The sequence below is a fragment of the Neltuma alba genome, unplaced genomic scaffold (assembly GCF_004799145.2).
Source record: "Neltuma alba isolate B1F8T4 unplaced genomic scaffold, ASM479914v2 tig00011404_pilon, whole genome shotgun sequence".
Classification (NCBI taxonomy): Eukaryota; Viridiplantae; Streptophyta; class Magnoliopsida; order Fabales; family Fabaceae; genus Neltuma; species Neltuma alba.
This window is the reverse complement of record NW_021636091.1, coordinates 113,870-184,654: the sequence shown is the minus strand read 5'-3', so window position 1 is coordinate 184,654 and position 70,785 is coordinate 113,870. Positions and strand designations below refer to the sequence as shown.

General features: G+C 35.0%; 9 protein-coding genes across 13 annotated transcripts in view; 2 read left to right on the top strand and 7 right to left on the bottom strand.

Moving 5' to 3' along the window:
* Positions 1-1,009, top strand: part of LOC114712954 (putative tRNA pseudouridine synthase) — a 4,555-nt gene extending 3,546 nt beyond the window's left edge. Inside the window, exons 7-8 of one of the 3 annotated variants that reach the window (XM_028897517.1) lie at positions 317-735; positions 821-1,009. In XM_028897517.1, the coding sequence (XP_028753350.1) occupies positions 317-730 (414 nt within the window). In that variant the 3' untranslated portion in view covers positions 731-735; positions 821-1,009. Of the gene's footprint in view, positions 1-316 lie in introns of all 3 variants that reach the window. The other 2 variants (XM_028897516.1, XM_028897515.1) reach the window with 2 other exon arrangements.
* A 778-nt stretch (positions 1,010-1,787) lies between these two features.
* On the bottom strand, positions 1,788-7,674 carry LOC114712945 (O-fucosyltransferase 1-like). The gene is made up of 10 exons (XM_028897506.1): positions 7,547-7,674; positions 7,285-7,388; positions 7,011-7,158; positions 5,771-5,849; positions 5,604-5,674; positions 5,294-5,382; positions 4,167-4,290; positions 3,790-4,073; positions 2,781-2,910; positions 1,788-2,654 (listed from the first exon to the last, which is right to left on the bottom strand). Exons 2-10 carry the CDS (start codon positions 7,290-7,292, stop codon positions 2,127-2,129), a joined length of 1,461 nt encoding a protein of 486 aa, XP_028753339.1. The 5' UTR covers positions 7,293-7,388; positions 7,547-7,674; the 3' UTR covers positions 1,788-2,126.
* A 5,225-nt stretch (positions 7,675-12,899) lies between these two features.
* Positions 12,900-17,870, bottom strand: LOC114712958 (heat stress transcription factor A-1b-like). The gene is made up of 3 exons (XM_028897526.1): positions 17,442-17,870; positions 13,545-14,840; positions 12,900-13,176 (listed from the first exon to the last, which is right to left on the bottom strand). Exons 1-2 carry the CDS (start codon positions 17,682-17,684, stop codon positions 13,572-13,574), a joined length of 1,512 nt encoding a protein of 503 aa, XP_028753359.1. The 5' UTR covers positions 17,685-17,870; the 3' UTR covers positions 12,900-13,176; positions 13,545-13,571.
* An 18,664-nt stretch (positions 17,871-36,534) lies between these two features.
* LOC114712961 (pentatricopeptide repeat-containing protein At2g03880, mitochondrial-like) lies at positions 36,535-39,165 on the bottom strand. Its single transcript, XM_028897529.1, has one exon. It carries the CDS (start codon positions 39,046-39,048, stop codon positions 37,135-37,137), a length of 1,914 nt encoding a protein of 637 aa, XP_028753362.1. The 5' UTR covers positions 39,049-39,165; the 3' UTR covers positions 36,535-37,134.
* A 1,509-nt stretch (positions 39,166-40,674) lies between these two features.
* Positions 40,675-44,518, bottom strand: LOC114712956 (mitochondrial import inner membrane translocase subunit TIM22-4-like). 3 transcript variants are annotated; one of them, XM_028897520.1, is made up of 5 exons: positions 44,416-44,518; positions 43,705-43,909; positions 43,338-43,528; positions 43,172-43,244; positions 40,675-41,151 (listed from the first exon to the last, which is right to left on the bottom strand). In XM_028897520.1, exons 2-5 carry the CDS (start codon positions 43,862-43,864, stop codon positions 41,066-41,068), a joined length of 510 nt encoding a protein of 169 aa, XP_028753353.1. In that variant the 5' UTR covers positions 43,865-43,909; positions 44,416-44,518; the 3' UTR covers positions 40,675-41,065. The 3 variants fall into 3 exon arrangements, with proteins under 3 accessions (XP_028753353.1, XP_028753352.1, XP_028753351.1); XM_028897519.1 differs by having other exon boundaries at positions 43,705-43,925; positions 44,409-44,497; XM_028897518.1 differs by having other exon boundaries at positions 44,409-44,497.
* A 4,804-nt stretch (positions 44,519-49,322) lies between these two features.
* Positions 49,323-49,817, bottom strand: LOC114712951 (probable calcium-binding protein CML18). Its single transcript, XM_028897512.1, has one exon. It carries the CDS (start codon positions 49,815-49,817, stop codon positions 49,323-49,325), a length of 495 nt encoding a protein of 164 aa, XP_028753345.1.
* Positions 49,818-55,516: 5,699 nt separating this feature from the next.
* LOC114712950 (lysine-specific demethylase JMJ706-like) lies at positions 55,517-58,843 on the top strand. The gene is made up of 8 exons (XM_028897511.1): positions 55,517-55,781; positions 56,480-56,636; positions 56,721-56,940; positions 57,063-57,116; positions 57,217-57,296; positions 57,383-57,663; positions 58,018-58,413; positions 58,668-58,843. The coding sequence occupies exons 1-8, from the start codon at positions 55,517-55,519 to the stop codon at positions 58,841-58,843; spliced, it is 1,629 nt and encodes a 542-aa protein (XP_028753344.1).
* A 1,149-nt stretch (positions 58,844-59,992) lies between these two features.
* Positions 59,993-62,594, bottom strand: LOC114712949 (omega-hydroxypalmitate O-feruloyl transferase-like). Its single transcript, XM_028897509.1, has 2 exons — positions 62,136-62,594; positions 59,993-61,028 (listed from the first exon to the last, which is right to left on the bottom strand). Exons 1-2 carry the CDS (start codon positions 62,592-62,594, stop codon positions 60,147-60,149), a joined length of 1,341 nt encoding a protein of 446 aa, XP_028753342.1. The 3' UTR covers positions 59,993-60,146.
* Positions 62,595-65,950: 3,356 nt separating this feature from the next.
* LOC114712948 (omega-hydroxypalmitate O-feruloyl transferase-like) lies at positions 65,951-66,421 on the bottom strand. Its single transcript, XM_028897508.1, has one exon. The coding sequence runs from the start codon at positions 66,419-66,421 to the stop codon at positions 65,951-65,953; it is 471 nt and encodes a 156-aa protein (XP_028753341.1).
* Between the last annotated feature and the right edge of the window lie 4,364 nt (positions 66,422-70,785).

Genomic DNA, 70,785 nt, shown 5'->3' with positions numbered 1-70,785 from the left:
CTTATCACCTGGTTTTTAGAGTCTGCCTCATTGAGACTGGACCCTTTGAAACTTTTGCAGAGGTCCTTTTCACATGACATAGCAGTGAACAGTGGTTAATACGCTTGCATGCTTCGTTTCACATGATTATGATCAACTGTCCACATTGGGTGCCTAGTTGCTTTACTTTAGGTTGTAACTGCCATTTGGTAACTGGTTGCTTCTCTTTTATAGGATGGAATGAAATAGCTTAATGGATTCCTTTGTAGAGAGTTAAATGCTCAAACTTATGACATTAATGATTAATCATATACAAACTAACTCGGTAACTCATCAGATCCGCAAAATGATTGGAACTGCAGTGGCAGTAAAGCGGGACTTGCTTCCTAGAGACATCCTTGCATTGTCGCTGGTTAAATTTTCTCGAATCGTCCTCCCTCTTGCCCCAGCAGAAGTTTTAATTTTAAGGGGAAACACATTTAGAATGAGAGCAAGTGCTGGAAACATGACAAGGCCAGAAATGGTGTCTATGGTTGAATCAGAACAAATTCTTCAGGCAGTTGATGACTTCTATTTATCTGTTATGCTGCATAAAGTTTCAATGTTCCTAGATTCATCAAATTCTCCTTGGACAGATTGGGTTGAGAAATTGGATAGGAACTCAAGCATTCCACATTCTGAACTAGATGAAGTCAGAAAAGCTTGGAAAACATGGAAGGAAAAGAGATCAAATGCTGCACTAGATTCATAGTAAATGTATGTAATTGAGGTATATATCTTCCAACCTATCTATTGTTGCTTGCAAGTTAATGGCATTGAAGGTTGCTATTGTCACTCGCAGAGTCTTCAGAGCTCAGACATTGAAGATAATGCAGAATATGATCTGGTCATCTGGATGAGTAGACTCACCTGTTTGTAGATCTTTGTATTTGCCTGGGCTTGGCGGAAGACAGTTCTTAATCTAACTGTTAACTGCATATTATGAAAATAGTACCAGCAGGTATTAAGCACTCTTCTTTCTCCAAACTGGTAAAAAGGATATCTTAACACAAGGTGATGTAATTTGCTACTTTCGTCTGTTAACACGCAACACAGGTAGTGGTAATCTAGTTTCAAGTGCTATTGATTTATACATGATGTATACTTGTATTTATACCCAGGGTGCTTCGTCTAGAGAGTTTCTGTCTGTTAGTAGACTGATTTATTTTATGGAATGAATACTCTTCCTGGATAAATGGTTTTGATCTTAATGCGGTTAATTTGATCTTAATGCACGTGGACGTGTGTGTTCGATAGTTTTCCAGTTATAAATTATGTATTACATTCATTATCAGTATTGGTTACTACGTAACATGAGAATCTGGGGAAAAGTTGCCGAGGCACCTTTATTTTCGAGTAAAATTGTGATATTCTCATAGTTTTTTCCCCCTCTTTTCCTATTACATTTTTGTGAATTAAGCGTCATTTGAATGTCTAGTTAAATAATGCTAAAGCAAGACCTGAATTGGTGAGAGATTTAGTATAATGTGTATCCTGGTACGAATGGTAAAGTAAGCGGATATGGAGAAATAAGAGATTGACCATAAGAATGATGGTGAAGAAAAACTCTCATGTCAATTTTTTGCACGGAAAGAGGCAATGTCACTCGGGGGGATTAAAAAAGACTCACAACCAACAATCTTACACTAGTCTTTCTCATCACACTTTCGTCCTTCGCCACTTTCCTACAACAAGGTGGGGAATGATCAAAAGTACAAAAATTATCCAAAACTTCATGAGAAAGTTTGGCTAGCAAATTAGCAGTACAATAAGTACCAACGGCGACACTGATAGCATTTTAACGCACGAGGAACTAGTGTCTTCTGATCTTCCTTTCATGTTCCAAGTGAAACTCAGACCAATAAACAAATCAGCATCTCTCGCATTAATGTGTAATTTCTGAGACTAAAAAAGAAAGAGAAGACAACCTGACATTCTGGATCTGATCACAAGAATCCATTACTTTTCAACTTGGCGCAAAGCAGCTCATCACTGGGAATAATATAAACATTAGCTCAAGTAGAGAAGCAACTCTCATCTTTCTGCTGAAGACATTGCCGCATTTTAGTAATTAAATGCTTCGTTCTGCATCTGATCGTTCTAAATAATTAACTATCATTTGATGGACATCGGTCAGCAGGGTTATCAGGAGATAATTTGCAGAAGCATTCTGGCCAAGAATTTGTATAGAAAGACTCTGGTGTGATGCGCTTGTGAGGTCCGCCAAAGTTTGTTGCAAGCATGACTCTCTTGATAGCTTCCTCAAAGCCAGCAGTCTTCCCATTCTCTCTATCAACGAAAATAGGAGCAAGAGCTTTTCTGTCGGGTCTGATCGTGGTCCGGAAGCCCTCATAGAGACGATGTCCAAGGAGGTTGTTGGCAAAGTTGCTAGGGCCATCATATGTTGGCATAAAAATGTCAGAATGAAGACAGACCATGTAATCCACAGCAGACCCTGCCAAGCCTCTAGTGTTCTCAGCAAGTTCATCAGAAGGTTCTACGGAACTATGATTTTCAAGGTGTGGAAACAGACTTCGAAATGGCTTCATAAACCGTTCCCCACCAAATAGTTCACCAGCTGCTAAATATATCTTGGTAGCATTGTCAAAACCCATTGAACGCAGAATAAGGCCCACCTAACATGAGAGATATATTGATGGGGTCGGCCAACTAATATTGTTAATATTATATTCATGAGAGATATGTCTGAAAAGTATAATCACCAGACACAAATTAAACGGCAATAAGCATAACTGTCTTACCTCTTCCGGGGTCAATGGGCACTTCCCAATGGCTCTTCTTTCATTGTAGACAAGTCTTTTGGGTGCAAAATTTTCTTCTCGATATTTTCTCAATATCTGTTGTTCGTCAGAAGAAAATATATCCAAGCATCTAAATATCATGTATATAAAAATGTTAATTAGCCAACTATCAAACACTCAAAAGTGTGACAGAAAGATAAATCCTATCTAAATGTTGCGGATGCCTAAATTTTAACACTTGAACTCCAGCAGACGTGAGTTCCGGAATCCAGATAGAGCATGAAACTATTCAACATTTGCAATACAAAATCTAATTAGCTCCAAAGTACTTACTATCACCATTTCAGCTCTGCTTCATTCAGAAGATTACTGCCTCCAATTATTACTATATCCCAGAAACTAATGAGGTTGAAGATTGGATTCTATTAAGTTAAACAATTGAAAGAGATCAAGTTATTTCACTTTTCAATCCAAAAGTAGGAGATACTTTGGCTCAAGTGACCCCCAAATAAAGACATATAAGACAGTGTATAAATTTACTTGCATGTGAATGGTACCAACAAGATTGGCACAGAAAAATGGGTCAGAGTTAAATGAGTCTTGGTTAAAATCCATAATCCGTAAACTGTATAAAAAGCAAAAAAAAGCTAAGTTGCTTTATCTACGGTACTTACACTATCCCTGGACCCTGGTCAGCGAACTATCACAAATACCTAAATAGAAACCAGGAGAATTTTGATCTTAATGCCAGCTTTAACGCATAAAATCACCCAAGGATTCAATAGATGTCCCTGGATATATAGGAAGCTCTTAAAGGAATGATCTATCAACCAGTTTCACCTTTGTTGTTAAACTGAACCTATTTAAATTGAAAGAAAAAGGCATGCTTTTCATCCTGAGAGGCAACAGACAAATACCAATAATCCATATCTATCAATTAATGTGGACACTATTAAATTCAATGAAACAAAATTGTTCATGACACCCCAAAAAAAGCCCGACAACTTACCCAGCAAATGCCAACATATCCATCTCAAAGCGGAGATGTATGGACATGAAGTGGCCTTGTGCCCGAAGCTTATTGACTATTGATTGACTTAGCTTCATAATATGGGGCTTGAACCTTAAAGCATGATAGTTAACCCTACACCTCAGTCGTTGGTACTCAGCATTGTCAAGTTCTTCAGCTAATCGATGTGAAAAAGGAGTAAGATAGATGGCACCGTGTTCCTTCATTTTTTCCAGGGCAACAGACGTATACCAACTGATAGGAGCATCTCTTGGGGGTCGAAGCTGAGGTAAATTGAAGTGGAAAGTATTATCCAGGATATTGAAATTATATCCACCCTGTGATTACTGATCAATAACTAAATTCCAATATTCTACCTGAAAGGCTTTTATTTTTTTCTTTTTGCCATTTTTCACAGTTTCTGGGATGCTTTCAACAATCTTTACATCATCCTTCAGCGTCTTGATGAAGTATTCAACATCATAAATCCCATGGAAACCACTGCACTAAGTTAACAGTTCAACGGTTATGGTTATTTCAATGACACCCAAGCATATTAAATGGTAATACGAATTAAAATTCAGCTTCAGACAGCGAATAAAACAATTTTGGTCAACACTTGACACTCACAAGTGGGGAGAAAGACTTGCTGTAAGGTGACATGAATTCATTGTCCAAAAATTAAAAACATCAATTGACATAAAGTTTAAACAACTTAACTCTTAAAAACTTTGCCTGATACTTAAGCCATTTAGTGCACGGTATTTGGCTACTAGAGCTAGATCACCTCTTTCATTGCTTTTTATGCCATGAGTTTACATGTGGCAGGGGGGCCAAAAGTTTAAATAAAAAAGTACCGAAGCAATTCTCAAAGATGTGGGGAATCTGCAAGATTCTTATTTTGTTGCAAACAAACAGGAAAAGATGAAGCAACCACAGCCCCACACACAAGCATTATTGACAATGTAGAGAAGAAAATTGGAAAAAAGAACATTTACGTTCAATACTCAGTTACTCATAACCTCCTTGGCTTCTCCCTCAAGATACTATTTCTTAGATTTCTTCATCTGCCTTTGCCCCATCTCATTTTCTCCTACTCACAACCTTAAACTTCATTCTAGCTCCGCTTACTAAAAGTTCCTTACTCTTTCTTAATTACAAACCCTATTTTGACTTCTAATTTAATTTTTTAAAATGATTCTAAAATCTGGAATATAAAATATAACTTAGGGCTCAGAAAGAAAGCAAACAACCCTTATTCTGAAGTATAAACCATATTTTCTTTCTTTAGCATCTTCCTCCCCTTGAGAGTGTGCTTTATTTAGCGCATTTAGCCAGAGTCATTTTAGAGGTCTATTGCCGCAAGGGTACCTTTCAAATTTGAAACACCCCCCAACAAAAAAAAAAAAAAAAACAGAACACATGCCAACTTCCGAGTCCAAAATTTGATCAATGGAGGGTGCAGGTCAAGACTCAATTAAGAGTTAAAATGAAGATCATTTACCTGTCATCATGCCAAAAGGAATTTGCATCCAACTCAGGTAGTACAAGTGTAGCATTCATTATTCTCGCAGCAAGAACAGCATTGGAAATCTATGGCATTGAAATGCAATGTGTTAATATTACAGAGAAGCACCATATAGCAGAGCAGCCCCATTTTAACAGCAGTACTGTATTATTCACTTAGCGTTATTAGCAAATGTCCCGTTAGCACTAAGTATTTCTTTTAACTTTCTTTCCATGAAAAAAGACAAAGAATAATTTATTCAGAAGAAAAAGGCTACAGAATTTGAAGTTGAGAAAAATGTACAAACCGCACTGCGCTGCTGGTTCAGTCCACCATTACAGCGAACACGCAAATAGCCATTGCTCTCATTTGGAGGAGCTGCCACAACTTATAATCAACATTGAATGCAACAACAGCAAATTCAGAAATTTCTACGTTAAGAAGAAAGCTACAATTAAGAAAGAAGAAAGATACGTGGCCAATGAGATCGGGGAACTGATGATGGCCTCCAACCACCGGAATCAGCACCACTCCAAAGTTCTTCCAAATGGATCTGTTTAAACACAAGTAAGGAAGAATCGTCAATCCCTGATACGAGGAAGGAACAAGCACTCATAAAGAGAGCTTAGGGAAAAACTATCATTTTTCTTTTCAGTACACTCAACAATTTTCCATTTAACTTAGGGCTTGTGATTATGACAATATATTTCTCAGAAATGGTGTCATTGATTAATTCAATATATTTCAGATTGGGGCACAGTTACATGAGATTATGTCAGCTGTCTCCGTTTGTTGTTATGGGCAACTGAAAAATAGTTAGTACTCCCTCCATTTCATATTATAAGGCCATTTTAACTAACCCACATCCATTTAAAAAAAAAAAGTATCTAGTAAGTGAACTCGTTTCTAGGCAAGTAATTTTAATACACTTCTAAGGACATTTTTGATAAAAAGACATTAATTGCACATAAAATTCCATAAATGGCCTTACACCTTGAAACACAGTACTTTACAAAAATGGGCTTATAATCTAAAATGGAAGGAGTAGTCACTAACTATTATAACCACCTATTTATCCTTATGAACAATATAAAGAGGGTAATTTGTACTTAGACTTGGGATAGCTTGATCAGTTCTGTCTGTGCATCATGCACTGATTAAGGGGTCAATTCTGATTAAATCAATACTGTAGTTCTCTGCCCTAGTTTTAAAAGCAACTATTAACAAGAGAATTGTTAAAAACCAGACATGCTTCTTTTTGCATTGCAAAAAGAGTTCATGACTAAAAAATAGGCCGCATTATTTATGAATGGTGAATAGCACGACGTGCTATAAATTTTATTTTTTATATTGATATATTGTTTGGACCAATGTATTAGCCATCAAGAGTTTAGCATTTCTTTCATGCCACTATGCCCTATGGGCAAGAGCTAGCCCACCAGTCACCTGAAAGTTATGCTTAGCGGATGAACTTTTTCAATTAATTTGGATGGCTGGCAATTACTTGATTAGACAGACAGAGAGATGCTTCTCTGTTTATCATCATTGCCATTCAACTTAATGTCAAGTTAGATCCAAATATCCCAAGGGCACAAATTCGGCAGAAATATGCAATCAAAGAATCCAAATCATTGCCTTCCTTATGTTGTATCATTTGTGTGATGTAGACAAACCCAGTTCACTGATCGCACTATAATTCAAAGTCTCATCTCACCTCTGTCGAGTCGTTGGATTTAACACTAGTAGTGAATGTTGATGAGAACAACAACGAGACTGTACAAATCAATAGCACCGCAACAGCAACTGACAACTTAATCATCATCCTACTTATTCCTCCCCCTCCTCCATGCTTCAAGTGCTGCCTGTGATTCCCAGCCCCGCAACAATCACAAAACAACGAAGTTAAACTATAGAAAATAAATAATTAAATAAGAAACCATAGAAGAGAAGAAATGATTATATAGCCTTTGCTACTTCTTTTACCCTACCTTCTCATTGTGACGTTTCAAAAGGTAATTACGAGGATAGAGGACTAGCTCTCTTCTCCAATCGTCACACCAGTTCAAACCCTCCAAAATAACACCATGAATTGCTGCATCAATGTGCCACCAAATATACGTGAAAACGATTATAACAACGAAGCGCAATATGTGATGCATTGGCATGTGAAATGGAAAGAAGAACTAGCTAAACCATCAACTTACACTCAAATGGCGAACTTCAAAAAAATTAGAAAACAAAAAGAAATACCGCCAGAAGCAGACTTGGACTATGAAGGAATGCGGATAGCGAACGAGTTCTCGAGCTATGTCCAGATTCCAAAAAATGGAACCAGGCATCGGTTGTGAGTACAGAAGGAAGAAAGCGTCTGCTGAATCACATCACGTCGTCCGACCCAAAAAAAAAAAAAGTCCACATCACGTCGGCAAGAGCGAGTTACGGGTCGGTGCGGGTTAGCAGGGATCATATCTACCAGCTCAGGCCAGGCAAGATCCGAGATTTTTTTTGGTGCATGTCTTTTTTTGGTTTTTTTGGCCCCGCCCAGGGCTGCAACTCAAGATTAAAAGGGTGTTTGGATAGAAACGAAATATGATTTCAGAAGTGCTTTTACGGTTTACAAAGTAAATATATGAAGGAATTTGTCTCGTTTTGCGGAAAAGTACTTTTGAAACTATGGTTTGGATGTTTTCAAATACCCCCTAAAAAGGTGTTTGGTAATCTCAGAATCACTTTTCAAAAACACTTTTCTGCAAATCGAGGCAAACTCCCTCTACATATTTACTTCGGGTGTGTTTGGATGAAACCAAACCGTGGTTTGGAAAAGTGATTATGGAGAATAGATTCTGGGAAGAATAGATTCTGGAAAGAATAAATGTTATGAAAAAGTGATTTGAGAAGTGAGAGTGTTTGGATAGTTGTTATCAGAAGCACTTTTTATATATACAAATTACTAAAAAAAAAGACATAAGTTAATATGATAATTACAGAAAAAATAGATTTTATGATATATTTTAATTTGGAGGAATAAAATTGTTAATAATATATTTTTTATTAACATAATTAATAATACATAAGATAATATAATTAATTAATAATTAATATGTATATATTTTTAAAATATAAGATTAAATATGTTTATAAAAAAATATGTTTATTAAAAAAATAACAAGATACATATCCTATAAACTCTCACACTCTTCCTTTTTTCTCCAAAAGCAAAAAATTTCTGCTTTTTCCAAAACCATGGTTTTGGTCCAAAACCATGGTTTTGAAACCAAAACCATGGTTTTGGTCCAAAACCACGGTTTGCCCAAAACCAGTGGGTGTTTGGGTGACTTATCACTCAGACCATGGTTTGGGTTTCCAAACCATGGTTTGGGGTGTCACCCAAACGGGGCCTTCGTATATCGTAAAAACACTTTTGAAACCATAGTTTTGTTCTTATCCAAACACCCCCTAAGATTAAAAGAGAATGTTTGGATAGAAACTAAGGGCCCTTTGTTCTTTGTTTTCTTGTTCTCAAAACAATTTTATAACATTGTTTTTATAATAAGTTTTGAAAACAAAAAAAAAATTGTTTGGATAATAATTTTAAAAAATCATGTTTGAAAAAAAACTGTAGAAAATCACATTTGGTAGGTGATAGTTATCGCTGATAATGGTAAGTAGTGGATAGTAAGTAAGAAGAGAAGAAAATTTCTCAAAAATTTTCATAACAAAAAATAAAAAATGCAAAAATAAGACCAAAAAAATGTAAAAGTTGTTTTGATTTTTTCGTTTTTAAAAACATGTTCCTGTTTTTTGTTTTTTAAAACAATCAACTAAAAACAAATTACCAAACAAATTTTTTATTTTTTTGTTTTTAAAAATAAAAAATTATTATCAAAACAAGAAACCAAACAAGCCTTAAATCATAGTTTGTCTCGATTTGTCAAAAAGTATTTTTGAGAAGTATTTTTGAGAATATCCAAACACCTCTAAAACGTTAAGACTGAAAATCTCGATTAAATACGGTTCTTCTAGGAAAAAGAAACCGTTTGGCTTGGTTTGGTTCATATTACAATCATATTTTTAAATAAATTGTAATTTGTACAAATTATCCCTAAAATCATACCAAACATCATTTTGGACCCAATCTGACTTTTTGAATCTAAGAAGTTAGTTTTGCTTTGAGTTAATGATAATGTTTCATTCACAAATTCATACCTTGTGTCCACAACCTTATAACTTAGTAATGTCTGAAAGGGTTGTGAAATCAAAATTCCAAATTGTTTGGAAAAAGTGAGTGTACGTGTGGTTAATCATTTGAGTCTAGAAAAGGGTTAGAATAGGACAATTCAAAAAGTTAAAAAAGCTGAGATCTTCACTTAATGTCTGTTTGGATTAGTGTTTGCTGGCCCAAATGTGAGTTAATTTTAACACAAGCCCGATTTGAAAGTTGATCTAATGTTTGGGAGGGCTTATAACATATTGGGCTTATTGAAAATAAGTTGGCTGACCGTGTGGTGTAAATTAAGCCAAGAAAAAGAGCTTATTTTTGAAGTCTGAAGAGCTTAATTCAGGATCGTTTTGTGGTGTGTCAGAGAATTTATTCCCTCTTTGTTTTTCTCTCCCTTCTGGCATTATTCCCTTGCGATTTCACTTTGTTTTTTTTTTCCTCAAACCTCTCACTTGCGAGTCCCGTCTCTTCCGCCAATCCCACTTGCTCTGTCACCTCCTCCCAAAAGCTCCGTCGCTGGTCGCTGTGAGCTCTGTCGTGTCATCGGCATGAGGTCACCGTGTTGGGTGTAAGGTGTGAGTGGCCTGCTAGAGGCTGCTCCTTCATCACAAGTCCGAGTTGCTCTCACCGTCTACAGCTGAGGTCGCCATCGTCTGCCAGTGCATGTGAGCTGTGCATGGAGATCTTAGTTTCCTAGTGCCTACAATAAGCTGCCAGTTGGGGAAAGAAAGAGGATAGATAATAAGATAGCTCATAAGTGTCAATTTGAGTCAAACAACTTCTCAGTGTTTGTAGAAGCTTGTTTTACCATAGGAAGATTCAAACTTGCTAAGCACCAAACCCATTCTTCACTATCTTCCAATATGGGCCCACCTCATCCTAATTCCTAGCAATTAGACATCTTCCTTTCATAGTTGCAGACACCGGTCTTTGAGGGGCATCAGATACACTCAGCTGCTTCCTATTTAAGGACTGTGGGATAACTGCTAAATCATTCAAGATATTATAGGAAAGGTCTTTTATGGCATACCAATCCCAACTTCGTTTGGGAGTCACAAATCACAAAATCAATTATTGACTTGTTTAGTTCTCATTTTCTTTCCATCCACACTTCGCCCTAGAGTAGAAAAATGAGCCACCACTTTCAGATTTGAGAATTGTTAAGATCAAGCTTGGGATTTAGGCATCTGAACTAATGAACTGAAAACCTAAACAAGCCGAACCTTTAGAGTAGGATGCCAGTCCGTTTAGATCCTTTCATTTATCTATTTTTATATGAAAATGGTTAATTATGTTAATGTTATTAATATTATTTATGATCTCATAAATATTTGTTCGTTATCATTTTTTAATAATTGACTTTTATGGTATAGTTTCGTTCGTTAGACAACAGTTTATTTATTTGAACTTTAAACCGGACAAAAACTAAATTCTTAACCTCACACATTTGTTAAACCAAATAATAATAAGTAAATTTTAAAATATTAATGATATTAATAAAAAGAGTTTGTCATGAATCGTGGATACATCAATTTTAATCAAAAAGAAAATCGAAAGGTGGGAAAAATTAAGGGAAAATCACTAACAGGTCCCACAGAAGGCAATTTATTACTCTGAGGTCCCACAAAATGTCAAAATCACTGACAGGTCCCAAGGGACCTCAGAGTAATATTTTCGTTTTGTAAAATGACATTACTGCCCCTCATATTCCAGATTCACATTTGCTCTGTCATTACGATTTACAACCTCAGCAGCGACTATTAACAACCTAATGAGAGGGTGTTAACAACCCTAGCAGTATCCGTTAACAACTTACTTTATAGAATTATATAACCTCTACATAAGAGTAAATTATAACCAAATAATATAATACAACAACTTTAACACTAAAATGGGAAGCTTTTTGATATCATTAAGAATTTTAACTAGATCCAATAGGATTATAGTAATATTTTAATGCGAATATCCATTTACAATCTCAACAGCGATTATTAACAATCGAATGAGAGGGCATTAACAACCTAAGCAGTAGCCGTTAACAACTTACTTTATAGAATTATATAACCTTCGCATAAGAGTAAATTATAACCAAATAGTATAATACAACAACTTTAATACTAAAATGGGAAGCTTTTTGATATCATTAAGAATTTTAACTAAACCCAATAGGATTATAGCAACATTTTAATGCGAAAATCCATTTACAATCTCAATGGTGAGTATTAATAACCCAAAGAGAGCTGTTGACAATCTAGGCAGTATCTATTAACAATTGACTTTATAGGATAATATAACCTCTAACAACTATATAAGATTAACTTTAAGACTATTTAGTTATAGTTTAGTTAGTTATAGTTAGAAGTTATATTATCCAATAAAGTTAGTTGTTAACAGACACTGCTAAGGTTATTAACAATTCTCCTTAGGTTATTAATACTTACTGTTGAGGTTGTAAATGGATTTTCGCATTAAAATGTTGCTATAATCCTATTGGGTTTGGTTAAAATTCTTAATGATATCAAAAAGCTTCCCATTTTAGTGTTAAAGTTGTTGTATTATACTATTTGGTTATAATTTACTCTTACGCGGAGGTTATATAATTCTATAGAGTAAGTTGTTAACGGATATTGCTTAGGTTGTTAATGCCTTCTCATTCGGTTGTTAATAGTCGCTATTGAGGTTGTAAATGGATCTTCGCATTAAAATATTACTATAATCCTATTGGATTTCATTAAAATTCTTAATGATATCAAAAAGCTTCCCATTTTAGTATTAAAGTTGTTGTATTATACTATTTGGTTATAATTTACTCTTATGCGGAGGTTATATAATTCTATAAAGTAAGTTGTTAACGGCTACTGCTTAGGTTGTTAATGCCCTCTCATTCGGTTGTTAATAATCGCTGTTGAGATTGTAAATGGATATTCGCATTAAAATATTACTATAATCCTATTGGATCTAGTTAAAATTCTTAATGATATAAAAAAGCTTCCCATTTTAGCATTAAAGTTGTTGTATTATATTATTTGGTTATAATTTACTCTTATGTAGAGGTTATATAATTCTATAAAGTAAGTTGTTAACGGATACTGCTAGGATTGTTAACGCCCTCTCATTAGGTTGTTAATAGTCACTGCTGAGGTTGTAAATCGTAATGATAGAGCAAATGTGAATCTGGAATATGAGGGGCAGTAATGTCATTTTACAAAACGAAAATATTACTCTGAGGTCCCTTGAGACCTGTCAGTGATTTTGACATTTCGTGGGACCTCAGAGTAATAAATTGCCTTCTGTGGAACCTGTTAGTGATTTTCCCAAAAATTAATCTGAATCAAATTATTTGATAAAAAAAGGGACATATGATTTTACTCGTGGAAAGAAGGGTAGGGAAACAACATTAAAGCGCAACATTACCCACCGAAATAAAATATTACAACCGTTTAAGAGAAGGAGGCAGAGGGCGGCCTAATTAGTCTGGGAATTGAGCACACAATTTATCAAACTACAAATAGGGCTATAGTTCATTTAAGTTTGGTCAGATTTTTGCCAAACAGAACACAACACAAAGCAGATAAGCAAATGGGAGGGAAGAGTATTCTCAGAATTTGGTTATATCTGTCAGGTGTCTTTTTGTAGATGTGGATGACTTTGTTCTGCTCAGCTGCAAAGGACCTCAACACGGTCAGGAATCATGACAACAAATATTGGCAACTCAAATAAATGCACTCTTAGCTGTCTCTTTTACCCTTAAGCACCCCCTTCTAGATGAGTATGGCATCATCACTCAATATAAAACATAAGGTTGCAGCAAAGACAATTTTTTTCAAAGTCCGTAAAGGTCCACGTATTCTCAGAAACAAATCCACATCAATAATACTTCTGTAACAAGTTCCTTGTTAATCATATACATGACAAACCTTTCTATAGACCTTAGCAACATGACGTATGCTAATCGCAGCCTATTTTTGAGTGTATGAAACATATACAAACAGCATGCTTGATATAGTAAACGCTCATTTAAAATTTTACCTTTCTCGGCAAGAAACATAAATACAATTAGGAAGTTTTGGAAGCAAGAAGTTCCATCTGTTGAGTAAGATGATCGATATGTTTTATCTTATCCAACTTTTCCTGTCCATTCTCCCTTCTAGATGGAACTTCGCCTTCCTTAGTCAAACCATCTCCAAGAGAGCAAGAACTGATTTCATCTGTATCGCCTGTAAGCGGACTTGCTGTGAGAAACTGTTCCCAGAAAACATCACTAATGCTTGGGAGCTTAGAAATTCCATCTGGATCAGGTGAAAAGGCATCAGTTTCTAATTCTACAGACTGTGTCCCATCCAAAACTGCTGACATCATGTCTATGTCCCCCGCATTCCCAGTGTCAGGCCCCGCAAAAGTGAGTTCAGGATTCACTAAACTGCTCTCTGTCTCCACACCTTGGACTTCACCAATACCCAAAACATTCTCTGGGCAATTATGTAAATTTAATCCTGGAAATTCAGCTACTTTAACAGGGTCTGTCAACACAGCACCGGAAGATTGCATCTCAGATGTGTTGGTGGGAGTACGATTAACAGGCAATTGTGATTGCCCTGCCATATAAGACGGGCCAGAAGTAGGTGTAACCTCAGAAAGAGTCACTCCTGAAGCCCGGCTAGAGGAACTCCCACTATCTAATGCAATGGCAGAAGGAACATCATCAATGAGAAAAGCATCGGAGTTATTTATTGATGATTCCCTCCTTGAAGAAGTATTCATCTGCAATATCTGGCGCAATACTGCTTTTGCAGCCTCATTCATAGAAGGTTGATATTTAATAACACGTCCATCAGGAGCATCATAGAGATGATCAGAGGGTAATGTACCTTCATCCTGCCTGTGAAGCCTCCTCTTTTTATTGCCACCAGTAATATGTCTGTTACTGTCACTATGCTGCTGTACAAACTGTCCCAAGAATCCTGGGCTTTGCATGGCCTTTGCCAGAAATGACATCATTTGTTGTTGACGCTGCTCCATAACCTGTACACGTTGCCCAACACTTTGCAATTGGTTATCAGTTGCTTGTTGTTGTTGTCTCAACCTGACAAGTTCTTGCATAAGAACATTCTTATCCCTTTTCAATCTTTCAACCTCTTCTTCAAGCCCAAACTTTCCAACCTCAATACATGCCGCAACAGGTTTGTTCTGTGCCGGAGATTGCTGTTGACTACCGTTCACTTGAGCAGGTTTCCTCCGACTGATACCCTTCAAAAGTTGTTTCTGACCTCTCAAAAATCCTTCATTTGCAAATTCCCAGCGGTCTGGATCAACCTTTCTAAAACCCTAATTGTCAATTAAAAGGAGGTGATTAAGTAAAATTAAGACTAAAAAAAGTAAACAGAAGAAAATGCAACAAGAGTTGTGTTATATATGCATGCATGCATGCATGTATGTCTGTCTGTATGTATAGACAATGCATTATGTAGAAGAAAATTCAAACAACAATCAGTTTCCAAGTACAAATGCAATCAATTTCGAAAAGTAGCACTATAGTTTTTATCTGGATATTTCAGTAAAGTTTCCTAGGCTGAACATGAAGAGTAAGCGGTTCCCTACCTGTTGGTCCAAATGGCCTTCCCTATGCCTTCCGACAGCTTCCCAGCAATTTAAGCTCAAGGTAGGTGAGGAACAAGCCTCTTTAGTATTTGAGTTAAAATCTGTTGGTTAGCACTGGACGATTGTCGTAATTAAACATCACACGTACATCTACCATCCTATTAGTTGATTGTAATCATTGCCCTGCAGTATAAGGCTGGTGGTTATGTTGTTGCCACACTTGAATTTCTACTCACATCCTCTGTTCCCATCAGATCCCCTAAGATAGGTTGGGGTTTATAATTATGATAACTTAAAATATTATAACTTAAAATGATGGGTAAGCTCCATACGTTTCTTGCACCAACTAAAGAATCCTCAATCCTTATGTTTGGGAGTCTATTCCTCGGCTACAATACCCCCCAAGTTACTGAGAATGAACTACTAAAAGCTAAATGGCAATGCAGGAAGAGAGAGAAAAACAAATTTATTACTAACAAACCAAAATCCACACACAAGATTTGACATCTAATGAAGTATTTAACAATTTACTATAAATTACATGCCAATGCAGGAAGAGCGAGAAAAATAAATTCATTAATAACATTTATTCAAGTCAAACAAAGTAAAATCCACACACAAGATTTGACATCTGATGAAGTTTTTAACAATTTACTAGAAACTAAATGCCAATGCAGGAAGAGAGAGAAAAATAAATTTATTAATAACATTTATTCAAGTCAAACAAAGTAAAATCCACATACAAGATTTGACATGTAATGAAGTTTTTAACTATTGTCGGAGCAGTGATATATCCATTCAGGAAAAAATTGAGTTTACTTTGCTAACTTACAACACAAATACAGATATAACCAAAATTTTTCCTTATTACTCCAAATTTAGCAAAGTCGGGCATACCCTTAGAGGGTGTAAGCTGATCTGCAAGTTTGAGAATATAAATTAACGACAAGCCCCACACACACACACACACACACACACAGAGTTGAATCTTCATCACACGCTTTATATAAAGTTATCAAATCCATTTAACCAATCATCAAACCCAAAGGGTTAACAACATACCATGCAAGAGAGAGCATACACACACGATTTTAAAGAGAAAAATTCCATTTGAATAAGTGTCCTCAAAATAAAATGGAGTTGCTTGCTCAAAGCATTACCAAAGATTGACATCAACTAGAAATTATATGTGTTTGGTTGAGCGATCAAATAAGTAAGGAGAACACAGACACACACACAACACCACCACCACCACCACCAACAACAACAACAACAAAAGAGGAAAAAAAGGTATGATGAATGGAATAAAAGAAGATTAAGTACGAGGAAAAATGGAACAGTTTAAGTCAATCAAAGATATTACCCACAAAACTAGAAACACTTTTTAACATGAACACGAAGCTACATGAAAGAGATTCCCAAAAGTCCACAGAGAAATTATTGCTGATAGTCCTAAATGAGAGGCAAAAATAATGATGCATAATTTTTTAGGTCTCGGAGGAGTAGCAGCTGATCCACCTCATAGCTGGATGGATAAATGTTTGTATGCAAATGCCTAGCCACAGACTAAACCAATTCTTTTGAGCCAACAAAACCACAGGTTTCCAATCACCAATTACAAACCCAGTAACAACTACAGGTAGAATCCACGAACTGCACACATTAAATAGATTTCACAACGATCGATAAGGATGATGGATCAATGGCCTCTTCAAACTTATATAGAGTCTCTTGAATATCATCAAGAAAAATAAACTACCGAAACTAGTGATACCAAAGAACAAGAATCAAGCAGGAATCCAGCTGATCTGAGTATCTACTTTCGACTAAAATGAACAAAGTAACAGACACATATTTCAAATAAAATTTTCAAGTTTCTGGATATTTCTCCAACTGCTAGAAGCTGATGAAAGCACCCGTAATTCCACTCCCCAAAAAACCCCCCCAAAGGAAAAAAGAAAATCCCAAAGAAAAAAAAATTACCACCAGAAAGCACGAACACAAATCCACTTCCACTATCACACCTCACTGGCACCGTTATCAATGATTCCTTCAGTATATCTCCGTCATAGGACCAAGAGGGAGCGAAAAAAAAGACTCCAAAAATTCAGTATATCAGCACAACGATCCTCCATCCCCGGTCAGAGTCATGCAATTGATCGCACTCTAAAAGTAACTACGACCCCCTTTGCCCCCAAAATCAAATCACAATCAAGGAAGGAAAGATATACGATGATCAACCAGCATAACAAGTAAATCCAAATTACAAGTGAAAAGACTTCAATATAATGATGATGGGGTGTTGGAGAAAAGATAAGAGAAGCCCACGTAAGTATTCAATTGCCTGACGAAGCTGGAGAAATTGTTGTGCTTAAAATACTTGGGCAAGATGTCCCTAGCGAATTCGGGCACATCCCAAACAACAAAGCTGTTGTTATTATCACTCCATGAGACCACCAAGTTTGTGGAAGGGTCGTCGACCATGTCATAGGTCTTGCTGAGGAATGGCGGCGGAGAATTCACATTCGCCACCGCAGAACTCGCCATACCGCCATGAACTCCGTCCATCATTCTAAAAAGAAAGCGAAATGAAATCGGAATAAACACCAATGGAATGGAATATAGATCAAAGAGAGTTACTGTGACGTCAATAACAGAGGGATAAGAGCGAGATAAGAGTGGCAGGGAAAGGGTTTATGTGCGCTGGAATTAGGGATTTTTATATTCAGTTCAGGGAGAAGAAGGGAAACTGGCAACGTCATTTCTCTGCCACTTTCGGGTATTTCCCTTTGCCTTGGAATGAAGAAATGTCAATTAAAAACACTTCTATTTTACAAAACTAAATTAAAAATACATTAGGAAAAATTGTAAAAAAAGACCTCCCAATATATAAAATGGCAACCAAGAACCTTGAATTTGAAAAATTACTGCAGAGGACCCGGTCCCAATTTGCAATTATGAAATGTTGATTAAAAGACAAAAATACCCACTGGCTTCACATATCCTCCTCTGCTTCGTTCTCATAAACCCATATCCTTCTCTCCTCTCTCCCGCTTCGTCCTACTCTTTCAACTAAGCATTTCAACTAAGTATTTGTGACAATACATCAAATAGATTTCATTTGTGTTTGTGCTGAGTTGTGGGTGGGTAGGATTTTTTTTTTTTTTAGCTCTTTCAACCAAGCAAGTGAAGCACCCGCGTAGGTCCCAAAGTTTTTTATCTCTAAAGTTAGAAAGGGATGAACAAATAATCAATCAGCCCAACAAGAAGCACAAAAGTTGAAATCCAAGCCTTTCAAGTATAAGCTAACAACTCTTAACATCCTTGTTGCAGGGTTTGAAGAGGATGCATTTTGAGAAACAGGTGAATGAAGCCTAGCCTACTAATAACACGCCCTCATTCAGATGATTATATGTTATCAAATGATAATTATATGTTCCTTTATCCATGAATGTAGTTATCAGATAATTGCTTGAACCTAATATTGTCAAGAAATGTTCAAAATTAGCTTTGATGTCATTGATGTTAGATGGTTATTTGGACTTGTTATTTTCTATTAGAGATTTATAATTTTCTATTCTAAACCTGTAATTTTCTATTTTAGACTCATAATTCTCTATTTTGGACTTGTTATTTTCTGTTCCAAACTTGTAATTTCCTATATCAGAGTTGTGATTTTTCATTTCAGGCTTATTATTTTTTATTATAGACTTGTTATTTCCTATTGCAGACTTATTATTTCTTATTGCAGATTTGTAATTCCATATTGCAGACTTGTAATTCCTATTATAAACTTGTTATTTTTTATTGCAGAGTTGTAATTTTCTATTACTAACTTGTCATTTCCTATTGCAAACTTTTAATAACAAGTGTTGATGTAATGCCAATGAGATGCCAATGACAAGTTTATTAAGATGAATAACAAGTTTAGTAACATAAGTGACAAGTTCTGATAAACATTTAATAGGAATTTAAGTTTGTGCATTAAAATGACAATTTTCACATTCTTGGATGAATGACAACTTCAGTAAGACTAATGATAGCTTTAATAAGTTGAATGACAACTTCTGATAATCTACTCATATAAATTTGAGCTTAAATTGTTAAGATGACAGAATTTTCATATTTCTTTACGAAATGACAAGTTCAGTTAGCCAAATGACAACTTCTGATAAGGTTTTCATACAAATTTGAGATTCTCTGTTAGAATGATTGAGTTTTCACATTTATTTATGAAATGACAAGTTAAGTAAGGCCAATGACAACTTCTGATAAGCTACTCATACAGATTTGAGATTTTCTGTTAAAATAGCTGAATTTCCACATTTATTTATAAAATGACAAGTTCAGTTAAGCCAATGACAAGTTAAGTAAGACTAATGACAAGTTTTTATAAGGTTTTGACACAATTTTAAATTTCTCTGTTAAAATTAGAATTTGCAGATTTTCTTGATAGTAAACACTTCTGAGATAGGATTCATGACAAGTTCAATTAGGTAAATGACAAGTTAAGTAAGACTAATAACAAGTTTCATATAATTTTAATTTCTCTATTGAAATGAGTAAATAAGAAAAAAGAAGAGATCCTGTAATGTGAGGGGGAGAAAGAAGCAAAACTAAAATCAAGGAAACAAAACCAAGGGAAAAAAAAACACCATCTTAGGTGCCCAAGCTCCTCCGCTTTGATTCTTTCCCCATGGTTGCTAAAAAAATATTGCTCATCATCATTTTCATGGTCGCAGATCTAGGATGCCCCTACCTCATATCATTCTTCCCAACCTAATAGCATCCATCAAAGGGCAGGCCCAATCTTGCAATCAAAACCCCATTCGATCTTCTGTGATTGAGCAACACTGTGAAGGGGTCAGTCCAATTCTCCCAACCAAACCGCACATGTGCTTTCCTTCTCTTTGTTCCACGTCAATATTTCGTGCAATGGGAGAAGGCCTGCGTCCAAGCTCTTCAACACGCGCGTGAAATTGATAGTTCCACCCACCCCTTGAATTCATCTTCGCTTTGCTTGTCACAGTGGAACTTAGAGTGGACAAGTAGTTGGATGCAGTGACAGAGCAATGGGGATCTATACTTTGTCATCGATCCAATTTTTACCAGAATTTCTCATCCATAAATCCCTATAACTCTAGCCCCCATTGAGCACTGACCTTTCATTAATCTTCCCAGTTAAAAAATCTCTCTCCTTAGTCGATAAAATCGCTCCACCATGCTCCCTAAACTAAATCCCCACTAACTCACACACCCCACGTAGAGCCTTGAGGTCATTGGAAGAGAGAAAGAAATGAGGTGATGGAAGAAAGAGGAGGAGAGGGAAGAGAGAACTCCTGGATTGGACCGCAATGGGAAAGAGAAGAAGATAAGGTGATGGAAGAAAGAGAAGAAGGGCAATTTAGTCTTTTTCCTTACATTTTATAATTCATATTTGAGACCCGGTCTCTCACAGCAATTTTGTAAATTGAAGTACCTAAATTGCTATTTTATATTTTCAAAGGTCTTTATTTGCAATTTTCCCAATACATTATTGCCCATGTTATGTTTGGAAAGAATTACTTTGATATTAAGATATAAAAAAGAAGTTGAAAATTATAATATTTTAATTTAGGTATTTAAGAAGTTAAAATTTGGGGGGGGGGAAATAATATTTGATAGGCTAAAGTATACATTTGGTTCTTTAATTTTATACAAGGTTTTAATTTGGTCCCTTAATTTTAAAAAGCATACATTTGGTCCTTTAACCCTAAAATCATTAGGCTTTAATGATAATTTTCTATAACAATCATGAATATTTTGAAAATTAAATTTAATATGTTAACATTTGAAAATATTTTATCAACATTTAAAACTTTAATGTCACCATTTTTTTAAGAAATTTTAAAGAATTAAAAGTATACTTTTTAATGTTAAGGGACCAAATTAAAACTTTGTACAAAGTTAAATAACCAAATGTATACTTTAACTTATTTGATATGATATTTTGCAAATGTAGTTCAATGACAAAAATGCCCTTGTATCAAAAAACTTATTAACAAGTTGTGAATTAGCAATGACAAGCATTGAACAACAAATGACAAGAAATATACTGGCAATGATAAGTTATTTATTAATAAGTTGGGAACTGATAATGACAAATGTTTAACAAGTAATGACAAAAAAATATACTGATGATGACAAATTTGATATTTTTTTCTTAAAAAAAATCTTACAAAAGGGCATTTTAGTCATTTGAAATACCAAAACAAGCACCACTCCCTCCCCTAAAATTTTGACTCCTTAAGTACTTAAATTGGAATATTGTAATTTTCAACTATGTCATTTTCCCTTTAATAATTTTAATTTTAAAAAGCATATTTTAAACCTATTTAATGCTGGACTAAAAAAAAAACCTTTTTAATGCTAGCAATTATAAAATAAGATGATAAAAAAATTAGTAACGACGAGTTTGCGGTTATTTGTAACATTAATAAGTATTTAAAATAAAAGATGACAAGTAAAAAGGAAAATTATAAGAAATTTAAACCTAATTTTAATACTCTTCTGTCTTATTTATAAGTTATTTTTAACATGTTTCACATAAATCAAGAAAAACCTTAAACTTTATTAATTCTCATTTAAAATTCAATTACTTTTCAATTTTATCCCAATTTAATACTACCTCTGGTTCTTAATATAGGAGTTAGTTAACTAATTTGAATAGATTAAGAAAATTAAGTTAGTTATTTACAATAAATATGTGTTGTATTTTCAAAAATATCCTTGTTAATTAAGTGTATTGACTAGAACTACTATTATTACAAGGGTTACATTGGCAAAAAAAATAGATAAATATAAAAGACAAAGTAGATTAGGGTTTTATATTTAGAACCAAAATAAAAATCAAATAAGCTCTTATATTAAAAATCAGAGTTAGCACGCATTATGATCAGTAAATAAACCAGAATGTGTGAGAGCCCGAGGGCGCCGTCGTTGGAGGAAGCTGATGCTTTCGAACGAAGCCGAAAAAGGGTCCACACAGGTAAAGGGTTGTTCACGAATGAGCATATTCTTGTTCCTCGACATGAGGACTGGACGCATGAGGAAAGGACAACGAGTCCAGAAGGGTACAGGCCAAAAGGGCCTTCGATTGAGAAGGGCCCTAAAGGGAAGTCGTTCAAGCAGGTTGTGACTAATGGAATGGAAGACGTAGAGGAAGAGGAGGATTGGTGGAGTGGAGGTAGATGGAAAGAAAGAACCTAGGTCGAGATGACTGAGAGAGGTCCCAACGTGATTATCCCTGAGCATGAGAAGGAACGATTGGCCTAGTGTTGGAAAAATGCTTTGATTGTGAAACTATTAGGCCGCATGGTAAACCCGAAATACTTGGAAACAAAGGTTCAACAGTTGTTAGGCAAGTATGGGGAGGTAAAGACCATTGACATTGGCTCAGGCTTCTTTGCGGTGCAATTCTCTAAGGAGGCAGATTATGATCTGGCTCTGACAGGGGGGCCATGGCTCGTTTACGATCATTACTTAGCAGTCCAACCTTGGAAGTCTGATTTGATCTTGAGAAAGAAGTTATATCTACAGTTGCTGCCTAGATTCGTATTGCTAAGTTGCCTCTCAACTATTACGATCAAGGTATTCTCCACGTCCTGGGTTTGCAAGTGGGCAGAGTTTTGAAGATCGACACGAAAACACTATGCCAAAAGAAGGGAAGGTTTGCACGTATATGTGTAGAGTTGGACCTCTACAGTCCCTTAAGGCTGGTGATCCTAGTCAATGGTAAAGAAATAAAGGTTTAGCATGAGGGTATCCATTTAATATGTTTTGGTTGTGGATGATATGGACATGATGTTGACGATTGCCTGTGTTAGAAGACCCAGGAAGGTGCTGAAGAGGCAGGGGCAGTAGGTAAAGAGCCATCGATGACACGACAGAGTGAGTCTTCAAGTGTAGTGCTAGAAACCATACAGACCATGACAGTAAGATACAGACCATGACAGTAAGATATGAGCCCTCGATGGTGGTTCAATGGCCCCGGCGACCCAGGCAGCAAGGAGTGATGTTCGGGAAAAGGAGTAATTCGAGGCAAAATGCAAGGGTAAATCCCAGGAGTTTAGTGCCAGGTTCCTATGTCAATACGTTAGAGATAGAGGAGGGTGAGATTGTAGGGGATGCTTCAAATTAGAATATCTCAACGCTTACTGTTAAGGAGATAACAAATTACGACCCTCAGATACGACAGGATACTAGTAACGCTGTGTTTGGCTCGATGGAGGGAAGGAGAGGGGAGGGATTTTAATCAAGGGAAGGGGAGGGGAGGAAAGGGGAGGGTAGCTGGGGAGGGAGGAGGAAGGGAGGGGGCCAATCTGTTGGGTCGAGGAGTAGACCATGTGAGGTTAGGTTGAAAGATGTAGGGGGCGACACACATGCGATTAGGAAAGCTTATCCAAAAAGGAAATTATCTTCGAAGGTAAAAAATGAGTTGGGCCGTTTAGAGCGAGCTAAGACTAATTTGGGCTTGGATCTTAAAGAGGGAACTGAGGCCAGTGAGTTGATGATAGATGTGACCAATGGCACGCAAGCTTACTTAAGCACTTCCCTCATGTGTGGAGTGAGAGCCATGCAACCTCAACAAGCTGGAGAGATGCCATGGTCTCAACAAATATGATGGATGTTGATAATCTGCTGGATCCAGGAGCTGGTGGGAGGAGTACTTTTTTTGTTCGATCGAACCCACTTTCTAGCGAGAATGATGTTGATTTGATGACAGTAAATGATGCCCCCAATGGTGGAGACAAACGGACTACCTGTTAGACGCTGGGGGATTTCCTTTTCTTATATATATATATATATATTTAATAATGGTTACACAAATATATATTTGGAACTCACGTGGTGTTGGAGGGTGTGCATTTGTGCGTCTTTTACTAGAGATGAAAAAAAAATGCATTTGAGTTCTTGGCGTTGTTGGAGCTAAGATGTCATTGCGCTAAAGTAAGGTTTTTGCTAAACATTTGGAGTTCAAGAACTTTGATATGGTGGACGCGGTAGGTTTCAGTGGAAGGATATGGTGCTTTTGGGATGAAAACGTTGACTTTTCGGTCATCAAGTTTTGCATGGCACATTTAGTAAGGGAAGGAGGAAGAATGGGACCTGTCTGTGGTTTATGGGCACCCAAACCCTACCCATAGACGAGAACTTTGGAAACACCTCAAAGATATTAAAGAATGTGGCATGGGGAAATGGTGTGTTGGCGGAGATTTTAATGCAACTCGGAACACTGATGAATGACGACCAACAGCACGTCAGTCCTCAGGTACATATCGCTATTTTGTCGATTGGATTGGTACGAGTGAGATAACGGAAGTGGATTTTCAGGGTCCCAGATTTACATGGACATGCAGCCCTTCGGGTAGTAGAATTGATCAGTTTATAGCGAAACTAACATGAATTGAAGAGTTTAATACAGCTTCGGTCCTTTATCTGCCAAAGATGAAATCAAATCACTGCCCTCTTCTTCTAAAGCTTAAAAAACATTCACCCAAAAGTAGTAGGGATTACTCATTCAAATTCTTCGCCCCCTGGGTCACTCATGAAGGTTTTACTCAGTTGGTGAAAGAAAACTGGAACACAGATCACAGCTGGTACAAAAATATGGACAAGTTTAAAGAAGCTGCTAAAAAGTGGAATAAAAATATCTTTGGCAATATTAATAGGAGAAAAGATGCCTTGCTAGCGTAGCTATATCAACTGAATGATCTAGCTCATGATAGTATGTTGTGGGTAAAAAAGAGACGTGATATATGGGTGGAGCTTGAGAAGTGTCTTATTCAAGAAGAAATCATGTGGTTACAATGGTCACGGTGCAATTGATATAGTTATGGGGACAAGAATACTCAGTACTTCCACTCCTCTACTCAACATCGGAAGCAGAGAAAAAATATTGAAGCACTGAAAAAGGAGAACTGGGAATGGTGCTACAATCAGGATGAATTAAAGTTGTTAGGCACTCATTATTTCCAGCAACTTTACACCGAGCAAGAATCTAGCAACCCAGCGGTATGTTTTGGAGCTTCTTTCCTAGTTGTGCAACTAAATAAGTTGGAGGCCTTGGGTGTGATGGTGTCGGCTCAGGAAGTCAAACAAGCACTGTTTAGTATAGGTGCTTTGAAGGCCCTGGGTCTTGATGGCCTAAATCCTTTGTTTTATCAAAGCTAGTGGGAGACGGTGGGTGGCTCCATGATTCGGTTGGTACAAGAAATATTTGCGAAGCCAGACAGAGTGAAACAGGTGAATAGTACAAACATTGTCTTGATTCCTAAAATGGAGGTTACTCAATCTTTTCGAGATTTCCATTCGATTAGCGTGTGTAATGCCATTTACAAAGTTGTTACAAAGATTTTGGCTAATCGTCTCACAGGTGTAACGCCCCTGGTGGTCGCCCAGAATTAGTGTAGCTTTGTTCTAGGTAGGCAGAGTGTGGATAATATTATTCTTGCACAAGAGATTATTCATTCCATGCAGAGTATAAAACGACAAAAGGGTTTTACGGTTTTGAAAGTAGACCTAGAGAAGGCGTACGTTAGGGTCCGTTAGGACTTTGTCATAGATTGCTTAAGGGAGTTAGGACTTCCAATTAAGTTTACAGACCTAGCTCAACACTGCTTGTCCTCCGCAAATATGAGAATCTTATGGAATGGGGAAGAGGGTCCTACGTTTATGCCAAATCAGGGTATCCGGTAAGGGGACCCCCTGTCTGCCTACCTGTTTGTTTTAGTCATGGAAAAGCTTGCTCACCTAATTGAGCATAAGTTTCTTTGGGGAACTAGCTCCCTTTTCATCTAAAAAAAAGAGGTACAACTATCTCTCACTTATTTTTCGCTAATGATCTAATGCTATTTGCAGAAGCCAATTTAGATCAAGCAAGTTTGGTGAAAGCTTGCCTAGATGATTTTTGTGCTGCATCTAGAGAGAAAGTTAATAATGTGAAGTTGAAGATCTTCTTCTCGCCCAATGTGAATCACACCAGAAGAGGAGAGATTAGCAGTTTTCTAGGATTCACTCCTACTGCCAACCTAGAGAGATATCTGGGTGTACCATTGCATCACTAGCGGGTGACAAAGCAAACTTATCAGTATATCTTGAATAAAATGAATAGTTGCCTTACTTGCTGGAAAGCTATGTCATTATTCTTGGTAGCTCAACACACTTTAGTCTCTTCCATTGTAGTTGTGACCCCTAGTTACACGATGCAGTCAACTCTCTTGCCTGTTAATGTGTGTAATGAGATCGACAAACGCTGTCGAAGCTTCTTATGGGGAAGCACAAATATTAATCACAAAATTAGTTTGGTTGCTTGGGATGAGGTGTGTCGTAGGAAGGAGGAAGGTGGACATGTTCTATGGAACACTAGGAAGCAAAACACGGCCTTTATGAAAGTTAGGGTGGAGCCTTGTCAAACGCTGTGACTCGCTATGGGTTATATTCATGAGAGAGAAGTATAAATGTGGCGACAATACCCTTCCAAAGATTGAGAGTAGAAAAAGGGAGTCAAAAGCTTGAAAAGGTATCAAATTCGCTCAGAAGTCAACTTTGAAGGGGATTGGTTGGAGGTTAGGGGATGGAACCAGTACTAGGTTTTGGGATGACTTGTGGTTACCGAATCATGGAAAGCTACGTTCGTATGCTATGACTTGTAGTAAGGAACCTGAAAGTTGCTGACTATATTTCGAGTTTTGGGCAATGGGAGGGAACCAGTTTCGATGCTCATCACTTTGATGAACACTCTAAACTTATTAGATCTAGACCGTCTATATCTGATTTGAACAGTCCAAATTTAAAATATTTAATTAATTATTTTTAAATAGGAAAAACTATTTTTGAAAAAATGATAGCTAAGAGACCATCACTATTTTAGATTGTATACATATTAAAATAATTATTTTGAATAAATAAAAATAAAAAAGAAGTCGAATATGAACCATACAAATAAGATATGGATGATTCAGATCTGATGAGCTTAAGGTGCTCATCAAAGGGATGAGCATCGAAACTGGTTCCGCAATGGGAGTGACATAGGCTGGTGGACTTTCTCCCGGGCACAACTGTGAGTAGCATTAATCGGTATTACCCAACGCTTGTGGGAGGTTCAGTGGATGGCCCAAGATGCATGTTGACAAACGATGGTGAATTCTCCGTGAAGTTTGCTTATAAGAGCTTATGTAGATACGAGCATATCCCCTTTAAGGATCTCTGGAGGAAATTATGGAAGCTACATGTTCCCCAACGGTGTAAAACCTTCCTTTAGATCTGTGCCCAAGGGAGGTTGCTTAACAAACAATGCGAAAGCAGCGAGACATTTACAAAGCACTACGAGCTGCGCTTTATGTGGTGCAATGGTAGAAGATAGCATGCATGCTTTATGTGATTGTAGAGTTGCTTTAGATTGTTGGGACTCTGTGCTACCTATTCCAATGAGAGCAAAATTCTATGAGTTTAAAGATCTAAGACGATGCCTGCATTGGAACATCACGTTGGAATGTAAAATCTTCAACGTTAGTTGGGGAGTCTACTTTGCAATCCTGAGCAGGCACATTTGGCTGAACAGAAACGCGGGTACCTATGAGGGAAAAGCTAAAGGGCATTGGCAAGTGATAGCTCAGGTTCATGCAACAATAGCTTGTTCAGATACTGAGCTGTGTAAATCTCAGTGCGAGGCGTTAGTAAGATCACACTGGATGCCTCCCTTTGTAGGCTGTGTTAAGATTAATGTCACTACTAGAAAAAAGACCTTTAACGTCGCAAACTAACGGCGGTTCAGCAGAAAAACGAAGTGGAAAAAAACGCGGTGGCATTTTTGTAAATAAGTTGAAAGGTTTATTACTTTCCACGGCGGTTCTTTAAAGAACCGCCGTGGAAAATATTTTTAACGGCGGTTCTTTAAAGAACCGCCGTTAAAAACACTTTCCACGGCGGTTTTATTGAAAACCGCCGTGGAAAGTGTGTTCTTCTATCGCCGAAACCCGCTCGACTCTTCCACTTTCTTTCTCATTTCTTCAGTGCGCCGTGGTCCCCCTCTGCCCCACCACCGTGAAACTGCCATTACCGGCCATTCCCGCCTCTAGCCCACCGTTTAAACTCCTCCATTGAGCCCTTGGAGCCTTGCCGCCGTGCGCCGCACTTCGCCGTGGTCGACCGCGCCTCCCATTTCCGTCCGCCGCCGTCCGCCACTGAAATCCAGTCGTACCCTCCACTATCTAACCGAAGACCGGTCCGTTGCCGCCGTCCGCCGCCGTCCGCCGCCGCCTCACTTCGCGTTTGAAGCTTCTCTGCTCTGTGAGTATCCTCTTCTTTCATTCTTTTTAATTTTTCTTGGTTTGTTGAATGTTTTAGCCATGAAAATCTGTTATATATGAAATGGGTTGTTAGATTTACATTGTGGTTAGCTTCTATTGTTCATTTTGCATTTTTATGTGGTTGAACCGTTGATTGGTGTTAATTGGTAGGCATTAGATGTGAGAAAACCTTAATTCCTTTTTACATACTGTATTAGAAATATGTTAAAATGTTTGGAGTTGATTAATTGTGAAGTTTTTAATTTTTTTTATAATTTTTTGATATTTATTTCGAATTTTTGATAATTTTTTGTAATAAATATAAGAATTTAGTGATAAATAATCTGTTAGTTATTTTGTATTTTTTTCCTTCGTTATGAATTTTGATTGATAGTAAAGTATTGTTTAAATAATCTGTAGAACAATGGATCGTAGTTGGATGAAAGCTAGGAGAATTAGCAAGGAATATGAGGATGGGGTTGAAAAATTTCTTGAGTTTGCTCAGAGAAATGCCCCTAGTAAAGGAGATGGATTGTACTATTGTCCTTGTGTCAAATGTTTAAACAATAGTCGACGGAGTATTTCTGAGATAAAAGAGCATCTTATCTGTAATGGGATAAATTTGAGGTATACAAATTGGATATGGCATGGAGAAATTAGAAAGACTACACTGTCTGCAAATGAGAAGGTTGTTAATGAAGACTTTGGTGATAGAATTTTGGATATGTTTCGTGATATAAGATCTGAATCCTCTACACAGTTTTCTTCCACCTTTGAAACTTTGTGTAGTGATGCAGAGACACCTTTATACCCGGGGTGCAAAGATGATTACACAAGATTGACAACCGTATTGAAACTGATGAATTTGAAGGCAAGAAATGGTTGGACCGATGCTAGTTTTACGGAATTGCTTGAATTGCTGAGTGATATTCTTCCCAAAGGGAATTCACTTCCGAAACGAATGTATGAGGCAAAAAAGATTTTGTGTCCGATGGGTTTGGAATATGAGAAGATACATGCGTGTCCTAATGACTGCATATTATTCAGAAATGATTATGAAGAGTTGAATAAGTGCCCTAAATGTGGGACTTCAAGATACAAAATGAAGAAAGATGATGGTGATTATAATGAGATGACCAAAGGTTCTCCTTTAAAGGTTCTGTGGTATCTTCCAATAATACCACGATTTAAGCGTCTATTTGCTAATGCCACAGATGCAAAGAACTTGAGATGGCATTTTGATGAGAAAATATGTGATGGAAAAGCTTCGTCACCCAGCAGATTCTCTTCAATGGAAACAATAGATCAAAAATTTCCTCAATTTGGTAGCGAGCCAAGAAACCTTCGGCTAGGGCTTTGTACGGATGGAATTAACCCATATGGTAATCTTAGTAGCACACACAGTGCTTGGCCAGTGCTCCTCGTAATTTACAACTTGCCTCCTTGGTTATGTATGAAAAGAAAGTATATCATGCTATCTTTGATGATCTCGGGGCCAAAACAACCGGGAAACGATATTGATGTGTATTTGGCACCTTTGATTGAGGATCTGAAGAAATTATGGGAGGAAGGTGTTGATGTGTTTGATGCATATAAACAAGAGACCTTCAATTTACGTGCCATGATCTTCACCACGATAAATGACTTTCCAGCATATGGAAATTTGTCTGGATACAGTGTTAAGGGGCATAAAGCATGCCCGATATGTGAAGAAGGCACCCACTATATGCAACTTAAACATGGCAGGAAGACAGTATATCTTGGTCACAGAAGGTTTCTTAGTCGGTATCACCCTTACCGTAGATTGAAAAAGGCATTTAATGGCTCACAAGAATATGAAATGGCTCCAAGACCATTAACTGGAGAAGAAGTTTATCAGCGGGTGGAGGGAATTAATGTGGTCTTCGGTAAGAAGAAGAAGAAGAAGACTGCCAGTGAGAGAAATATATGGAAAAAAAGATCTGTCTTTTTTGATCTTCCATATTGGCGAAGTCTTGATGTGAGGCATAGTCTAGACGTGATGCATGTGGAGAAGAATGTATGTGAGAGTCTTGTTGGTACACTTTTGCATATAAGTGGAAAGACTAAAGATGGAATCAATACAAGACGAGACTTAGTCGAAATTGGAATAAGAAATGTTCTTCACCCACAAGAAAGAGATGGTAAGAGGGCTTATTTACATCCAGCTGCGCACACATTATCAAAAGAAGAGAAAAGAAGTTTCTGTGGTTTTGTCAATACTATTAAGGTGCCACAAGGTTATTCTTCTAATTTAAGCAAACTTGTTTCAATGCAAGATTTGAAGATAACGGGAATGAAGTCTCATGATTGTCATGTGTTGATGCAACAATTACTTCCACTTGCTATTCGAGGCATTATGAAAACCGATGTGAGAAATACTATTACAAGACTTTGTATGTTTTTTAGTGCCATTTGCAGCAAAGTCATTGATCCTGCTGAGTTGGATGAATTAGAAAATGAAGGTTATGTGATCCTCTCTCAATTGGAAATGCATTTTCCTCCATCATTTTTTGATATTATGGTCCACTTGATAGCTCATCTTGTGCGAGAGATAAGACTTTGTGGCCCTGTGTGTTTAAGATGGATGTACCCTTTTGAGAGATACATGAAAATCCTAAAAGGGTACTCTAAGAATCCTTATCGGCCTGAGGCATCAATTGTTGAGAGATATGTAGCTGAGGAGGCAGTTGAGTTTTGTAACGCATATCTTGACAGGGTAAAGGCAGTTGGTCTTCCTCAATCTCGACATGATCAAGGGAGAAGAAGCAAGGGAACACGGGGTGTCATAGTGAGGTCTATGTCAAGAGAAGTTGTAATGCAGGCACATCTATACATTTTAAACAACACGGATGAAGTTTTGCCGTACTTAAATGCTCACAAGAATATGCTGAGGAACTTGAATCCAAGAAAGAGTGACATGCAACTAGCTAATGAACATAATAAGTCATTTGCAGAGTGGTTCAAGCGAGAAGTGTTAAAAGATGGCAATCCTTCTGAGACAATACAGAGGCTAGCTGCAGGGCCTTCTTTTGAGGTTTTGTGTTGGGGTGGATATGATATAAATGGTTATTCTTTTTACACAAAAACCCAAGACGATAAGAGTACTATGCAGAATAGTGGGGTGATGGTAGTAGCGGAAGCCATGCATTTTGCTAGTTCTAAAGACAGAAACCCAATGTTGGCGGCAATGTCCTATTATGGAATAATAGAAGAGATATGGGAGGTTAGTTATACCAAGTTTAAAGTTCCCGTCTTCAAATGTAAGTGGGTTAATAGTAATGCTGTGCAAGTGGATGAAGAATTTGGATTTGTTTCGGTCGATCTTGAGAGGTTTGGATACGGAGACGAGCCATTTATTTTGGCAAGTCAAGCAAAACAAGTGTTCTTCGTTCCCGATCTAGCAAAAAGAAATTGTCTATCGTGCTTCAAGGTAAAAGGCAAGGAGTTGGTGGAGATGATGGTGACTTAGAGCTTAATCTTGATGAAACCCCGCCTTTCACAGCTACTCGACCTAAAGCAGTTGAATTAGATTTGGTAGATGATGACTATGCTGTTAGAGATGATCATTGTGAAGGAATTTGGGAGGATAATCGTTGTAAGCCTCAAATGAATTTTTTGATAATTTTTTTGCTAATATACTTAATAATATAGTGTTTTATATTAACTTGATATTTTTTATTCTTACATTTATTAATTCCTTATTCTTTAAACAGGAAATGGACGGATCCGGTCAACAGGTTCTGGTGATGACAACTCTTTTATACTAGCGGAGAAAGGGTAGAGGGCCAACCCATATGAGGCATTTAGCTTTACGTGATGAGAGCACACAGCCTACGAGGATTACAGTGGAATTTGATGATGATCTGAAGCCTATAGGAAAGGATGGGGCTCAATTTACTAGTTATGTGGGTTATCTCGCACGCAGTAAAATTAGCATTGACATTCCTAACTGGAAGAAGGTGGACAAAGATTTGAAGAAAAACCTTTGGGAGGATATATTGGTATATTGTGCATTGTTTTCTCTACTTGTTTCAATTATAGTTGTTTATTTACTTTATAACTCTATGCTATTATTGTATTGCATGCAGCTGACATTTGATATTCCTGCCACTAAACAAATGAGAGACCGTCTGTTGAAGCAAATTGCTGAACGGTGGAGGGATTTTAAGTCCATGCTTACAACACATATATTAATGGAAAAAGAAAGGGTGTGCATAAGGAACGATACCAGTTTATTAGCGATGAGGCATGGGAGAATTTTGTGAAGCAACGTGAAGACCCCGCATTTCAGGTTTGGTTTCTTCAAACTTAATTTTTAATCAGGTCATATTTTATTTACCTAAACTAATTTTGTCGATTTGGTTTCATTGTCATAGGCATTGAGTCAGAAGAACAAACAAATATCTGAGCAGAATGTATACCCACATACCATGTCTCGTGCAGGGTATGGTGGGTTGGAAAGAAGTATGATGGAGGAACGACTGAAGAATGCACAGATGGCTGCTGCTTCAGATCCTACTGGCTACATGCCATCCATTGAGCGTCCTTCTCGCCAAGAAAAATGGAAGGCGGCGAGGATTAAAAAGGGTCAATACATTACTCCACAGTCTGCTACTGTTGCTGAGAGGATTGTAAGTAATATTTAAGAATTATGCTTCATTGATTTTTTTTTCAATTATCTTAAATTGAATTTGTTGTTTTAATGATATAGGATACACTTGAGGAGCAACTATCTCAAGGTACATTCATCCCTCAAGGACGGATGGATATCTTGGCCACTGCTATTGGAAAGGCTGACCATCCCGGAAGAGTCCGAGGGGCCCCTAAAGGGATTGGTATTAAAGAATTTTTTGGCTCTGCTTCACGAAGAAGCACCAGATCATCCTCCGCTAACATGGTATCTAAAGAGGAGCTCGACCAACGACTACAAGAAGAAACAGAGAGAGTTCGAGCTGAACTAAGTCAACAACACATGGCAGAGATGCAAAAGATGCGTGATGAATTCGATGCCAAGTTTCAACAGACTTTGATGATGATGGGTACGAGCGGATTCCAGATGCCCCGAGTATCTGAACCTTCCCAGGTAATAATCACACATCTTTTTAAATCTTCTAAAGATTCATTTGATCCATTTAAACTTATTTAATGTTTCTTAACTAATTTCATATTATGTTTCAGGGTTCACCTGTGATAAAAAGCGGAAAGGGCAGTAATAATCAGACTGTGCCACTGACAGTGTCTGACCCTGACCCTAGCCCTGACCCTGTCGAAGACAATGGGATGCCGTGTTCTCTCTATGTAGATTATGAAAATTCACCTGTTCATGTTGCTAATGGTCGAGCATTCATGGGCACAACGATTCACGGCAACAAAATTCCGAGCAATCAAGCAAGGGTGACAGTGGAGAGGATTGTTCGTGGTCAGGGGGGTACACCAGTGCCTAATCCTACTGATGAGGTTCGACTCTTGGCCCAAGCTAAAGGACATTTCATTTTGTGGCCAAAGAGACTTATTACAAAGCCAATAGTGAAGAAGGCGGCAGCAAAGAAGGCCACAACGAGCGCATCATCTGATCCTGTACTCTTGCCTCTTCCTAGTGATGTTGCGCTTATGTATTCCAGTTTGGAGGTTCTTCATTCCATAGTGCCAAACATGGATAAGCCTGTGACTTTCAAGATGCCGTTGGGGGTTGTGGGTTCAGATATAACATACGACTTCACCATTGACAAGAGGGACCTCGTTCAGTTCCTCAACTTTGAGGAGCTTGATATAGCCTTCATGCAGCTTGCTATTTTGTAAGTTACAATATCATTTTCTTATTACATATTATACTTCATGCATGTCCTAATGTTTTTTACTTGAACAACAGGCATTTTAATCAAATCTGTCGAAACGGAGGACTTGAAAGAACATATGGCTTTATGTGTCCTCAAAGGGTGCAGAAAGAATTTAATACTGTGGAAGCAAGGTCAATCTACATTATGACCGTAATGAGTCAGACCAAAAAGCAAATATATTTTGCACCTTACGTGGAAGGGTAAGTGTATTATTGTATTTGAGATATACAAGTTGTATGTGTCGGGTTATAATTAACATGGTTTGCCTTTTGCAGTTATCATTGGACTCTAATTGTTTGTGCCCCTTTTGACAACAAAGTTTACTGGTTCGATTCACTCTGTGGAAGTCCATCCGAAGAAACCAAAGATGTCATCGACACGTTAGTTTTTATTTATATATTTATTACTTGTGAAGTTTATACAAGCATGCTCTAATATCATTTTCTCTTATAATGTTGATAGGGCTTTTCATAGTTTTAATGTCGTGGCGATTAAACAAAATAGACAAGCACCAACATGGATTCTTCCACAGGTATATGTTGTTTTGAACTAACTTTTAAACATTTTTTGATGAATTAAAGTTAATGTTTATAATCAATAATGTCTAATATTCAATTTTATATCTTATTTTTTAAGTATCGTTGTCAACAAGGACATGTTGAGTGTGGATATTATGTCATCCGCTACATGAATGACATAATTGAGACAGGAACGACTGAGAAATTAAACGAGGTAAAGATGAGTTACGTTGCATGACGTTCTTCAATTTATTTCACATTTTTGACTAAGTTTACTATGTTATTTTTGATTAACAGATATTTCAAAATACTGCGCCATATCTCATGGATGACATCAACTTGATGAGGGACACTTTGTCAACAACATTGGTAGAAAAAATTGAAATTTAGCTTTCAAATAGATAGGTTATTTGTCAAAAAATTCATTGTTAGATGCTTTCTCTCGGTTCCCTCTTATATTGTTCATGATTTCCATTGTACAAAGAAGTAGTTACTTCTATTTCAGAATTGTTGGACCTAGCTAGCCAATACGTGTTCCTTGGTTACCACTTAGTTCTATTATGTTGGCCGGTTTTCCTATTTTCGAATTGTGTAAAAAACAATTTCATTGCTGTATATTAACTAGCTAATTGATCTTGTTCTGCGTGATCTGCACTGCCTACATTTGTTTGGAGCTGTAAACTGCAGGGTGGTAAACACGAAAATTTCGCAGAATTTAAAAAAAAAAAAAAAATTTAACGGCGGTTATATGTATAACCGCCGTTAAAACCATTTTCCACGGCGGTTCTACAATTAACCGCCGTGGAAAGTTGACTTTCCACGGCGGTTAACTGTAGAACCGCCGTGGAAAGTCAACTTTCCACGGCGGTTAACTGTAGAACCGCCGTGGAAAGTCAACTTTCTACGGCGGTTAAAAACCGCCGTGTTTTCCTTGCCTTTCAACGTCGCCTTTAACAACTACGCCTTCAAAACCGCCGTTAAAAGCCACTTTTAACCGCCGTTAAAAGCCTTTTTTCTGGTAGTGTGTGGACGATTCTTGCGTTGAGCCGACGGGTGTGGCAGCTTGTGCTGCTATTGCAAGAGACCATGATGGACACGTGGTTTTATGTTTCGTATTGGATAGGGGAGCAGCCTCCATGCACAACTATGAGGCGTTCTTTGGGGCCTCAAAAGAGCCTGGGATGTGTGATGGCACCGAGTGATTATTGAAATTGATTGTTGGGAAGCGGTGGAGTTAATAGAGATGGGTTGGGATGATGAACATGTTGAGGTTGGTCTGTTAAATGAGATAAGGAAGCTGCTACAGCGAGACTGGGATGTACGCATCAACTGGTGCAGTAGGGGGGTGAACTTAGTGGCGGACTCTTTGGCTAAAGCGGCACTGAAAGTTGAGGAGGGCATCCACTTTTTCCATTCCCCTCCTGATTTCATTGTTCCTGCTCTTAGATACGATGCTGTAGGATAGGTTCTTTTCATGTTTTTTTCTCTTTCTTTTCTCATAAAAGAAAAAGGTAGCACACATTATACATCATGTAAACCAAGTCAAACACAATAATAAATAAATCATAAAATTATACATCCATATAAAAAAGTTTTATCACTATCCTATAAATAAGACCAAAAATGTCTTCTCTCTCTACCCTATAAATAAGATCAGAGGAGTAACTCATAAAGTTTCCTATCATTTGAGGATATTTGGAATAGTAAAATAAGAGAGTCAAGGAGAATTTATTTCATCAGCATTCCATGGCAAAATTTTACAACGATCTTTCATCCAGTTGTTATTTATTTCCAAAAATGAAACTGCATAGACAAAAATCCATGATTCAAAAATGAAAGGATTCAAGTGATAGTTAAGGTCATAAATGAACCATTATAAGGTGAAAAATACACGAGAAAAAATGGTGAAGAATTTCTAAACAGGAAGGTTATTCACCCTATCAAATACATTCATAAGCACAATACCACTTGTACATGCTTCCCTTTCTTTCTTCCTTTGCTTTTTTTTTTTTTTTAAAAACAAAATTTTAGCCAAGGGATTGGGCTCACCCACAAGCTGAGAGCAGAAAAACTAACCCCTAACAAGCTCTTACAAAGTGCGTCACTTAGCTACCAATATGGCTCCCCAAGCGCCATAATGATCTTAGGAATCAAACACCCTCCTGTTAGCAGTGAGATGTCCGATCGTTTAATCCTTGAACCCACACTTCACTTTCTATTAACAAGAGCTGATTGTTCATTTGGTCGAGGCCCCCAGGGGTGGTTGGAAATTCTCTCTCTTATATCTCTCAGAGTATGGACTAGCCCACCTCTGGCACTACCAATAATCATTACAAGAGCAGATCCCATCTTGAAAATGATGGTAACGAATAGGATCCCTTACTACAATATGCCGCTGCTCTAACTTTGCTACAAGTTTTGCAAATAAATGACAATCTCCACATATCCTTAGGTTCTTCCCTATTCTAATGGTTTTCTCCCTGGGATGGTTCATTATACCAAAGACAATTGCCAATTTCTCGCTATGGTATCGAAGGGAATTTTCTCCCTGTTCCTCTTCAAGATCTTGCAAGACAAAATTTGTGTCAGGAACATAACCAACACTAGTAAGTCGAGAAATAAGCTCATTCAACTGTCTATTGATCTGATTTATCTGAGGGTGTGATGTACCTCCCAAAGTAAAAGCATGTATCTGCTTATTGACATCAATCCAGCTACATCCAGGTTCTTTCCTAACGCCTCTTGCTCTCATACTCCTCCTTACTTTTGCAACATCATCCCACCTTTTTGAATTTGCATAGATATTAGATAAAAGTACATAGGCTCCTGTATCTTGTGGACTCAGCTTAAGTATTTCTTTGGCAGCTAGCGTGGCTAAATCCACATTGTGATGGACCCTGCATGCATCAAGCAAAGTCCTCCACATCACAACATCTAGCTTGCAATTCATTTCATTAATTAACTTAACTGCATCATCAAGTTTCCCAGCTCTTCCAAGAAGATCAAGCATGCAAGTATAATGCTCTCTTCCAGGATCAATCCCATAAAGTTCCTTCATGGAATGAAAGTAGTACAAACCTTCATTTACAAGCCCTGCATGACTACATGCAAACAGAACCCCAACAAGTGTGATGTAGTTTGGTTTTGGACCAGAGGTTTTCATGTACTCGAATAAGTTAAGTGACTCTATGCTACAACCATTTTGGGCTAACCCAGCAATCATGGTACTCCAAGAAATTACATCCTTCTCAATCATCCGATTAAAAATTGACTTTGCATCCTCCAAACCACCGCACTTACAGTACATATCCAAAAGTGCATTGTTGAGGATCAGATCCTGGTCAAACCTCAGAACATGAACATGGACCTGCTGTCCTAATTCTAACATTGCCAAACCAGTACATGCTCTCAAAACACTCGTAAGCGATGACTGATCAGAAAGAAAACCAGCTCTTCTCATGCTCTTATAAAGGTACAACGCTTCATCTCCATCACTGTGCTGAGCAAAAGCCCCAATGATAGAGTTCCAAACAACAGAGTCTCCAGTCACCATCTCATTGAAAACAGTTAATGCTTCTTGCAGCTCACCCAATTTTGAGTAAATATCAATAAGAGCACTCCGAACAAATACATCAGACTCCAATCCTACTTTTGTTATACAAGAATGCAGTTGCTTGATATCACGTAGCCTCTCACAAGCTCTCAAAACAGAAGACAACGTGAACATATTAGGCATGACACCTTCTCTAAGCATAAGTGTCAAAAAATTCAAGGCCCTTGCATTGAGCTTAGAGTTAGAGTAAGCGGATATCATTATTGTCCACGAAACAACATTTCTTTCAGGCATTTTTTCGAACAGTACCTGTGCTTCTTCCAAGAGATTGAATCTCACATACATGTTGAGCATGGTATTGATTAAGAACGTCTTTGGCTCATACCCATCAGAGAAAATGTGTTTATGAACGCGCTTACCTTCACTGATAGCCCCACGAGCCAAGCAACCTTTAACAAGCTCGGAATAAGTGATCGCATCAGCCCACACTTTGTGCCTTTCCATGGCTTCCAAGGCTCGCATGGCTCTGGGAAGGTCTCTCTTGTAGCAAAAGTTGGCGAAATCATTGAGCAGTGACGAAGAATTTACAGTTGAACTACGTGTGGATGCAAGAGATGTGAGGCAGGACGAACAAGGAAATCGCTTCAGGTACGGCAACAACCGTGAAATTGCTTTCATGGGTTTGAGTTTCTCTGCTATGTTCTCAATTCAAGGAGAAATTGGATTAACAATACCTTATTCACATCAAAAGCCCAAACCATCATTAACCAACAGCAATCTTTACTCACTCGAAGTGACAAGCACAACAGCAGTTTTTTACGGAATGATTAATTTAATGCATATCCGGACGGAGATGGGAGCTCATTGCGTTCCTGTGAATAAAACCTATATTTATTATACTAGACATTTTTTATATTAAGAAGTTGGTTAAAAAATTAGCAAGACCACTTAATCACCTACACTAAAAAGTTGGCTAAAATGTAGTATGGTCAATAAATATAATGAGTAGAAAAAAGGACATTATAATTAATTCAGGGCAGACATAAAAAAAAAATTAGTCAAAATATCATGCGTAGTTTAAGCGTATCTGATCATGCCTGCTCCAAAAAAAAAAAAAATTAAAAAATTTGATATATAGAACTAGGAATGTGTAACAACTTCAGATAAAATTTGATGTTTGCATTGTAATTAAATAAATTATTAATATATTCTTCCGGTTCTAAATATAAAACCCATTTTATAATATAAATTATATTACAAAATGCGTCTTATATTTAGTACTAGAAGAGTATTATATAAAAATTTAATTTCCTATCATTATTTATTCAGTATGTAATTATGTATTCAAGCAGATCTTATTTTGTAATAGGTTACTATTTCTTTTTTTAAAATAATAAATTATTAACTATAAATATTTTGTGCATATGTATTGCAATTTTTTATGAAATTTATATGATTTTAAAATTTTAAACGAAGCTACAATATTATAAATTTGTTGATAAATTTATAGCTTGTTTAGGAATATTTTAGGCTGCCTAATAAAATGTTCTTTTTTTTTTTTACTGAAAATAAAATGTTTGTATGGAGGAAAGTTCACTTGAAATCAAATTTATCCAGGTCAAACTTATAGTCACATGATGAATACAAATCTCATTGTTTCCCAATAGCAAACTAATAAACCTTGGCAATACTTCAAATCTAAATTAGTTTGTTGAGTCACTTATGACTCATACATCATTATACATTTATTATAGAGACTCAAGCAGAGAAATGAATGGAGAAATCATTGCAATTGCAAACCATTGATTTATATTTAATAATTTGGATTTGATATTTTCAAAAGCATAATTTAATCTATATTATTAAAATTTGATTTCAATAATTTAAAACTGTAATTAAGAAGAGAGAAAGAATAACACTCACCATACTCTAATCTTTTACTCTAAAAACGTTGGTCCCAATAAGAAATTTTGACTCCTTAAAAGTATACAAAAGGTCTCAAGTTTGAATATGTATAAATGCAAAAACACTTGTTTAAGAAAACTATTCCCAAAACCGACAATGCTCAAATTTGATAAGAGTCAAATGTATTCTTCCAGCATGTATTAAAAAAGTTTTAAAAAAAGAAAAACAGAGAAAGCTCTACCTTTGCCCTTCTATCAATCCTTATTCTTCCAGCAGACATCAAATGTTCTTTTTACTTTGGAAGAATAATTGTTCATCGCACACTTTTTTTTTTGGGGAATATGTAGAATAAAATACAACGATAATTTCAAGATCAAGAGATATAGTTTCATCCCCTTATTATGAAAATAAAAAAAATAAATATTATTAAATAATGATTACAAGAAGTCAAAAACATAATAATCAAATGTCTTCATTCCCGCCAAAAATTAAATTTCCTTGTAAACCTCACTTCAAATCTAGTATGCCAAACACTGTAAAATAGGTTTCCCAAAATAAGACTTTCAGGGAAACCTCAAGGGAAGTATTGCTAATGTGTATCATTTTAGATCAGAGTTCTCCGTAGAGACATCATGGTATACAATAAATTATGAGTGTGAAAAAAGATCCTAAATTCTGTGTGCTCCCTAGCATGTCCCTTCAATCCCTTCATTGATGGGCGAAAGATCCTCAGCTTCAATCTATTCAACCTAGATAATAAATCAAACAAGCTTGGCTGAAGTTAATTAACTTAATCATGGCCCTCTAGAAATTTCTCTATCACGACTGAGAATGCTGCAAAACCAGCACAACCGGCGCATGCCGCTTTAGGACCACCTAGAACCAGAAAACAAAAGAATGGTAACAGATAAGATTGAGATAAAGCCAGAACGGAATAATATAATTAGTAAATCCATACATTTCATCTTCTGATTTCTTGAATAAGTTTCAACTTGTCTTCGTTTCCTTTTGCTTAATTTCTTTTGTCCATTTATTTTTCTCTTAGTTGATTTTCCCCTTTACAGCCTCTAATACACTATTCCTCCAGCCACGATTGCAATTACACTTGGATAAAAAACAAATAGAAAAAGGAAATACTAAAGAACTTTCTGAAATATAACCAAAGGATTCACTCCAGCACTTGCACATTATAGAGTTAACTCTTAAACTCCTTACAAGTCTAAAGCTAATGTTGTATACTCGGATCCCCAAAACTTGATGGTCAAACTCTAAATCCTTTAAATTTGCATGTAGCTTTCCTGTTTATGCAAGTTTAGCAAGTTTTCTGTCCCCACTTATTGGGCCATTTAAACTCTTACTGCAGCCTAGATTCCAAAACATATGCTACAAATTATCCTATAAATAGGTGAACCAGTGTCACGTTGGAGAAAATAGTCCAAAACTTGCATAAATCCCTTTCTTATAAAGCAAAGCTAAAATATAGAAGCTGAGAATAGTTGTAAACTAGTGATAAAAGACAAGTAACTGCTATTTTTACAGTTCACGTTCTATTTATCAATAAATTCTATGCTGTTGAGGCTTTATTTATTTATTTTGGATAAAATGTTCAAATAATGAGCATCGACTATCAACTATGAAGGATTTGACATTCGTGGTTTTGAACAACTAATTTTCACTGGTGATATTTGTCATGGTCATGCTATGTTTTTCCTTTTCAGGATTAGTTTGCACCTGTATGGCTGTATGAATTGACTCTACAGGTTGTTTGTGAATTTGCATAATAAACACAATCGTTTTAGCGTTTAACATCCATTACCAGGTAACGATATGTACAGTGTAGATGCTACAGTGGACGTCACTGAAACTGCTTTCTACTCAATCAGTTCTAATTATGTGCATGATTAGCAGTAACTGATGAAGCCTAATGACTTCAAGGTGCATGCTAAAGCAAGAGGGCTGGACAGGTGGATGGGGGTAAACATGGCAAATGCCGAGGAAAACTAACTCCAGCGTATTACAAGTATACGGACTGAGGTATATGAGAGAGAAGGCAGTCTCTTAGAGATGGCTCAAGAGGGAGGTCTGATAGCATTAGCTGATGTGAAAATTACAGCAAAGAACCGGAAGAAACCTAACTTTGCATGCTGCTAGAACTCTATTTTGCTTTCTGCTTGTTTATCCTTTATTTTCTTGCAGGTTATCTTCATAATTTTTTCTGTTGATCCATTTTCCTGTACTTGGCTTGGCTCTTGAGCTATCAGTTTCAGAGCACTTCAGTACTCTCAGGCAGGACTGAATAGCTTTGTTTCTTTCCATAAATGCCAATACTGGAAAGGCTTCAGCAGTTATCAGCACTGATGAATTCTCCAGTTATTGTGCTCCCCATTTCTTTTTGTATATAATTTTAGATCCTTTGCCAATTGCCATATCTAGTTTTTATACTTACATCTCTACCAAATTGTTGAAGCCATTTTGAATTCCTTTATCCGTTTTGGAAGAGAGACTTGCTTAGAACTACCAGACGCCTGAAGATATGTACTAGCAGACTATTTTCCCGCCTAGAATACTTGTTTTTCCCCCTTAAACCAATTTTCAATTTCTCCAGACTGTCAAGTAACCTTTTAAAGCACTTTACTCCTCTTTATGAAAATGAACCTTAAGAATCTATCTCCCTCATCCCTAAGCTCCAATTAACCAAGAGTAAGTAAACCTTGAGCTCTAATATGTCCTGGTTGTTTCTATTACTCGGTTTCTGGCCCAAGAAAGGTAAAAGGTTATACAGTTGGGCAGCACATATGGAAAGTAAATAGGTCTAGAAAGCACCACATATAGAGAATGTAAAAAGGAAATTTAAAAATGAAAAAAGCAAGTATAGTTCGAATTGGGGAGGAGTTACCTTTTGCTGATATAGCACCTCCAGTAACACATCCAGCAACAACTGTATTTGTTGTGTCATGTTTAGCTCGTGCCTGAAAAAGATATTATTAAAAAAAGAAAGAAAAATAACCTGACAAGTTTAATCTAATAAAAATCTTCAATCAAAAACTTCATGAGAGTCGCACCTTCTCAACAACACATTCAGCTGCTGAGAATATCAAACCCATGACAGCAAATGCTTTGGCTGAACTCAAGCTCCTTCGTCCCATCTGCTTTGCTTGATATATTAGTTTTTGCCTCCCAGTCATTTCATCCTCCATCAGATGCGTGTCCATGGATCCGAGAAACAAACCCATGAACAAGCCAATCCCACCTCCTAAGAACATTACATTAAATGATAAAATAAATATGTGGCCATAGATAGCTTTCCATGTCTAGGGTGAAGATGAATGTTTATTAAATCACATCTGGAGCCGGACAATTCAATTTATGTAGAGGTAAAATTATGCTTTGAAATCAAAAAATTGGAGAATGAGGCTGCTACTGTCATACCCATCACTCCACTTACGACGCTACGCACTGCACAATTGTTCCAAATGTCTTGACCACGAATTTCCTCAACTGTGGGCAATCTTATGGGTTGAATCTGAGGTTTCTCGGCTTCTTTCAAGGTCGAAGAGCTTCCAGATTCATTTCCCGAATTATCAGCCATTTATATGGCTCAGATCCAAAATATGCAAGAGTTAACTGAAATCCCCTGTAAAACAGAGCGTTTGGAAAAAAAATGAGAATTCATAAAAAGGATGTTAGGCACAGTCTCTTCAATTTCCACTACCAAAACAGTACTCAGCACAATGAAGGGTCAAGATGCCAAATAAACAGGTTAATCTCAAACTTCAACAATCTCGACGTCAATTATGAAAAGTTTTCGCAATGAACAACTCAATTCCTATGAAAGTATCACAAGAATGAATAAGAAATATGTTGAAAATCAACTGTCGTTTTCCCTTGATCCTTTCTTTAATTCTCACTCCCTCCTATCAGACATAGCCTTAACTTCTTAAACTTTCCTCCCGAAACAAAACCATATAAACTTAATATTTGGGCACTAATGCAACACCTTCTAAGAATTTTTTTTGCGAAAACCAATCAAAAAAATTCGCGACACCAAGATCATTGAGTTCAACATATTGTGCAGAAACAAGAAAACAAAACCAAATTCATAAACACAAAAGCTTCCTCCACATTGTTCTTACTTGTTACCGTTGATCTGGAACCAAGACTTCGGGTCGACGACGATGCACTACAGGGGCTCGGCAAACGGTGGCTGGCTAGGGTTGACAGGAAATTTTGGGGAAGAAGTGAGCGTCGAACGGTCGAAACCTCGAAGGAAAATTGGAATTCAAAGATGGCAATTAAACAAAGAAATATAAATCTTTTTTATTTTATAATTCTTGCCAGGAAAAAATAAACAAATCATATTGGGTTGCGTTTCTAAAGGGTGATGGCTTTTGATATTCTGGATTGTCTCCGAAAAAGGAAAGAAGTAATATTCGTTTGATTAAATTTTGTTTTTTATTCTGAAATCTACAGTGAGCTCCCCAAGCTCCATGCATTGCAGGATTGCACAGAAAAATGTCTCCAGCAAATATTTGGATTAGATTTTTAATGTTTGAGATAAGTATACGAAACGAATTTTGTTTCGGATTGCGTAAAAACATTATTTTCATTGGTACTAATGTTTCCCAAACACCCTCTAGTAGTAGGAAAATGCGCATAAATAAATAATACTCCTCATATTCTAAATATAATGTCTATTTTGTAATATAAATGTAAGATTTATTTTATAATCTAAATATTTACACTATAAAATAAGACTTACATTTTGGACTAGAGAAGTAATCAGGAATGACAAATGGCAGCCTGTTTTTATCAATGCATTATAAACGAAAATATTGAGATGATATGTTGTGAAAAGTATTTATCAATGCACTACACTGAAAATTATTTACCGTTTGAAAAAGTTAAATTCATGCAAGTGAGTCTTTTGAAGTATCTAAGACTTGGTCTAGAGATTTACAAGTCTTTCTATGTCAAAGTCTGTATAGACAACTCTTCAAGTTTCACACATACCATGTTAAAATCTCAACTTGTAAAACTTCAAACTAAGGACTCTTCAACTAAAAGAGACCATCTCACATGATTATGGTAAGATTCTTTTAATATACATGATCCTCATATAAGGCAAGCATAGAGCGTACTCGAATTTTAAAGACAGATTAAACAAGTTTTCAGAAAGAAATAAAATTTTAGAGAAATATTATGGAAAACATATTTTCATTTATGAGAAGCAATTACAACACTCGATGTCTTTTTTAAAAACCATAGGCTCGTTTGTATAGGTTTTCTGACTAACTAGAAGACAAACTTAGATTATTATACTCAATAATACAACCTTACTTTATAAAAGTAGATATTCCTGATAAAAGCAAAAGCACACAAAATTAAAGTGAAAACTGGACAAAAGCAAAAGTACACCTCACACTCATACTTGAAGTAAACCTAAGTCTGACATATAGAAAATTGTTCACCCAAAAACAACTTATACCCATTTTTAGTGGTGACAAATGTGATATTTATGTTTCTTAATTGAAAAGTGAAATTGTTGGCCTTTTGTACAATTTCAGTTTTATCTTGTCATTATAAGATTCTCCCATGTGCAATATTCTTGCATAAATTTCTTGTTTGAGATCCCACCAGTTGATTATAAGTTGGTTAGAAGAGCATTTTGATCACCTACCAAAAGATTCCTACAAGTTTAACAATTTACTTGTGGATACTTTCTCAAGTTTATTAGCAAATATCTCATGCTATATAGATTGGGTAATAGGTTGTACTTAACCTTCTATTACTTCATAATTTTCTAGAAGTTGAAAAGTTTAGTTGGACATTAAGAATTTTAGTTCACCTGTGCAGAGAATTATCTAATGCCACCAATTTGATTGACTAACAATGAGATGACAGAATGCTTATTATTAATACATTTGTGAGCACTGACCACTTCCCTATGCTAGCATCGTAACAATCTACGTCTCTATATTCACATTCTTACATCGACCCTCTCTCCTGCCTTTAGTTTTAGGTTTGCTAAATTTACCCACCAAATATTGATGTATGTACTTATTATTGAAATTGTGCAAATTTTAGCATTACTTTTATAAAAAAAGATGAAGAAAATGTAGGACAAAACCCTCATATAATTGTCATGTCTTTACTATGATACAAGAGTTTTCTTCATAAAATGACTAATGCCGAGATAATTTAGTAGTTATATGAATCTCCTAAAATGCGTCAATGATTTTAAAACATTACTTAACAACACTCGAAATATGGCTTACTTCAATTTATCTTATCTATTTTTGTATTATAAAATGGCATTATCTACTAAGATAATTTGATTGTTAGCAATCAATTCATGTCACACCTAGTCATTTGAGAAATCACTACACAATACAACTATGAAACTAGTCATTCGAGAAATCATTACGCAATACAACTATGAAACACAACACCGACAATACAACTATGAAATGCAACAACTACAAATTGGACTCCATAATACTACAACTTCATTGAGGTGAACAGTTTCTTACAAATCTTAACTCTTCATAGGCAAACAATTTCCAGTGTAGAATTTTAGGAAATACTTCCTACATTGTAGTGTTTCAGCATTTTGTTAAATATTTAAAATATATCAATAAAATCTTAGAAAAAAGTAAACATAAATAATATTACCGTTGCTTTTAGCCCAATTTCAATTTGTAAATTGTAATTTATGGTGACTTCAATTTTGTAAAATTTATCCAAACAGATTTTGAGTAGTTTTGAGTATATCAGGTGATTAATACGTAAAAACTCCATGGATATATTGATTTCCATTTGCGGGTAAAGCTACAAGAATCAGCTTTAAAATTAACTAGAGTTTTGAAGAAAAAGCCATTAGCAAATATAACTTTCATCCGATTATATTTTTTTTAACTTCCAACTAGCTTTTAAGGGTTACAAACTATAGTTTTGGCCAATTAAAAGCCATCCAAAACAAGCATTAATAATGCTCCCTTTTGTTATCATGGATTTTTTTTTAATATTATGCATCATGGTTTATTATTTTTGAATATGTTGTAATACTTTGTAAGTTCTTTTTTAATTTTAAGTCTAGTTAAATCACTATGGATTTCTATAATTCTATCCATTACAAAAAACACAAGGGAAGAATCCTTCTTATTAAGAAAGCCCAAGTCAGAGAAAAAGTGAGTGCTAGAGAAAACTCTGTTATTTAAAATGAAAATGAATGATAGTTTATTGAATTAATCCAATTGCTCATTAATTGGATGAGCTTATGGGTTTGATCAAATAACTCATTTATTAGTTTAATACGAATGGGTTTAAATAAAAATGGTTGGCCCGGCAAGCTTTGAACGAGATCCTAATTTCAACATTCAACAATAGGCCTGAAATTGGTGAATCTAAGTTCGATCATCTAGACCAAAGAGAGATTGGATTAAAAAAAAAAATTCAATTAAACAGAAGTTGAGTCTAACAAAAAAAAATTAATATCTTATAATATGATAAACTAATATATAAATCTTCATTGAGATAGATACCTACATTCAGTATATTTATAATACTTCCAATAAAAAGATACATGTACTTTAAAAAAAACAAAAAGAAACATTTTGGCGGTGATTTTGTTTTAACTTTAAAAATTATTTTTACACTTTATGAAATAAAACTTTTCTAATACTCCTCCGGTCCTTAATATAGGACCCAATTCTTAAGGTGGTTTTGGTCCTAAATATAAGACCCATTTTTCATCTTTATCAGTTTTCTCTAAATTATCCCTATAGATACTTCCTTAACCATAATCAAGTAGAAGAGGGAGATGTGGTAGTAAGAAAGATGATTGTGGTGTTTTAGGAAAAATGTGTCACTTTTCTTATAATTAACTAACTTACCTAACTTCCTTAATCTAATCAAATTAGTTAAATGGGTCTTACATTAAGGACCAGATGAGTATGTAAAATTGTTTTTCCACAATCAATTCAAAGTACAAATTAGAGTTGTGCCAAAAAAAAAAGGTACAGTTAGCATTACAATCCAACTAAAGGTTTTTTTTAAAAAAAATGTTTGTTTTTAATGAAAGCAAGGGGCAACATTGGCAAAAAGGGAGTTAATTTTTTTTTTTTAATGAAAGCAGGAAACAGATCATTCCATATTGAAAAAAATACAAATAGAAGAAAACTACAAATCAACATTATTCACCTCCAAAAAAGGGTAGATGGTAAAAAAAAAAAAAGTAGATTAAAGTAAAAAATTTGCTTATAAGCCAACCTAGCCAAAAAAATCAGCTTCTCTATTTTCCTCTTCGTACAAAAAGTTAAGATCAACATGTCAATTCCTGTGCAAAATTCTTCTAGTTGAGTTTATAATAAATTGAAAGGGATGATAACCATAATTATATTGCGTCTTGCAATAGTTGATATAACACTAGTACAGTAACAAAAAACCTCCAAAATCTCTAGTCCTTCAAATAGACTTTCAAATCAGAAAATAAGCACCCAAACAGCATTTGGGCAAAGGTAACATACCAAAAGGACTTATTGGATTCCCAAGAGTTGAACCCAAACATAATTGTGAAATGTATACTTGTACTAAATATAAGTTAATGTACAAATGTGTAGTTTTCGCTTAGAGCTTTGGGCACTCAAGAATTTTTTTTAAATGCGAATTTATCCTAAAAGTTTGAAATCGTAGTAATACTTGTCCCATACTGTTAGAAACTTAACATTAACTATTAAAATAGTATCGTTAACTATTACATATTTTGAATGGTAAGAAATAACATTATTATGATTCTAAATTTCCAGGACCATTTTGCACCTAAAAATATTTCAGGTGCCTAACAATTCTTGAGTGAGATAATTTGTTTGGATAAATTTTTAAACCTTGACATGTATAGCACTTTCACAAGTTCGAATTTTGTACTTAAAAATGATTCTATTATGCTAAACTATACCCTCATTGATAAAATGAAAATAATATGAACAGGTAGCTTGATATTTGAAGGAGCTGTGAGAACTTTTATGAGAGAAGTGATGCGATTTTGATTATCAGCCCCAAGAATTGTTGAAGGCGGCAGAAGTGATTGCCTGAGCGAATTCTTGAAAGTTAATGCAACCGTCGCCGTCGGTATCAGCCTCTTTGATCATTCCGGTGAGCTCCTCCGCCGTGAGGGCGTGGCCCAACTTGGCCATGGAATGTGCGAGTTCGGCGGCCGTGATGTAGCCGTTGCCGTCGCGGTCGAACATCCGGAAGATCTGGCGGAGTTGGTCCTCCGTGTAGGGGCTGTGAGCGTGGATGAGATCCGGCTCGACCATGGCGACGAACTCGGAGAACTCCACCATGCCGTTGCTGTTCCTGTCGGCCTTCTGGATCAACGCCTCCAGCTGGTCCTCGCTCGGCTTCAAACCCAGCGACCGGAGCAACGACCCTAGCTCGAGCTGCGTCAAGCTTCCGTCCTTGTTCCGGTCAAACGATCGGAAAATCTCTCGCAACTCCGCCAGCTGTTCGTCGTCCAGTTTCACCGGTTGCTTGTTTGAGCTCATTCCTGATCCAATGATTTTGAGACCGAGACCGATCGATGATTAATCAATGTGTTTTGCACTTCATTGATTGATTTTCTTGGTGGTAAGGGTCCGTTTTCCGGAGAAAAATTCAGAGTTTCTGAGAATAATCAAATGGTAAGAAAAACATTTGAGGAATTATCAAAGTCTATAACAACTCGCTTTCTCTGTGTAGCTTGATTCTCGGATCTGAACACTACGTGCAGTTTTTCTAGGCGATGATGGTAGTATATTTATCAGGTTTGACCGTTTAGTATTCACATAAATCAGTGATTAATGTCGCTGGCCCCCAAAAAAAAAAAAATCAGTAATTAATGAAAAAAACAATGTGTGATTAATGAATATGGATCCAGTATGTGCTCGTTGCTTATGCCGTCATGCGTACTGTCCAGATTTTCAAAACTACAAAGAGAAGATTTATTATGTTTTAAGGTTTATTTATACTATGTTATGCATGAGATAGTGCAAATTTCCCCTCGCATTTAACTAAAATCGTGGCACTGTTCCTAACGTTCAAAATGCTACGGTAAATGTCACTATTTTAACGATTAGTGTTAGCTTTTTTAGCAATAAAAATAATATCGTTATAATTTTAAAATTTTTGACAAATTTGCACATAAAAAATTTTAGATGCCCAACACTCTTAAGTAAAAATTTTTAGAATAAATTTGCGCCTTAATCCTAACATAAAGGCTAAATCACACTAAACTTTTTCTAAATTTTGAACCAAGACTATAAATAACTCTCTTGGCTCTTATTATTTAAGTTACTTATCATAATTATAACTTACATTAAGTCATTTTAGCTTTGTGTGAATAATCTCGACCATCAATTATACATTTTCTTAAATTTTATTTTTGTATAAATATAACTTGTATATACAAACTTTGAGTTACATGTTATGTATAAATAAGTGATGAATACAATACTACTCACGGAAGAGCTAGCTACATAAATGTAAAAATTTACGAGAATTATTATAAATTTTAAAAAGATGAGAGACATCACATAAAATTTCAAGAATTATATTGTTTGTGATTTAGCCTAATGTAAAATTAAGCACAATAGTTGCATCAAATTTTTTATATCCATCAAGTTTTACAATCATACATGATCATGTATCCTATTTTTAAAATATTACTCTTCGGTCCTATTTACAGGGCAGAGAAAAGACTTTTTTGATCTTATTTATAGAGTACTGAGAGAAATTTTTTGAGTGAATGTACAATTTTACCCTTTATTTATTATTATTGACTTTCTTTACATGAATTATGGTGTATATTAAATAAGAATAAAGTTAAAAAGTTGTTGAATTTTAAATAAGGGTTTGAAGTTTAAGATTTTTCTTGGTATTTATGAAACATGTTGGAAATGACTTATAAATAGGATGAGAGAACTAGTATTTCATTATAAATTTACATGAAATAAAAAAAGACACATGCTATGTGTAATTGGAGAATTTAATATAATGGATATAAAAAAATTAACCTCAGTTTTTTCACAAATTTAAATATAATTTTGTTGGCTACCATCTTTAAAAAATGCATTTCATAATTTTAAAAAATTAAAAATTTAAAACTTTTTAAATATGGTCGTTCAAATTTTGTTTTATACCATAGCTCATGAATTCATTATTCCCTGTAAAGAAAATTTAAAATTATAACTTTACATTTTAAAAAGCCTTAAAAAATGATTGGTGTCTCATACACCACGAGATGTCAATATAACCATTTAAATATGGAAAATTTGGTTAAAACTCCTCATTTGAAAGCTTAGTTAACTAAAAAAAAAAAATAAATGAATGTAACTATAATCCGTGATGTACAATATCTTATTAATGATGTGTAATAATCATTAGTATGAAAGTTATTTGCATATAATAGAAGAAAAGTTACACTCACGTACAGGTTATAATCACACGTGCTTGAATTTAAAGAAGTGTTTGGATGGAATTAAAATTATGATTTTAAAACGACACCAAAAAAAAAATTATGATTTTAAAAGTGCTTTTACGGTATACGAAGTAAAAATATAAAAGAGTTTATCTCGATTTGCAGAAAAGTGCTTTTCAAAAGTACTTCTAATGCTACCCAAATGCCCTTTAAGTCTTTTTAGCCGACTGAGTTTTTCAAACAGAGATTTTTTTTTTTTTTTTTTACCAAATGTCCCTTTAAACATCTACTGATGTGTAGTTCATCAATTAGGTAAGTTACGCTAAATATACAACATTGATAAATTTTGCCCTTTATCAGAATATAGATTAGGAAAGTGGGGATCTGCCTATGGTTTAAAAGAACTTTAACGAAGAACTCTCGTTGGGACATACTCCAGGTACTTCTCGTCATTTTGATCTCATGTAATTTTGTACATTTGATTGTAACTTCTTTTATTTTCTTAGAAATGAAATTCCCTTAATTTTCATTAATGAAAAGAGATACTAGTAAAGATAATGCGACTCATATCTCAAACGCCGGAAATTTCTTCTCGAGTAACGTTACGAATTAATAACAATAATAACAAAAACTTTGCCATTGAAAAGAATAAATAAATACACGATTGATTGATTAATTGAGAGAGAAGTAATTTATTTTATATAAGATGAATATGTGAAAAGAGTTTTTTTTTCCATTAAACATAAAAATACTCGTTTTAATTTCATTCAAATAAATTGTGAACAAGATTATTAAACTCACAAGTTTAAACTTATAAAAAAGAGAAGGGACTCAATAATTTAGATTTCCTTTTGGCCAATAATAATTCAGCATCTTTGGTACTTCTTCAATCCTAAATATAAAACCCGTATATGCACTATATAAGGATTTTATACTTAGAATCGGATGAGTATTTTTTTTTTTGGCCCATAGCATCCTTGATATTTCATACAAATAATGTTAGGATAATGCATCACCAATACGGTCTTGAATCAATTAATTTTTTTTAAAGAAATTCTTGACTTGCGATATTTGATATGTGGAGAATTATATTCAACGACTTTAAATTTATAAATTTATTTTTAAAAATCATTTACTTGTAACTTTGAGCGATGTTATTTTTAATTTTGAGGAAAAACATGATCATAACAACGTCCTTTTATTATAGTCAAATTAAATGAAATGACTCGTATCTTTATATTTTATTTTTCTTAAACATTTTCGTTCTAATAAATTTCTGGACACGGTAATATTCTTAATCATATTTTTGTCCGAATCGATTTAACGACAAAGGAGGAAATGTATTCAAACCGATTTAAGTCTGCTTGGATTTTGGAAGGTTTATTACTTATTGACCTAACGGCTATGATCGATTAAGTGCATCGCATCCGCATATACCGTCATGGACTTACCCACTGCGATATCGCCACGTGTCTTGCTGGGCCAAAATTCTTAATCACGCGCCAAAAAGTCACATACAAGTAACCGCCTGAAGCGAAAGAGTTAAACGGTATTATCACACCCCTCACAATGATTCCTCTTAATCTCTCACATTGCTCAAACTTTCCTAATTTTTCTCAGATTTTATCCTTTATCTTTCGAGGAAGCAAATCATTCGCTGGTTCATTTGCTTCTTCGTCCAGTTTCTGTACTTCTGTTTGGATGCGAAGAAAGCACGAGAAAGTTTCTGATCATCACTATCGGAAAGTATATACCTCTCTCCTCCCTGATTTTATACTCAGTGTTACTTCCTTTTTTGGTCTTCTTGTATCTGTTGCTTTCTTCTAAATGCTAAAAGAGGAAATTTAAACGAGGGTTTGTGTTCAATGAAGAACACATTGCGAGTTTTAAAGGCTTATAATCATAGTTTGTCTTGTGCTCTTGGGATGGTAAAAAAGAACAGGATTTGAATTCTGAAATTTCTTCTCTTTTCTTCTTGTTTGATTTTGTACCCATTTTTGTGTTAGAAACAACACTACTGTCAAATTCTTGTGGTTCTGTGATACAAGATTTGTCTCCATATAGTTGACTTTTTAATGAATACAATCTCTTCGTTTAATTTGTTCCCTTTGCAGAGTTTTGTAAGTGTTTGTTTATTTGTCTCTATTATGGACAACAACTCAAGCGCCATAAAATGATGAACTTTGTTTAATACAAGTGCCACACACGTCTTGAACATGAACACGAAACGATTTTTGAATTGCTTTCGATTTACTGTGTAATTGAATCATATAGACCGTTATAGTCCGCCTTGCATTACAACTGAGAAAAAGTTGACTTTTACTGATATGTGAATCATTGCATATATAGTTGGAAACATGAAAAAAACTACTTCCCGAGTTGTCATGTTGTGATAATATGTATGTTGAATGTATCGAATATTCTTATTTGTCTCTATTATATATGGACATAATGCATATTCATCTAGTGATAGCAATACTTATATGATTTGTTTACTACAAAATTTGTTTAACTAAACAAGTGGAATTTTAGCACATATGCCCCATTATTCATGACGTATAAGTAAATAAAGAGGTTTAGTATAAATTTTTTGTTATATATACTGATATTGATTCTTTAACTTTGAAATGCTTATCATTAGTGATCTTATTTAGAGTACAGTGAAACTAAGTACTGTTGCGAAGCAATCAATGGATCAAGAAAATAAATCCTCACTCGATACGAAAACTACGAAATATGTATAAATGTCTTTATAGTTTTCATGGTTTTGCCTTTCCATGTACCTAGTTTTTTGGTTCTTTTTGGGCGATTGAGCCAAGCCTATATTGTGAAGTTTTTCATGAATCGTGAATATGATCTTTAACGGGTTTATCCTAGATTTCAACCCCCCTATTTTTTTAATGTTTTATGTGGTGCAAAATAAATATTTCTTTCGCCCTTTGAAAGGGGCGATATATGAGGTATACGATACCGGCAGGTAATCCAGTTTAGAAGAATCTCAATTTACGGCTGTTGTATGCAATCAGAGAACAAAAATAATAAAACTGGCAGATGTCATGTAAATAGAGCAAAGGTTTGTAGGGTAATAGACATAGTCATACTCCATTCCATTTCTTCGACAAATCTACAAAATTATGTTCTTAACATTTTTGTATTTTGGCTGAACTTGGATACATAGCTTTTAGCTTAATTAGACACAATTTCATATTTATTGCACCGAGTATAAGAAATAAGTCTCAATGTTCGTATCTCATTATTAGAACCACTTGATATGGATTTTATTTTTCATATTGATATTGATACTGATTTGTCCTCCAATTTTCTTTTTCATATTCCACCAGGTTGGATGATAGGGTCCCACGTCAGTTTCAGGTGTACTCTAGGGGAAAGAGCAAGAATAAAGGGTAGTTTATGAATTGAGGGAAGTTAATACACGTGTTAGTTTTTCTCAGTTCAACGTGGGAGTAGTTATTATCAGTTATCTTCAGTTATAGGAGGTCATCGTCAGTTATTTTATGTCTTATCCTACCAGCCCATTTAGACATCATATGTATTAGTCTTGGAGACATGAATGAAAGTATATTATTCAGGAATTGCCCTCTTCTCATCTCCTAGGATTTCAGATACCGGTTCTAGGCTCTCTCTCCCTCTCATCTTTCTTCTAACTTTTCATCTGTTCTTTCCCCTCCCCATTCTTATTCTCTCTTCTACAGAACCTAACATTGGACAAGAAGAAAATTTCGGGAATAACTGGAAATAACAGAAAGAATGCACAGGAGGCTACGAAGGATGGAGTCTGGTGTCACATCAGAGGCATCAGATTCTAGTGAAATGAAGAAATCAAACAAAACAAGAGCAGTTGAAGTGTCTGGATGTGGAAGAGAAAAGGACACAACAGGCAAAGATATGTTGAGCAAACTGAGCAAAGTAGACTTGGCAGAACAAGAATGGGTCAATAAGATTCTAGAATGTCCTGTTTTCTGCCCATCAGAGCAGGAGTTTGAGGATCCTTTAGTTTATCTGCAGAAGATTGTTCCTCAGGCACAAAAATACGGTATAAGTGATCAAAGTCATATTTCCTGTTGTTTATTATTTTTAGCTTTTTAATATGTTCATGAACTGGCTTTAGTCCTTCGTTCTTCTTTATATTAAAGCTAAGTTGCATAAAATCCCCTTGAATTTTGAGTTGTGCACAAATAACTCTCACGATATTTAAAATTTGATCAAGAATCTTCCTAAATTTCCAATTTTGTGAAGACAATCCCCTTCCATTAATTAACCCTCTATCTTAATAATGGAGCATGATATGCGACCATGTACTCCATTAATTCATTAAACATTGGGTTATGAGCATGTCTGCATGTGATTATCCTAAATTTAAATCCTGTGCAGATAAATTCTCTGTCATGTTATAGAATAGGCAAATTAACAATAAGGGAGTTATTTGTATAATTTTAAAAGTACATGGAGTTTCCTTGTCAAGTTTTGGAGGTAAGGGAAGTTATTAATATCTAATCTAAAGTTTACAGAGTTATGTATAGTTTACCCTTATAGTAATGTTCATGAGGAATTTTCCGCAACAACCGAGCATACGGGCCTTTTCTGTATCCTGCTCATGCAATGTCATTGATCTATTAGAAGCAAATGACCATGAACATTTTTCTTTGACATTGCATATGGTTTGATTCTCATAACACTCTCATAGAACAAATAGCATATTTCTAATGATAAATCTTCATTTAAATGTTTCAGGAATATGCAAAATTGTTTCTCCTCTAAATGCCTCTATTCCAGCTGCTGTTGTCTTAACGAAAGAGAGAGAAAATTTCAAGTTTGAAACTATTGTACAACCTCTTCGGTTTTCTGAATTAAATGAGGACAATGAAACAACCTATTCTTTCAGAGGCAGGTAAGAAAATGCATTATGACTATAATTCTAGGATTATGATTCAATTGACATTGTTCAACTGCTGAATAATATTGTTTCCATCAGAAAATACACTTACCGTGATTTCGAGACTTTGGCAAACAAGGCCTTTCTCAGTAGGTTTTACAGTTCAGGAAATCTTCCTTCTTCATATGTGGAAAAGTTATTCTGGCATGAGATGGAGCATGGAGAGACGGGAACAGTTGAGTATGGAGTCAATGTTGAAGGTAGTGCTTTTTCATGTGATCCTAATGACAAGCTTGCAAAAAGCAAATGGAATTTGAAGGTAGTTTTTAAGACACTACTTTTCCCATTTGTTCTCTATAATATGCTTCTGTTAATTGTTAACAAATTCAGACTGATCATTGTGTTGTGAAAATAAAACTTTCTTTTTTTCTTCAATCCCAGAATTTCTCGCGGCTGCAGAAATCTACACTGCGGTTCATTGACCGAGACATTCCAGTAAGAGAGCAATCTTTAAACATAATCTCAATAAAAATTTGAACACTGTTTTCGGAGTGATTATTATAAACCTCATGGCAACGTTTCTTTTTTTGGGTAGGGAATAACTGACCCTATGCTTTATATTGGAATGCTATTCAGTATGTTTGCATGGCATGTAGAAGATCACTATTTGTACAGGTAATTCTCAAAACTATTACTCTGATGTTTATGTTCATCTACTATTTTACTGCACCTAGCTCTTATATGTTTTAATCCTTTTGTAGCATTAACTACCATCACTCAGGAGCAAACAAAACTTGGTATGGCGTTCCCAGCTGTGCGGCCTCTCAATTTGAAGAGGTTGCCTTGGATCAGGTGTTCCACTATAAGATTTTATCAAAACATGATGGAAAGGCTGGTGCCTTTGAAGCTCTTTCTCATAAAACAACCATGTTTTCTCCAAATGTGTTGCTCCAGCATGGTGTGCCAGTTTATAAGGCTGTGCAGAAGCCTGGGGAGTTTGTCATCACCTTTCCTAAAGCATATCATGCTGGATTTAGTCATGGTACCAATCCCTATCTTTCTGTGCATTGATAGTAGCATGGTCTTTGAAGTGAGAGAGAATGGGAGACAATCACATAAGAAGTGAGAATGTGTATGAAGCTCACTTTCTCCTTTCCACCCACTCTCTGTTTTCTTTTTATTTCTTTCATACTTTAAAAGTACTTCACAAGCTTCTAACTTCAGAGGATCTAAATCACTCTGCCTGTTTTATCACAAAATCCCAAATCCCCTAACTGAGCTTTAGCACAATGGTGCTAGAATCATATCCAAGACAAGAAAACCCAAGTTAATTACGCATTATGTAGGTTTCAATGTATATATTTATATTTATTGGATTGGATTCTTGTTGGTTCAGGATTCAACTGTGGAGAAGCAGTAAACTTTGCAGTGAGTGATTGGTTTCCATTAGGGGCTGAAGCTACAAGGCGTTATGCACATCTTGGAAAGATGCCTATGATTCCCTTTGAGGAACTTCTTTGTAATGAGGCAATGCTAATTTACAAGGCCCCAAATCTCAAAGGTTCAAATAACAAACTCAATTTGGAATCCGACCATGCTACTAAGCTATCTTTTATGCAGCTCATGCGATTTTACGACGAGGCTCTTTCAAGACTGGAGAGTTCAATAAAGTATTCAAGTTCTTCAAATTTTCTTGGTACTGTGGTATGCAGCCTCTGCTGTAGAGACTGTTATGTGGCTTTCTTTCTCTGCAAGTACTGCTTTACTCATCCCATTTGTATTTCCCATGATGGTAAGATATCATTATTGTCATTTGCTTAATAGTCATATTAGTTGCTTTCACTATTGATGAGAAAGTTAATGCTTAACCTGTTTATAACTCTTCACTTAATAGTTTAAGCATTTAAATTGAAGTGATCCTTTCTAATTACAGTCTGGCATGCAGATGATTTAAGATATATATCTATTGCGGTTTGATTTGCATCAAATTATGTCCTTATCTGAACTTCATGAATCTTTTCTTCATCTTTTTATTTTGCTATACAGAAATTGAGACTCAGAATTGCAAATGCGGCAGGCAATGCACACTTTTCAAGAGAGATGAAATGTTGGCACTGATGGATGCTGCCACAAGTTTTGACCTGGAAAAAGACATTTTGTTGGAAGTTCAAAGACATAGTGGAGCAAATATACTGTCACAGGCATTCTTTTACACTGACTAAGAAAGCATTCAAGATAATAAGGTATGTACTCTTTAATAAGTTAAGGACTAAATTTGTTTTTAATTCATTATTTGGATCTTCTAAAGATAAGTGTACATGAGGTTAGTAATGTTAAACTCATGTGCTGATACTATCTGTATGGTACCGGTACTTTGTGTTCCAACTTTATTAGCATTGATGTATTAATTCGTTTTATTATTTTGTGATCCTTTAAAGTGACCTTACTTAAAAGTGAAGAAAGAGATATAGACACATGATAATCGCGCCATTTTTATGACACCCACATATTAGAAGCGAGACCCATTATCATGTATCTATTCACTTCAATGGCTCTATATTCTTCAACTAACCCTATCAATGCTAACTTCCTAAATGGCATTACTTTTTGAATTTATGCAGGCTTAGGCTGAAGCTGGATAGAAATTTAAGCAGATGGCTTCTCTTTTTCATTTATAAAGAAATTAATGTATATAGAATTATAGAATTACTAGGGACGAGTAAGTGCAGCATATATTAATAGAGTGTGTATTGTTTCTGTAACGTTATAGTAGGAAGTAATGATTCAGTCTCATTGTATCCACATCCTCATATTATGGAAAAGTTCTTTTCTTTGAGTATTTTCATCATTTTATTATTTTTTATACTCTCCTCTTTATTGTAGCTTTGATGTCAACTTTAAGATTAATAATTGATTTCTTTGTTCTACAATTTCTTTTCTTGGCACACAACAGAGAATAATGATATGGTGGAATTAATTATCTAATTAGCTAAAGTATACATTTAGTCCTTTAATTTTGTAGAAAGTTTCACTTTAGTTCTTTAAATTTAAAAAGTATAAACGTAACTATTTTAGGATTACAGCACTAAATATATGTTTTTTAAAGTTAAGAAAGCAAATTGAAATGTTGTATAAAGTTAAATAATTAAATGTATGCTTTCGCCTTATCCAATTACATGATGTGAAATAAAGATATTTTATGAAAGTTAATGAAATATTTACAAATTATTAAATGCCCACATATTTACCTGGTATATTAGAGTTGTATATTGACTTCAAACCATTGATTATGATGTAGTTGAAAGTATGCCAAATAATAATTGAAAAAAGCTCTGTGTTCCAAATTCAAGACGAACATTCAACAATAAAGAAACTTAAGAACAAGATTATTTCTCAATAATTAACAACAATATCAACAGAACATTAATTTATAGAGCAGACACAGACATAGGATTAATTAATTAAACATATTGGACGTGGAACACAAATAAAGCAAATTAATGAGTAATAATCGTTGAAAGATTTTCATAACTGCCTCATCAGGGCTTCAAACTCTTCCATGGCAGAAGCACGCAAACCCAGAAGAACATTTATGTTCTTCCTCTCTCCCCCATGAGAGAGGAACAAGGCAACCTCTTTCTCAGGCAAGGTGACAGGCCCAGAACACAGAGGCTGTCCCCATCCAAAATCTGTGGTCTGGAAAGACAACCTAGTCCAAGTTGTAATCAAAAGCGTGGCTGTTAAGGAAGGCCTCGCTCTTGTCGTCTCAAAGTAATCTATAGCTGATCTCAAATACCTATCTGAAACCAAATCAATGGCCTTCTGAACCAACCCAACTGCGAATGATAGAGGATTCTTCAGCAACTCACCAGCCTCACACAGTGAATGTGTGAATAGTATGGCGTTTCCAAAGTAGCCTTCTGGTAATGGAGGAACGAATCTTGACCGTCCATTAACAGCAAAGAGAAGCTTGGTTTGTTGATTAGGTTTCATCTTCAAGGCTTCAGTACGAGCTCTCCATACAAAACCAGAAAGGGCTTCAAAAGTAGAGCACTTTTGAAGAACCCCATCTTGCATGGCCATTTTCTTGAGAAGTTCTTGTTTCTGTGGGTCGAAACAGAAGGACTTGTAGAGCAATATGTCTTCTTCTTCTTCTTTCTTCTCGTCCAGCTTCGTGGTATCTGATGATACGTCTTGTATCTCTGCAAATTCATGGTGAGGGAACTCTATAAGAGGAGGCTCGCGTGCTTCGAGAATGGTGCGATCAAGAAAAGGAGGAATCTTTAAGTCCAAGCCTCTTGCAATTTCACTCCATGAGTTTACGAATTCCATAGCACACAGTCCATCTTGCATACAGTGGTTAATGGCCAGCCCCAAAGTAAGTCCTCCACATTTGAATTTTGTAACCTAAAACATATCCATGGTTAGCTTCGGGCTATGCAAATTTTGTCTCCAAAGTCAAGTATTTTTTGCACCTGTTAGGTTATGCCTAGTTCATCCTTGATGGATTAGACCTAAATCCAATTGAGTAAAAGGCTGAAGTAATTTTCCTTTTCATTTGATAATAAAGAAAAAACAATTAAAATAGTAACTGGCAGGGGTCAAAAGAGACATATGGGGAATACAAAGTTTTTTCATAGAAAGTGTATATCATACTCCTTCTGATTCAAAATATAAGATAAACTTTATCCATTTATGTTTATAAAAAAATTAGTTAAAATTAGTTTAAAACAATCAATATGTAAAGCATGCATTTTTTCTCAAATATGCCCCTATTAATGAAGAGAATAAGTAAAAAATATAATAAAGAAATCAAAGAGAAAAGAGAATATATGTGGATAAAATTAAAAAAAACTCATTAAATGCTTAGACAAAAGTGAATGTTATCTTTTTTTTTTTTTTTTTAAAAAAAAGCCCCTTTAACAAAGTTTAAAAATTGATGCAAACTTTATAAAAAAATTACTGGGTCTACAAATAAGTATCGTAATTAGTAAAAAGTCATGTAACAAAATCACAAGTTCATACACACAAAATAACAAGAGATTATGTTGCTCATTTGTCATTTGGAATTTTTTGTAATTATAATTTTTTCTTGGAACCTCTGAATGATTTCCCCAACTTTATATTATAAAGTGATTTTCATGTTGACATCTCATAACAAAATACTGGCTATCTCCTAATACCAAAATACTAAGCGACCCCCAAGTAAGGAATATAATCATCAAAACGTCACATAATAAGTGAATGACAAGTTCCGTTGTTCCGGTATAGGACATGACATGCAGATCCAACTATTCACTTGTTACGAAGATTTTTTTTTAATAATTATGTTTCCTTTTTTGAAACCTCACAATGATTTGCCCAACTTCATATTATACGTGTTTTTTAATTTGACATCTAATAACAAAATACATAGTGGCTATGTCCTAGTATCAACAACGATTTCCTTCATCTATAACGACTTATAGGAATTTATATATACGTATCTAACTGAGATAAAAGTCAAAGTGAAACCTGAACAGTCATAAGAGGCATCTCAAGTATGTTGTTGGCACCAGGAACGTTATAAACTAGTTTCCCAAGAGTTGAAGGATTAGGGTTTGTGATCAAATCTCCAATTTCCTCAATCTCATCACAGCTTGTTTCTTCAGCCTCAACGAACATTACACCTTCACCAGTACAATTAACTATCAACTTCCCTTCAGAACTTACAGTTAACCTGCCAGCCATGGGGTAATAAGGGACAAGAATCTTGGACAACGCTTGTCTGATTACTGTTGCAGCATCCTCGTTGCCCCTTGAACCTGCAGATTTGAAACAATAAACTGTACGAATCATAACTGCTACGTTCTGGTCAAGGTTTGAAAGGAAGTAAAGCCCTTTCTCTGTTTCTTCTGCCGGTGCAACCAGAATTGGTCCTCCTACTTGCTTCACATCAAGCTCAACTTCCTTTAATTCTTTTGCCTTTGCCATGAACCTAAAAGGAAAAAAAAAAATGAATATAGACTTTAAGGCTTTGTTTATTCTGGATATAGGATGGAAAATAGAGGGATGAGAATATTAGGAGAAAAACCTACATATGTTGGTCCTAATATAAACAGTTACCGTAAACACGAGGTTTTTAGTTCAAATCCGTATAAATATAGGAAATGTTTTCAGGAGAGCTGCTTCTAAGTGGACATGATACTATATATTTCGATTTAACTTGCTGAATATCAAACAGGTATATCAGAAAAGAATATAAGGGGGGAAACCTTCCAAGGGAATAATTAGCTCAGGCGTATAAATCTACTGCTGTGAATCTGAAATGCAGAAACTTCAAATTGTGTGGGCATTTGGTTTAAGCGTGGGATATATACACACACACATATAAATATATAAATATATATATAAAGGTGGCAGAGAAGAGGAAGCTATTAAGAATCTTGAGTTGGTGGCATCACCACATAATAAATAAAAATTATATATATAAAAAAGTGAATTAAAGCAAGAGAAGAAAAAGAGAACGTGCCTTATCGAAAATCTTTAGTTCATATCTCATGTTTGATGAAAAAAGGGACGGAAATTAAGGGATGGTCAATTCAAATGTTTATTTTGGCCGGAAAAAAAAATTCAAATGTTTATACGCGCAGCCAAAATTGATGGCCAATTCATCAGGTACGCATGCATGATTATCTGTACTTATGATAGATATTGTTTATCAAAGTAGTTAAATAAACAAGGATAAAGTAGCATCCAATCCTGACGACGTTGTTTTTCTAGTGCTCCTAATACTTTAATAGTATTGTCAGTTTTTAATATAAGAACTAGATAACTGAATCGGGGATATTAAGAAAATTATTTAAATTAACTATGTGTCACAAACGTTTGTTGATGTTCATAAACTATCATCTTCAATCATGTGTATTAGTTGATTGGAATCATCACTTGGTGGGAACCCTGCCTTACAATTAATAGGGATATTTTGAGAAAAAATAGGAAACAAAATTGATTAAAGTCTTATATTTAAGACTAAATTAAATTTTCAACTAGCTCTTAATATAAGAACCAGAGATAGTATTATTTATAATGCATCTAGCACCCTAAATTATAAATAAGATTATGGTATTAGATGTAGCTAAAAAATAACATCAGAGATACACCGGATGTACCAAGAAAATAATATCATACTAAAAAAAGATTAGGGAAATAACGTCTCAGTGTTAGATACTTAGATGCTTACTTTAACCAATAATAAATAATGTTGTAATTTTATTTACAAGTAGATTTAATTTGCTCAGACACGTTATCATCATAAAATTTCAGGAGGAGAGTTAACTTCATTATTATATATGTAGTTTGTTAATATTTACACGATATTGAATGGAATTAATCAAACGATCTTGCGGAATAACTGCCGTAGCATAATAATAATAAAAGCAATATTATAGCAGTGAGGGGACCAAGGTAACGTGTACAAAGCCAAGTTGAGAATAAAATAATAAAATTCTAAAGCCATGTGGAGGGGAAAAAAAACTTGCAAATAATATTTTGATTTTATCCGTATTGATGTGATAATATTTAATTTAAATTGCTGACTTTGTCTGATTATGATTCATGTTATCTTTTATTTTGAGTTAAATGCTTTTTTTTTTTGGTCGTGAAGCATTCGCAAAGAGCAATGTGTATATCTAAAGACTCCTTCCCACCTTATATATAATTTACAATTAACTAAATTATGTACATCAAAATGTTTTCTAAATTAGTTAAAAGAAATAAAAGTATGCAATTCCAATTCTTATTATAAGTCACTTGTAGGATATTTAATGATCATTTTTTAACTTTACCTTTATTTAATTTTCTTTGGAAAGAGAGAGGGAGAAAAGAGAGGTGAGAAAGATTTGTAAATGTAGAAAGAGAAATTTTTTTAATAAATTTAAATTTAAAAAATTTATCAATTTAATACATTTTTTAGTATGTGAGAATAAGTTAATAGTAACTTGAGAACTGAAGTGATAAGCAACATAATTTTTTCACAATATAAATTACAATTGAGTAAAAGGCTGAAGTAATTTTCCTTTTTATTTGATAATAAAGAAAAAACAATTAAAATGGTAACTAGCAGGGGTCAAAAAGAGATATATGGGGAATACAAAGTTTTTTCACAGAACGTATATACTCTTCCGATCCTAAATATAATACACATTTCATAATATAAATTACATTATAAAATGGGTCTTATATTTAGGACCGGAGGAATATTATACTCCTTATGGTTTAAAATATAAGATGAATTTTATCTATTTATGTTTATCAAGAAATTAATTAAAATTAGTTTAAAACAATAAATATGTAAGGCATATATTTTTTTCCCAATATGCTTTTACTAATAAAGAGAATAAGTAAAAGATGTAATAAATGAATCAAGGAGGAAAGAGAATATATGTGGGCAAAATTAGGAAAAAAAGCTCATTAAATGCTTAGATAAAAGTGAATGTTATTTTATTAAAAAAAAATCATTGAAAAAAAAGTTTAAAAATTGATGCATAGAGAAATTATTATGCGGTCTACAAATAAGCATCATAATTACTAAAAAGTCATGTATAACAAAATCACAAGTTCATACAAAAAAAAAAAGATTATGCTGCTCATTTATCATTAAAATTTTTTGTAATTATACTTTTTTCTTAGAACCTCTGAGTGATTTCCTCAACTTTATACTACTTCTGGTCCTTAATATAAGACTCCGTTTGACTTTTTGTTTGGTCCTAATTATAAGACCCCAATCCATTTTGTCTTTCATATTTATACATTTTTTTCCAAGATAGTCCTTCTAATAATAATAGTTTTAGCTAATACACTTAATTAGCAAAGATATTTTAGGAATAACAACACTTATTTATTACAAATAACTAATTTAATTTCCTTCCTTAATCTCCTCAAATAAGTCAACTGGGTCTTATAATTAGGACCGGAGGTAGTATTATAAAGTGTTTTTGATGTTGACATCTCATAACAAAATACTAGCCATGTCCTAGTATCAAAATACTATGCGATCCCCAAGTAAGAAATGTAATTATCAAAACGTCATAAAATAAGTGAATGACAACCTTGTTTTGGTGTAGGAAATAACAAGAAGATCCAACTATTTACTTCTTAGTAAGATTTTTTTTTTTAATAACTACATTTTTTGAAACCTCACAATGATTTTCCCAACTTCATGTTATACGTGTTTTTTAATCTTGACATCTCATAACAAAATACTGGCCGTGTCCTGGTATCAACAAAGATTTCCTTCATCCATAACGACTTATAGGAATTTATATATACGTATTTAACTGAGACGAAAGTCAAAGTGAAACCTGAACAGTCATAAGAGGCATCTCAAGTATGTTGTTGGCACCAGGAACACTATAAACCAGTTTCCCAAGAGTTGAAGGATTAGGGTTTGTGATCAAATCTCCATTTTCCTCAATCTCATCACAGTTTGTTTCTTCAGCCTCAACGAACATCACACCTTCACCAGTGCAATCAACTATCAACTTCCCTTCAGAACTTAAAGTTAACCTGCCAGCCATGGGGTAATAAGGGACAAGAATCTTGGACAATGCTTGTCTGATTACTGTTGCAGCATCCTCGTTCCCTCTTGAACCTGCAGATTTGAAACAATAAACTGTACGAACCATAACTGCTACGTTCTGGTCAAGGTTTGAAAGGAAGTAAAGCCCTCTCTCTGTTTCCTCTGCTGGTCCAACCAGAACTGGTCCTCCTACTTGCTTCACATCAAGCTCAGCCTCCTTTAATTCTTTTGCCTTTGCCATGAACCTAAAAGGGAAAAAAATGAATAGACTTTAAGGCTTTGTTTATTCTGGATATAGGATGGAAAATAGAGGGATGGGAATATTAGGAGGGAAACGTACTTATTTTGGCCCTAATATAAAGATTCAAATCCGTATAAATATAGGAAATGTTTTTAGAGGAGAGCTACTTCTAATTGGACATGATAATATATATTTGAATTTAACTTGCTGAATATCAAACAGGTATATCAGAAAAGAATATCAGGATGGAAAACTTCCAAGGGAATAACTAGGGCTCAGGTGTATAAATATACTGGTGTGAATCTGAAATGCAGAAACTGCAATTTGCGTGGGCATTTGGTTTAAGCGTGGGGTGTGTGTGTGTGTGTACACACACATATATAAAGGTGGCAGAGAGAAGAGGAAGCTATCAAGAATCTTTCAGTTGGTGGCATCACCACATAATACATGAAAATTATATATATGAAAAAGTGAATTAAAGCAGGAGAATAAAAAGAGAACGTGCCTTATCGAAAATCTTTGGTTATCTCATGCTTGATGAAAAAGGGACGAAATTTAATGGATGGTCAATTCAAATGTTTATTTTGGCCAATAAAAAGAATTCAAATGTTTAGACACGCAGCCAAAATTGATGGCCAATTCATCAGGTACGCATGCATGATTATCTGTACTTATGATAGATATTGTTTATCAAATAGTTAAATAAATAAGGATAAAGTAGCATCCAATCGTGAGGACGTTCTTTTTCTAGTGCTCCCAATATTTTAATACTACTGTTAGTTTTTAATATAAGAACTATTGGAGATATTAAGAAAATTAATTAAACTGGCTATGTGTCACAAATATGTGTTGATATTCATAAACTATCCTCTCTTCAATCATGTACATTGGTTGATTGGAATTATCACTTGGTGGGAACCCTTTACTATAAATAGGGATATTTTAAGAAAAAATAGGAGACAAAGTTAGTTAAAATCTTATATTTAGGACTAAATTAAATTTTCGACTAGGTCTTAATATAAGGATCGGGGGTAGTATTATTTTTAGTGCATCTAGCATCCTAAATTATAGATAAGATTATGGTGATAGATACAGCTAAAAAAGGATGCACCAAGAAAATAACATCATACTAAAAAAAAGATTAAGGAAATAACGTCGTAGTGTTAGATGCTTACTTTAACCAATAATAAATAATGTTGTAATTTTATGTTCAAGTAGATTTAATTTGCTCAGACACGTTATCATCAGGAAATTTCAGAAGGAGAGTTAACTTCATTATTATATGTGGTTTGTTAATATTTGCACGATATTGAATGGAATTGATCAAACGATCTTGCGGAATAAGTGCCGCAGCATGAGAATAATAGCAATATTATAGCATTGAGGGGACCAAGGTAACGTGTACAATTACAAAGCCAAGTTGAGAATAAAATAATAAAATTCTAAAGCCATGTGGAGAAAAAAAAAACTTGCAAATAATATTATGATTTTATCTGTATTGATGTGATAATGTTTAATTTAAATTGCTGACTTTGTCTGATTATCATTCACGTTATCTTTTATTTTGAGTTAAATGCATTTTTTTTGTCGTGAAGCTTTCGCAAAGAGCAATGTGTGTATCTAAAGACTCCTTCCAATGTTATATATAATTTACAGTTAACTAAATTATGTACGTCAAAATGTTTTTTAAATTAAAGGAAATAAAAGTACACAATTCCAATTCTTATTATAAGTCACTTGTAGAATATTTAATGATCATTTTTTAATTTTACCTTGATTTAATTCTCGTTGGAAAGAGAGAGAGAAAAGAGGTGAGAAAGATTTGCAAATGTACAAAGATATTTTTAATAAAGTTAAATTTGAAAAATTTTATAAATTTAATACATTTTTTTAGTATGTGAGAATGAGTTAATAGTAACTTATAATGAGGACGGAAGTGGTAAGCAATATAATTTTTTTTTTCCCTTCTATACATATTCTTATTTATAGGGAGAGTAAATGAGATAGGGTGGCAAAAAAGTGAGAGAGAATATTTGGCAATTAATCTACAATCATGCATTTAATAAGGGTAAAAATAAAGAGAATAGATTAAAATTTCAGACAAAAACAAAGCAAAACTTATATACAGGACCAGTTCTATCCCATAGAGTGTGTCCTTTTTTTGTTTTGTTTTTTTTTTCCGGTGGCATATTAGAGTGTATCTTATGCGTAGGATTGGAGGAATTATATGAAGATGAGTGACTTTAACGGAGTTCAGACGGCTTTAAACATTTAAACTGAAGCCCACAAAAGTTGACATATGGCATGTTCATGTGTGAAGAGATTTTTGGGGGAAAATCATGTTTGTCCTAAAAGTATTTGAAAAGGAGCAATTGACACTCTAAAGTTTAATAATGTAAAACAATTAGTATTATTTATGTAAGACATATTATATTACCTTTGGTCTTAATTATAAGATATTATTTATAGTCTACAAACGAGATATTATAATTAGAATTTGTAAAGGGGTAAGTGACACTCTAAAGTTTAATAATGTAAAGCAATTAGTATTATTTATATAAGAAATGTATTTTACTACTTTCGGTCCTAATTATATGACATTATTTATAATTTACGAACAAAATCTTATGATTAGAATTTGAGGTAGTATTAACTAGTGAGTATGTAATTTAATATTTAATACACACACAAACAAGTCAATGTTGGGTTTAAATCTGGAATCTCTTCATTCAAGCACATGTAGTATTGCCTCTAAAATAACTAACCGTTGACTTAGGGTTTATTTGGCTCAATGAGAGGAAGGGGAGGAGAGGAGAATAGAATGATTTTAATATTATCTTATTTGGATTTATAAAAAGGAGGGGAAGGAAGGAGTTTTAATATTATCTTGTTTGGTTCATGAGGGGAGGGGAGGGGAGGGAAAAATATTTTGACATGGACAATTTTGCCCTTATTTTATTTAAGATTATTTTTTCAAATTTTATAGAATGTTTAATAAAATAGAATTGTAAATAACATTTAATATATTGAGCAATACTTATACCAAAATTCCAATATACTCTAGAGTGTAAAGTATTATTGAAAAGAAAGTTGAAGTAATATTCAGCCACAACTTGTACTGTTTCCCATCTTTAAATGAAATATTTGGTCATGTAAAGAAGAGAGAAGCGTCTGGAGACAATAAAAAAGAAGAAGAAGGATTTAAGGTAGTATAGGGGTATTAAAAATAAATATGGACATAATGATCAGAACATAATAAAATATTATATTTTCTCTTCAAATCCTCCCAATTTTGGAAGGGAGGTTGAGGAGAAGAGGGGAAGAAATTTTTTTTTTTTAATTTTTTCTCCCCTCCTAAAATTTGTGTATTGTCAAACAAGGAGAAATGATTAAAATCCTTCTCCTTCCCTCTCCTCCCCTCAAAATCTCTCATATCAAACGCACTTTTTTGCATAAATTGGCAAACTTTTTGATGACTTAAAATACAAAATGCCTGGTTGTCCATTTCTTCCTCTATGCGTGTGTTAATGTTGACCGCCAAAGCGGGCTTACATTTCATTTTTACAGTCCGATGCTATGATTAGCAACTCCGAATATATACATATAACCCCGTGGTAATACCGTCTGTTGAATGTTGGTTTAAGGTCACTTGATTTTTTTGGCTAACAAATATACAATTGAAAATTTGGAAGGCAAGCCATGTGTGACCCCAACTGTTTTAAGGAGGGGAAAAAATAATAATAAATGTACCAATTGTTCCACATTATTAAATTTTAGGACACTCTTCTGATCCTAAATATAAAACTCATTTTTGTAATTAAAAAGAATTTAATATTTAAGACCAGAAGAGTACAATTTATTTCTCCCAATTTAAATCCGCTAAATTTTAGCCATATTGCATTATTTTTAAAACATTAAGCATCTAATTAGAGTTCAATCTCTTGTGGTATGTATAGAGTGTTGGGGCTAGCGCTAAAATCCCTTCAGGAATTTATGATACGAGGGAATTAATTACTACTATTGGCAAAGAATATCCGGCTCAGCCAAAAAAAAATAAAAAAGTGGAATAATGCAGTCAGGTTTTATTTCATGAGCTTTCCTTGCACGTCAATCCATGAGAAATATCAAATACCACCTCTGGTTCTAATTATAAGACCTCATTTGTAGTTTACAAACGAGGTCTTATAATTAGGACCGGAGGTAGTATATACATTTGAAATCCCACTAGCCTAGGTCAAACCATGGTTTTAAGTAGCTTTGTCCCCAAAAGTTGCTAAAGCTTGTTTCCAACTAGTTACTAAATGATAGTCTCATAGAAACTGTTATCTCTAGTCATCGTCTAGTATTCCAGCAACAATCTCATT

Excerpts from the sequence above, each read along its gene's own strand:
- LOC114712948 (XM_028897508.1), bottom strand. The coding sequence starts at position 66,421 with ATGGCAAAGGCAAAAGAATTAAAGGAGGCTGAGCTTGATGTGAAGCAA.
- LOC114712951 (XM_028897512.1), bottom strand. The coding sequence starts at position 49,817 with ATGAGCTCAAACAAGCAACCGGTGAAACTGGACGACGAACAGCTGGCG.
- LOC114712945 (XM_028897506.1), bottom strand. Across the intron at positions 5,850-7,010 it reads AATCCAACGACTCGACAGAG|ATCCATTTGGAAGAACTTTG; the intron begins GTGAGATGAGAC and ends GTGTTTAAACAG. Across the intron at positions 4,074-4,166 it reads AAAAAATAAAAGCCTTTCAG|CTTCGACCCCCAAGAGATGC; the intron begins GTAGAATATTGG and ends AATTTACCTCAG.
- LOC114712956 (XM_028897520.1), bottom strand. The coding sequence starts at position 43,864 with ATGGCTGATAATTCGGGAAATGAATCTGGAAGCTCTTCGACCTTGAAA. Across the intron at positions 43,529-43,704 it reads CGTCGTAAGTGGAGTGATGG|GAGGTGGGATTGGCTTGTTC; the intron begins GTATGACAGTAG and ends TAATGTTCTTAG. Across the intron at positions 43,245-43,337 it reads CTGAATGTGTTGTTGAGAAG|GCACGAGCTAAACATGACAC; the intron begins GTGCGACTCTCA and ends TATCTTTTTCAG.
- LOC114712950 (XM_028897511.1), top strand. The coding sequence starts at position 55,517 with ATGGAGTCTGGTGTCACATCAGAGGCATCAGATTCTAGTGAAATGAAG. Across the intron at positions 56,941-57,062 it reads AAAGCAAATGGAATTTGAAG|AATTTCTCGCGGCTGCAGAA; the intron begins GTAGTTTTTAAG and ends CTTCAATCCCAG. Across the intron at positions 57,297-57,382 it reads GAAGATCACTATTTGTACAG|CATTAACTACCATCACTCAG; the intron begins GTAATTCTCAAA and ends ATCCTTTTGTAG.
- LOC114712949 (XM_028897509.1), bottom strand. The coding sequence starts at position 62,594 with ATGGCAAAGGCAAAAGAATTAAAGGAAGTTGAGCTTGATGTGAAGCAA. Across the intron at positions 61,029-62,135 it reads TGCCTCTTATGACTGTTCAG|GTTACAAAATTCAAATGTGG; the intron begins GTTTCACTTTGA and ends GATATGTTTTAG.
- LOC114712958 (XM_028897526.1), bottom strand. The coding sequence starts at position 17,684 with ATGATGGACGGAGTTCATGGCGGTATGGCGAGTTCTGCGGTGGCGAAT. Across the intron at positions 14,841-17,441 it reads TCAGGCAATTGAATACTTAC|GGTTTTAGAAAGGTTGATCC; the intron begins GTGGGCTTCTCT and ends ATTGACAATTAG.
- LOC114712961 (XM_028897529.1), bottom strand. The coding sequence starts at position 39,048 with ATGAAAGCAATTTCACGGTTGTTGCCGTACCTGAAGCGATTTCCTTGT.